At 37.7% G+C, this 70,228-nt stretch overlaps 3 protein-coding genes across 3 annotated transcripts; 1 reads left to right on the top strand and 2 right to left on the bottom strand.

Moving 5' to 3' along the window:
* Positions 1–37,748: 37,748 nt before the first annotated feature.
* Positions 37,749–43,439, bottom strand: LOC136239809 (uncharacterized). The gene is made up of 6 exons (XM_066030561.1): positions 43,032–43,439; positions 42,514–42,975; positions 42,308–42,460; positions 41,202–42,257; positions 40,845–41,147; positions 37,749–40,792 (listed from the first exon to the last, which is right to left on the bottom strand). Exons 1-6 carry the CDS (start codon positions 43,419–43,421, stop codon positions 39,782–39,784), a joined length of 3,375 nt encoding a protein of 1,124 aa, XP_065886633.1. The 5' UTR covers positions 43,422–43,439; the 3' UTR covers positions 37,749–39,781.
* On the top strand, positions 37,752–39,816 carry LOC136241325 (ATP-dependent DNA helicase RecQ-like). Its single transcript, XM_066032516.1, has 3 exons — positions 37,752–38,090; positions 38,140–38,363; positions 38,663–39,816. Exons 1-3 carry the CDS (start codon positions 37,812–37,814, stop codon positions 39,474–39,476), a joined length of 1,317 nt encoding a protein of 438 aa, XP_065888588.1. The 5' UTR covers positions 37,752–37,811; the 3' UTR covers positions 39,477–39,816.
* A 2,671-nt stretch (positions 43,440–46,110) lies between the features above and the next one.
* On the bottom strand, positions 46,111–62,202 carry LOC136240875 (uncharacterized). Its single transcript, XM_066031940.1, has 4 exons — positions 62,116–62,202; positions 61,428–61,580; positions 51,963–52,113; positions 46,111–46,331 (listed from the first exon to the last, which is right to left on the bottom strand). The coding sequence occupies exons 1-4, from the start codon at positions 62,129–62,131 to the stop codon at positions 46,235–46,237; spliced, it is 417 nt and encodes a 138-aa protein (XP_065888012.1). The 5' UTR covers positions 62,132–62,202; the 3' UTR covers positions 46,111–46,234.
* Positions 62,203–70,228: the final 8,026 nt, after the last annotated feature.

Here is a 70,228-nt window from a genome sequence, read left to right as displayed (position 1 = left end):
AAAAGGGGCTGGGGATCTCAAAGAGCTGAGGCGAACTCCATTGGGGCCTTACCATGATAAGATATGCTTATGCTTGAACAATCACCCAGGTTACGTTTTATCAATCAGCCATCTATAAACTATTTTAAGGACATTTTGTTAAATCATCTGAATTTACTTTGATTTTGTTTTGTATGTGTGTTATACTCCTTGATGGAGTCCTACACAGTAATAAATAAATAAATTAATATAAAATTTTAAAGTAGTAAATGCTTTCTTAGCTGTGTTTGATATGTGCGATGACCATGACAATGTCTTATTCAACTTGATTCTCAGGTAGAAATGCTGGTTAGTTTCTTTAGGATAGAATTATTAAGTGTATGGTGGTGAACTATTGGTGTTAGGGGTGTTGATGGTATAAGATTCACTGTTACTGGAAGCCTATTGCAGTCTAGCATAAAGTTTGATTCTGATGTCTCATCATGTTAATAGAGTAGCTAGCTGTCCATTCATGCTGTCCTGTCGAGTATTGTCACTTGAAGCCCATATTTGAGCCATTGAGTTGACAAATTATAAAGTAGCTATAGGTTGCAGATTTTTGTGTGAACATGAAGACATGCAGACACCATATTTAATAGTTATACCATGGCCACGAGGGATTTGCCTGATATATATTCCCAAGCTCGAGGGCGTGGGCATATATATAAATATCAGGCAAATCCTAGTAACTGAACTATGCAATGCTGACTCACTCAATACAGCAATGCCCTTAACTAAACAAACATGCTAAACTCAAACCCACAACGCAAAGCTTTAAGCAACTCTATTCAAACCCACAATTAAGCAGCTCTATATAAATAATCAAAGGGAATTGATGCTTTGTAATTGTCTCAGCATCAAAGGCAGTTGTGGTCAGGGCTATATGATATCGCCCTAACCACAGGGAAATATCTAGATATCACCCTATGGTCAGGGCAATATGTGAAATATAACTCTGTGGTTTCCTTTGATCTGAGGTGTCAAAGTGGTATATTGCTATGTATAGCCCTCATAAATGAGCTTAAACATACTTTCAAGGGCCAGGGTTTCCACAATGGAAATAGGAAATTTTGAATTTTGTATCATTTTCCAACAACATAAAGTTTCTATTTACTTTAATAAACCTCTCAATTGTATGTGGTTGTATTTCCTCTCTGTGTGCACTCCAGTGCAGAGGAACAGGTAATCGGCTAGTCCGATCATGCATGTACTGGATCAATCAATCACACTCTTACTGCTAAAGTTGAAAACCATCCCATCCTTTATTATATACAATTATATATTAGCACTGATTGTATTTGTTTACTCTTTATAGTGTGAACAATCAAGACGAAAGAAACAATATGATATAATGTACATGGAAAAGATGTGTTTCTACCTCTTTCATGAATGCTATAGCATTTATGACATATGGTCACTAAACTTTGTGAGGCGTACTCTAAACAAGTGCAACGAATCTGTACAATCTGTTGCTTATGTGGGTCTAGTTTGACGTGAATGAGAGTACGCATCCGACCCTCATCTGTCAAAAAAACATATACATATACTATTGAAACAATGCAGAGAATTGCATCAAATCTAAATGGGTCAATTCTAATTATAAATGGCCAAATGCTTCCTCAGCTGTAATGGGAAACATTATCTTCTCACAGACAGATTTCAAGACTTATAATCATGTACAAAGGTCTGCACAATTTAGCTACACTGGAAATAACTTTGCATATTAATTACCATGCTACCGCCACCACTTGTCATTCAACTTGCTTACAACATCCACATCAATTCATTATATCCATTGCTAGAACTAACCACTATCACTACAGCTATTTCCAAAAATCAGTTTGAGACTGGAAGTTACTACTATATTATCACCACAATTGAGGCCACCACACTAGACTGCTTTTCTAATCTACTATGTAATTTTTAAGTACAGTGGTAGTAGACTAAATTTGTAATTGTTATTGGGCAAATCAGATAAGCTGGCTTTATAATAAAGAATAAAGAATGACAAGAGATTTGATATCTGAATAAGGGCAGATCAAGGGGTGCATGGTAGTAAGTGCACCCTTCCCCCAATCTTAACCTTACATACAATACTGACATACCTTAAATAATATCAACCAAAGCAACTCGATGATGGACTCAAAATGGGGGTACACAAAGGAATGTTCCCATTCCCCACCCATACCCATGCTGAAGATTTCATACAAGATTGAGATACTCTAATAGAACTTGCAAATGCTCTAATAGAACAGTCAGTATTAGTATCTTTAAAATTCTTCAAGTGTTTCCCTAGGAGGCTAATATTCCCATGGTTGAGACAATGAGCAAAGGTCATACTAGTACTAATAGAAATCACTATGTTTAATGAAAAAGTACGTGTACAATTTAGACATATGGTCATATGTACTTAAATGCCTGTAGTTTCTGGGAGCATTTCCCTCCAGATTACTGCTCATAAAAATGCGCTGTCTCTATGACAGTCTGTCATGCTGCTTACTCAGCAGTGTCTGAGCATATAGACTTAATTCATGCTCAAAGTGAAGCTCTCATCATCCAGCTACTATGGGATATATTCTCACTGCAAGCTTCTGCATGCCTTTGTTTGTCTGCTACAGCACATTAATACCATGCATAGTGTAGGGAAAACTTGAGTTACATTCTATTGTTAACCGCAGCACGAAGTGTTCAACTGGCCTGTCTGACTTGTGAGCATGGGGTCATGGGTTTGAATCCAGTTGTTGGCACTTTTTGATTTTCTTTTAGCCACACCTTTAAAAGGGCACACTGTATCAAACTCAACATAGTTACTTAGCACATCCAGGTTCAATCCACACCTACCTCAAAGCTTTTTATTGTTTATACATTATTTTTTTTGTAGCATCTTTTATCTTTCTCTGTGAGTGTGTGTGTGTGTGTGTGTGTGTGTGTGTGTGTGTGTGTGTGTGTGTGTGTGTGTGTGTGTGTGTGTGTGTGTGTGTGTGTGTGTGTGTGTGTGTGTGTGTGTGTGTGTGTGTGTGTGTGTGTGTGTGTGTGTGTGTGTGTGTGTGTGTGTGTGTGTGTGTGTGTGTGTGTGTGTGTGTGTGTGTGTGTGTGTGTGTGTGTGTGTGTGTGTGTGTGTGCAGAATGGCATATGTATTTAAAACTGATATTTCCATGTATACTGTAGGGCATGAATGGTAAATGCTTGGTTACCATTATATTATTTATATATATATATATATATATATTCATGAATCTGGAATATTTGGGCAGGTACCAATACTATAGTAGTCTATATACTTACTACTGATCCTGGCACAGTACACCCAAACCCTGAATCCACCCCTGCTGAAGACCCACTACTCAATTTCTTCTTTATGTGCATGTTAGTACATGGCATGCACAGACAAGATACATAGCTGAAGTCAGAAGACTGCATGAAGCATATACAGCATTTTGATTGTAAAGTTTAATAGCAGTTACCACCTATGTCACAGCAGGGGGTCCGACATCAAGTGAGGTCCAACACAAATCACCCAATATGGAATCTGGAATCTTGGTCAAGAACCTGGAATTTCTGATAAAATGCAATCTCGATGAATCTTCTTAAGTCTGAATATTTCTTGTACATTATATTGAATATGATATTATGTGCTGTGTTGCAATCAGTTTAGTCTCATGGGCACTGTGACCATGTCTTGACACATTTGTACAGGTCTTGATCAAACTTCAACCTCCATTTCTGGCCTCGCTAATGATCCAATTAGCCTGGAATCTGAGTGCATAAAAGTGTTAATATACATATGTGTAGCCAGCTATGTAAATTTTGAAAGTTTGAATCTGGAATCTTGGGAGATTCAGAATCTTGCATGCATTTTGTGGATGGTGTTGGACCCCTCTTTTCACCACAGTAACTGAGTTGTCATTAATAATTGTAGCTATTTGGCTACACTGCGAATTGTGGGAGAGTATCTGCACTTCACAAGTGCTTTCATTATCAAAATTATAACTTTGTGAATGTATTATGTGGATAAATTTGACAAATTTGAAGCATACCACCAAATTGAAATGATGCCAACAAGTGTTTCATCCCAAAGTGCTATATAGCACTTCTTGTTTAGATGGGATGTGACAATTATTCCAGCATAATTTTGGAAATAATGGGTATGTAAAAAGTAACTGTCAGAAATTCTAATAGAACTGTCATGAAGGGCTGAATCATCCTAATAAAGCAGTCAGATGGCTACCTGAAGAACGAAACTTATAACAACCAGCTAAATAAGAGAAAGGACAAAACATAATTATATAACTGCATGACTATGCAATATTTGTGGCATAATTTTGGAAGTGATTTTTATGTCACTGCTCTATAGTTATGAGCATAATTGCATGCCTACTTTTTGCATGTATATAAGCACACCATTTAAGATGTAAACTTGTTGTAATGGATTATACGTGAGCTCATAATGAAAATAATGATACAGTGCATTATACTTCTTGATAAGATATTATAATATTGCATTGCTCAGAGGCGGTGTTGCTTTGTAAAACTATACCTCTGCACATAAACTTAACATATCATAATAATGCAGTAATCAGTGTTACCACTGATATATTGTGCAGATTTGTACATCTCAAATTCACCATTGAAAACTTAAACAAGAACTAGGCCTGCATTAAATATGCCAGCATAATAAAAAGCATAATAAAAAGCATAATAGGCTAGAGTGCTATGCCAGCACAATACTAGCATATTAGGTGGATATTTCAAACTAATGAGCTTGATTCCTTTAAAATAGATGAATAGAGCAGTCAGTGGAAACCGCTAACTGCAACAGAGCACTAAAACACATTGCACATAACTCCTTAGATAGATGCTCTCTAATAGAACAATCGCTTAATAGTGATATACTCTAATAGAGCATTCACTGATTAAAGTGTTTCAAGAAAATTGTAAGAAATGTTGTTAACCTAGGAGCACAATGCAAACATAATGGGAACACTGAAGAACATAATAGGTGAAAATTTTGGAAATTTTCTGAAAGCATTTTGGACAAAAATTTGAGCATAATTATTTGACTCAGAACACAAATACAATTAACTATCACAAGGACCCAAACTGTGATCAATATTATATGCAGGAATATTTCATAGCTGAAGGTTAAAGTGTGAAATTGACAATTTCCATACCTGTCATGAGAAGGACAAAAGTTTAAACGTCATACACTGCACACAGGAAGTGACACAACTACAAAGGACAGGCTTTCTTAGCTTTCAGAATCAACTTGTCTTCACCAGCGAAAGCAAGCATTGGCTCATCAGCTGACTGATCACAAATTAACTTAACACTGAAATCAGTAGCAGGATAGTGAAGTACGATATTTCCATCATCCTCAGTCATCACAACTTCTTTACTACCAATGTATGTTGGCTGAGATGAAAAGGCGATAACTTTGCACACAGCCACATCCTTACACTTCTCGACAAGCTCCAATCCATTACAAGGATTATAGTAGTATACTGTCTGCTCATCAGTGGCAACTTTCAGGGGAGTATCTAGTCCTTGTAAATTCACTACCTTGCCAGATATCGAATGCCTGTATGAACACTTGTCTGTCTGTATCCACTTGTCTGGTACTAAAGTCTTGTTGGGACACTTTCCAGGACAGGCACACATGCTGGTGAAGTTAAACTGATAGAAAAGCTTCTTTGACTCATTAACGAACACCAGCTTCCCATGTGGTTCATTCTCATCACACAGTAGCATAATCTCTGATGTTCTATTATTCAAATAAAACGCAGCTTCAGAAAAATAGCGAGCAACCAGGATATTGCCAACATAAGCAAACTGAGTACTCCCAGCAACTCCAAGGTTGTACGATTCGTTTAAATGCCACTCATGCTGACAAAGCAAATCTCCTTTGCATGGATCACCGGGATTGGTACTTGCCATAGAAAAGCCAAAACAAGGATTATAGTAAAACGTGTAGTTATCCTTTACCCATTGAGACGTACCATTTGCCACAAACACTGGCTTGGTTGCAATACCATTCACCAGGGGGTACAAGTTAACAATTCCGGCTGTATTGGTGCCAGTAGCATTGCAGGCGCAATCGTTAATTTTTGCGCAGGTTGGACTGGTTGCTACGACTGTCCCAGCAAGCAGAATAATCGAACAGCATAACAGAAAGGTCATTGTACGAGTTGACTTTTCAAAGCCAGAGCCAGTGGGAGTGATCACGTGGGTGTCAACAGCCACAGAGGGATAGCTACATGGGCTCCAGCAACATTATCTTACATTTTTAAACTCTACGCTGATCATGACTCTTCCAGGATATCTTGCTAGTGTCTGCCCTCCTAGCACCATTTCCAACCAATCTTTCCTCCGCCATTTTAGCAGGCCTAACTTGGTGTTGGTTAGCTAGTAATAATTCCATCTGTTTGTTAATTCGAACTTACTAGTATCCACACCAATACCCAGCAACATTTTTTGGTTGCTAGAGCTCAGAAGAAAGATCGATATAGCTGTTTACAATATGATCATCTGTTAAACTTGTTTCCATTGAGAATGGTTGCTTAGGCCATTTTATTTTTATGCCAGATGCAATTGAAGTCACCCACACGGAATTTTGATATCAACAACCACATTAGTAGCTATTACATTTACTCAAGGACACACAAGATCTTCCACATGCAATAAACTTGTACATCATTATACATATGCTAATAACTAAATAGGAACTCCTATTTTCATCGCTTGCCTCATTTGTGGAATGCTGTTTCAGTCATTGACTTCAATCTTTCTATTGCAACCACCAAAGCCAAACTAAAGGAATTCATGTGGAAACATTTTATGGACCATTTTGACGATGAAAACCACTGTACTTATCATTATTTATGCCAATGTCTCGAACTTCCACCACCAACTCAGGGGCGGATCTAGGATTTATAAAAGGGGGGGGGGGGCTAACTCAAGGTACTAATCTCTTGGGTAGAGGTGTGCAAAGCACACTTTCCAGCATGCTTCGCATGCTGGAACTAGGGGGGTCTGGGGGCATGCCCCCCCCCAGGAAATTTTCGAAAAATAGATGCTAAAATACTGCAATTTGGAGACATTTTCACATAAAATTCATAATATTTTCTGCCTGTAGATATTTTATATACTACCTTTAGATCATAGGTATGGCTCTCTGAAGCATTTTGTTAATGGAAATGTTTGGGTAGGTACAGACAACCAAGTACATGATGCACTCCTCTCACAATTGTACAACACTGAATAGGTGCATGTTAGAATAATAATGCTGAAAGTGGAAAATTTTGAAATTTGAACAATACAAGATTGAACCTGAGAGCATTTTCAATGGAAATTGTGTACTTAAGTATTGCCATACATATTAACTACACAAGTAAATGAATGAAGCCCTTTAAACAGACCAATGCACTTCATTGTATGTATAGGTACAGACAGATTTGGAAAAACTCCATAACAGAACCAACTATATGCTTCCAGTGAATGTTCTATTAGAGTAGTTAGGTGACTGCTCTATTAGAGTATCTCGATCTTGTACACCTCCAATACTGATCCGCGTCCTTGTTGCATAAACTTTAGCATAAATCCACTGATAATACCTTGGAAAGATGTTTATAAGGTGGTTTTATGAGTATTTGTATTGTTAGTGATCATATAATTATGCTAAGACAAAATTTCATTATAATCCTCAGCATATTGATCAAGTAAAGCCTAAAAGTGAAGGCCCCCCCCCCCCCCCCCCTTGGATCCGCCCCTGCAACTAACTTTCAGACACTATAAGTTAACTATAGTTATTTTAATTTACTTACTGCACACGCATGTACTGGGCTGTAGGCACTGGTTGCCTGCAGACCTTTGCATGGCTTCTTGCCAATAAATAAATAAATTGCCCGAGTGGCTGATGCTTGTGAAGTATTCCAAAAAAACTATACGATTCTTGTTTGAGCAGGCTGCTCGCATTGCTGTCTACTGTTCATACAGGATTTTAAAATCTAGAGCCTCCCTGGACTGCAGATTGCCTAAACTGAACTTTTCTGCATTTTATTTAATAGTGTAAGTCTTGCCAGGGCTTCTGTATATACTGACCACCCTGTGCATGGCACCCCTATAAGTCTAGACCCCTGTACTTAAGTTGCACATTGTGTTTGGAGAAAGGGTTCAGTCTACTCTTACAAATGACAAGTTACTGTTTATTGTCATTGTTTATTATTTCATAAGTCATTGTATATTATTCAGATTATTTTCCAGTGTTGCCCTTTGAAGGTTACCTTTTGTCATGGTATAAATAGGGCAGTACTATAACACTAGTTCTCTCTCTGTGCAAAAAGACTCCATAAAGATTGCTGTTGAAACTCTGCTACAAGAAGTTTTATTGAGAACTGATTTCTACAAGACATTTTGTTGAGAGACTGAGTTGTTTATTGCTGGTAGCTAAATCTGTTATTTTGTATGCCACAAGATTATTAAATCATTCTTAAATTAAGTTATCTTGAAACCAGTCTTAATAAAATAAGACACCTCTCATGATTGTCACCATTAGAAGTTTGTTTACTGAGCTATTCTTTTTAACTGACTTCCAAGAGTAGCCACCAGTATATTATATGCCACTGCATTGGAAAATTCCGGTTGCATTCACTGGAAAATATAATTAACTATGTATAGCTAAGAATTCCTTTATCAGGATGTATATTGTTCCCAATATGGCTATCAGCTAGTTGAAACAGTCTGTCTAGCGCTGCAATCTTCTTTAAGTGTAAATCTTCTGCAAACAATAGTAAACATCCACTGGTTGGTTACTATGTATTTATTATTTATTTATTTATTTATTGTTACTGGGCAGACGGCAATTGCCGATGCGCCCAGGGGGCGATCAACACCCCAAAGAAATCACACATACACATAAGATATACAGCAAACAATTAGATAGACAATAAGTAATTAGTAAATGTATATAGCTATTGGCAAGTGTTTGGTACTTTATAAGTTGCCAAATTCTCCTCTTTTCAGCAGGACATGAAACTCCAATAATAAGGTATACCAATATATTTAATTCCATGATATCAGGAAAATCAAACCATGCAATGAAAATGTGAGGATTCTACAGTGCCATAAGATTTTCTCTCACAGTTTCAGTCTCTACCACTTGTAAGAAATCTGAAGTCCCACATCGTGTGCAAAATCGAAAAGAATTTCACATTCCTCCACCTATATTTGCAGATATAAGTTGCGATGTTACCTATAATGCAGTTATAGGTAACTGCATTATAACTGCATTATAGGTAATGCAGTTATAGTTTTATTTATCGCAACTATTTGCAGTTATAAGTTGCGATGTTACCTGTATGCTTTCCTGTATGCTTTCCTGTATGATGTCACAAGAGAATGGTCCAATTAACAATAACAAGCTGAAGGATGAAAAAGCATTCCGAACTACAGCTGACCATATTGCTGATTGAGAAAGACAAATTACAACTATATTGAAACATACAAAAACTCAAAAACAGTATAACGTATGTATGCATGTAGTAAATTGACATGCACAATATGCATTAATGTAGATGTACGCTGTGCAGTTTTGAGCCTATACCTGCTACAAAAAATGATATTGCTATTCACACAGTCTTCAATGACACACAGGAGCAACTACAGAGGACAGGCCTTCTTAGCTTTCAGGATCATCTTGTTGTCACCAGCATATGCTAGCGTTGGCTCATCAGCTGACTGATCACAGACCAACTTTACATTAAAATCAGTAGCAGGATAGTGAAGTACAATATCTCCATCATCCTCAGTCACTTTCACCTCTTTACTACCAATATAAGTTGGGAGAAATGTAGACGAGTCCATCTTACACACGGTCACATCTTTGCACTTCTCATCAAGGTTTCCCAGCTCCAATCCATTACAAGGATTATAGTAGTAGGTTGTGTGTTCACCAGTGGCAACTTTCAGGGGAGTGTCTAGTCCTTGTAAATTCACCACCTTGCCAGATATAGAATGTCTGTATGAACACTTATCCGTCTGTATCCACTCGTCTGGTACTAAAGTCTTGTTGGGACACTTTCCAGGACAGGCACACATACTAGAAAAGTTAAACTGGTAGAAAAGCTCCTTTGACTCATTAACATACACCAACTTCCCATGTGGTTCATTCTCATCACACAGAAGCATAATCTCTGAAGTCCTGTTGATTGATATTTTAGACTCATACCGAGCAACCAGGATATTGCCAACATAAGAAAACTGAGCAGAGCCAACTGCTCCAAGATTGTAGGTTTCGTTTATATGGTACTCGTGCTGGCAAATCAGGTCTCCTTTACAAGCGTCAGCAGTATTAGTGCCAGCCACAGTAAAACCTCCACAAGGATTATAGTAGAACGTGTAGCTGTCCTTTACCCATGGCGATGTACCATTCACCATGAACATTGGCTTCGTAGTGGTACCATTCACGAGCGGATACAAGTTGACAATTCCAGCTGGATTAGTACCAGTAGCATTGCACGCACAATCGTTAATCCTCGTACATGCTGGGGCAGCTAGGACAGTCCCAGCAAGTAGGAGAATCAAGCAGCACAGCGACAAAAAGGTCATCTTCTTCGACAGCACACAAGATGTGGGGGTTACTATATACTCACGTGAGATAAAACTTGTTATTCTCCACGGAGAGATTGCACGAATACCAATTGCGGGCGCCGCCAGAGCACATTTCTTAGATTACATAATTTACGTTACAACAAAAGCTACAATCAGAATCTACAAAACAAGCTATAGACTATCTATACAACAAAGTACAACTAGGCAAAGGGGAAATACCTTACAATCATTCTAGCCATAAACATACAGAAAGTCGTTTTCGAAGGGGTGGGCACTACCAAACTAATCAGAGCATGCATTTATAGACCTGCCAGCTTACTTAAAGGACATTCCAGTGAAGCTGAAATGGTTTTTTGAACCAAACTACAGATTTATATAATAAACTATTGTGTCTGTGGGTCATATTATAGACCACCTAATAACAATGTTGATTTCTGTCAAAATCTCCCAAAACCCAATATGAGTCACCTCAATCACTGTAAATACTATTAGCAAGAGATTTGATGTTCCAGTAACATACTGTAGAAACAATTCCTGGCAACTCAAAACTTGAAGATATGTACACTACCAACAGACCTGAATCTGATGCCTCCACCCACCAAACAACAATAGCAACGTACAAATTACAGTATAAAGAAAATCAGATGCATCATAGTGCCCGCCGAAACCATCCTTCAACTCAAAACAACTCTCTGGCTGTTATTTGCAATGAGTATATTGGTCCACTATAGTACATCAAGACACACGGTAGTGTGTCGTGCGGCCCAAGAAGCCGGCGCGCCACACCGTGAGTATATTGACAGGAAGAAAGAAAACGTCATTTTCACACTTTTGTATCTCGGTGATGGCTTATCCGATTGAAACCAAATTTGCTGCAGAGTTTCCCGCCAGCTAGGGGAGTCTACATTCCAAATTTGAAGGAAATCACTCAAGCCATTTCCGAGATATGAGCGGCCAAAGTTTCGTTTTTTTTACTTCGTTTTTTTTTTTTCTTCTTCTTCTTCGTCTTTTCACACACTTGCAAAAATTGCTATAAAACGCAAACGCGTGCTCCGATCGCCTTGAAATTTGGCACACAGAAAGGGAGTCCAAAGGCGCATCCTAGCATCAAATTTGGTGCAAATCCGATGAATGGTTCAGGAGTTATGACCGATTATTCGCGTAAAACAAGATCGATTTGTTGTCACACCTACAGGGTAAACCGCTTCATGGAATGAGCTGAAAATTGCTATGTAGATGGAGTAACCATCGTAGGAGTGCCTTTTGGTAGTTTGAAAGGAATCGAGATTAAGACCACGGAGATATGACACAAAACCCAACCTGTGTCACAATTACGCGATCGATTTTTAGTAATAAAAAAGTATTAGTTTTTACGCCTACTAGGCAAACCGCTAAGAGCAATGAGCTGAAAATCGGTGTATAGCTGGAATAATCTTCATAGAAAGTCCTTGCAGTAGTATATAAGAATTGGATTACAAACCACTGAGTTATGATTCGAAAGCCAACTCTGTGTAGCAAATGAGAGATCGAGATACTCTAATAGAACAGTCACCCTAATAGAGCATTCAGCTAATCTATTTACTCCATTATAGAATTCTATTACATTACAAGTTATTCTGTAGGGACTTCAGCTGCAAACAGTTTATCTTATAGACAGTTAAGTAAGAAGCAAGTCACCCTGTGGAGAATTAAGCTACAATTATATCACTGTAGAGATTCAGAACATTACAAGTCACACTAAAGAGAGTTCAGCTATAAACAAGTCATGCACCCTGTAGAGAGTTTACCTACAATTAAATCACTCTCTAGAGAATTCAGCTACACACAAATCACTGTGCAGAGAGTTCAGCTACAAACAAATTATCCTGTAGAGAGATCAGCTACAAACAAAACACTTTGCAGAGAGTTTAGCTACAAACAAATCAATCTTTAGAGTGATCAGCAACAAACAAATCAACTTGAAGAGAGATCAGCTAGAAACAAATCAACCTGCAGAGAGATCAGCTACAAACAAATCAGCTTGTAGAGAGATCAGTTACACACAAATCAACCTGTAGAGAGATAAGCTAGAAAAAAATCACCCTGTAGAGAGTTCAGCTAAAACAAATCAACCTGCAGAGAGATCAGCTACAAACATATCACCTTATAGACAGTTCAGCTACAAACAAATTACCCTGTAGAGAGATCGACTACAAACAAATCAACTTGCAGAGAGATCAGCTACACACAGATCAACTTGTAGAGAGATCAGCTAGAAACAAATCACCCTGTAGAGAGTTCAGCTAAAACAAATCAACCTGCAGAGAGATCAGCTACACACAAATCAACTTGTAGAGAGTTCAGCTACAAACAAATCAATGTACAGAGAGATCAACTACAAACAAATCACCCTGTAGAGAGATCATCTAGGAACTAGACACAATGTAAGGAGTTCAGCAACAAGAAAATCACCCTTTAGAGAGTTCAGCTACACACAAATCAACCTGCAGAGAGATCAAATCACCTTATAGAGAGTTCAGCTACAAACAAATTGCCCTGTAGAGAGATCAGTTACAAACAAATCAACCTGCAGAGAGATCAGCTACACACAAATCAACTTGTAGAGAGATCAGCTACAAACAAATCACACTGTGAAGATCAGCTAGAAACTAGACACAATGTAAGAAGTTCAGCTACAAGCAAATCACCCTGTAGAGATTTCAGCTGCAAACAAATCACCCTGTAGAGAGATCAGGTAGAAACTAGACACCATGTAAAGAGTTCAGCTATAGAAGAGGTCACCTTATAGAGAGTTCAGCTACAAAGAAACCATCATGTAGAGAGTTCAGCTGCAAACAAATTACTCTGTATAGAGTTCAGCTAGAAAAAGTCACCTTGTAGAGAGTTCAGCTACAAAGAAACTGCCATGTAGAGAGTTCAGCCTCAAACAAATTACCGTGTAGAGAATTCAACAACAAGCAAATCGCCCTGTAGAGGGATCAGCTAGAAGAAGTTACCTTGTAGAGAGTTCAGCTACAAAGAAAGCATCAGGTGGAGAGTTCAGCTACAAAGAAATCACCCTGTAGAGAGTTCAGCTAGAAGAAGTCACCTTGTAGAGAGTTCAGCTACAAAGAAACCATCATGTAGAGAGTTCAGCTACAAAGAAACCACCATGGATGTAGAGAGTTTAGCTGCAAACAAATCACCTGTAGAGAGTTCAGCTAGAAGAAGTCACTTTGTAGAGAGTTCAGCTACAAAGAAACCATCATGTAGAGAGTTCAGCTACAAAGAAAGCACCATGTAGAGAGTTTAGCTGCAAACAAATCACCTGTACAGAGTTCAGCTAGAAACAAATCACCCTGTAGAGAGATCAGTTAGAAGAGGTCACCTTGTAGAGAGATCAGTTAGAAGAGGTCACCTTGTAGAGAGTTCAGCTACAAAGAAATCACCACCTAAAGAGTTCAGCTGCAAACAAATCACCCTGTAGGGATCAGCTAAAAGAAGTCACCTTGTAGAGAGTTCAGCTACAAAGAAACCATCATGTGGAGAGTTCAGCTACAAAGAAATCACCCTGTAGAGAGTTCAGCTAGAAGAAGTCACCTTGTAGAGAGTTCAGCTACAAAGAAACCATCATGTAGAGAGTTCAGCTACAAAGAAACCATCCTGTATATAGTTCAGCTATATTTTAAGTCACCCAGTAGAGAGATCAGCTGCTAAAAAATATACTGTGGGGAATAATGGGCATGTAATAAATATATGTATATAATTTGTATAATTACTAATAAAATCAAAAATAATTGAAGTATTAAAAATCTTCTATAAGTTCTTTTCTTCTTCCTGTGGTAAATAAAAAAACACATGGGTTAAAAAAGCCCCAAAGCCAGCCATAGGCTGGCTTTGCAGTATACAAATACAAAAAGAAGTGATATCTAATCAAAAACAGCCAAGCTGTAAAAAAAGGTGCGGCCCCCAAAAAGGCCATGGTGAAAAAAGATGTGAAATCCAAGGTGGCGGCCAAGAAATGGCTGTGATGGTAGGTTAATGGTAAAAAATTTTAATAACGACAATTCAGGTGAATTTTGTGCCACTTGGTCTTGGCATCAAATTCACCTGAATTGTCATTATTAAAATTTTTACCATTAACCTACCATCACAGCCATTTCTTGGCCGCCACCTTGGATTTCACATCTTTTTTCACCATGGCCTTTTTGGGGGCCGCACCTTTTTTTACAGCTTGGCTGTTTTTGATTAGATAGATATTAGCATCTATGACTAGTAATGCACCTATCAAAGTTTTGCCCCACCTACCCCCATGCGGGCAAACGAGAGGCATAATGAGGGGATTAGACAAAAATTTCAGCCCCGGGGGTGGGGGCTTTGATCTATGCTTGTAATGAAAGATTGAGAAATCTGATGGATGGTAGCCTCATAGGAGGGGGATTAGACCTCCAAATTTTCCCCAGGGTGGGGGAATTAGACTTAGAATTCGGTCAAATCCCCTCCTTTCCCGCATTGGGGTAGGTGGGGCAAAACTTTGATAAGTGCATAAGTATCAAGTAAAAAGGAATTAGTATCTGTATTTCAGACAAACATGAAATTTGCCATTTTGTTCATCTTCATATTATCATGAACCATGATAGTGGGTCCATAACAGGGATCTCCCATGTTTTTTTGCAAAAGCTCTGAAAGAATGCACGCCTAAAAACCACCTTGCATTGGAAAGTATCCTTCAACTCAAAACAACCCTCTGGTGGTTATTTGCAATGAGTATTGGTCCACTAGTAAGTATCAAGTGAAAAGGAAACAGTATGTGTATTTGGGACACAACTGAAATTTGCCATTTTGTTCATAAATTATTATTCTTCATATTATTCATACTTTATTCATAATGTAATTTTTGTTTCTATTATTAGTGATTATTGTACAGAACTCAAAGTTGAGTGTAAAAGTACAAATTAATTATAAAGATTACTTATTATAAACTGTTCTTGAATTGAGACAATGGTTCTGACATTACCACGGCACTTGGTAACGTATTCCACATATATACAAATAGTTGATGGAAAAAATGAATGTTTATATGAGTCAACCCTGGTAGCTGGTTGAATGAATCTATGAAGATGGCCTCGGGAGATCAGTGTTGTTCAGTTGGAGTTAGTGGTAAATTGTGCTGGATATAAATTAGTCCATGGATGATCTTGTACATCATTATCAATTTCATCTGGTCTCTTCTTTCATGTAAAGTGGGCCAGTCTAGCTGTTGTAGGATGCTTGTAACACTCTGATATCTTGAATAACAGTTAACGGCAAACCTCAAGTTGTCTCTGGACAGTTTCACTTGACTCATGTACTGGCAGCAAACGTTATCCACTTTATCGTGCTAAAAACTATATAGCCATGCTTACTGAGTCCTTCCTCGTGTCCATGATCTATTTTTGATTTTGTTTTCGGATGGAAACAGCCCAAACCGGGCCGTTTCTTCTTGCCAAACCGCCATTATGCATGAGAAGCCATACAAGATCGCGCTCAATCAGAGTTACGTTTTTGGTGTGCACTGCTTGTGGCTAATAGAATTTGTCTTTCTTAAACTCAGTATAGGCCAGGAAGCTTAATCTGTCCTGAAGACTTTGTTGCAAGGTGGTTTTTTCGCTCGCTGATTATTGTACGTGGGGAGGTTATCCAGATTAAATACTCTAATAAAGCAGTCACGTAAATACTCTAATAATGCAGTCAAGTGTATAACAGCAATCCTTGCATTGAATTTGACAGATATTAAAGGCACCAGCAATGTGAATTCTACCTCATATTAGGAGACTCTCATTCTGTATTTCATGTGTGTTCTGAAAATTAATGTTGACGGTGTTACTATGCAGAATGCAAAATTACACTATTCACAACAGTCTTCATTTTCAACCATAATCCAGTAATGGATTAATAATAAAAAGTACACAAACTAGATGAATGAAGATTGGAAATTTTAAAATAGGAATAGGGATTGCTGAAAAAAGCCACCAAACAAGAAGGGATCGCTGGGGTGGTAATGTAAACCACAAATCCCTATTTTGACTAGTTTCAAAATGACAGAGCATATAAATCAAAATAGGGATTTGTGGTTTACACTACCACCCCAGTGATCCCTTCTTGTTTTGTGGCTTTTTTCAGCGATCCCTATTCCTATTTTTAAATTTCCAATTTTTTAATTATTCATATAATTATTTTGTTTCACTCATGTGCAGCTAAAGTTATCCATTTTGTCACACTAAAAACTACATAGCCATGCTTACTGAGTCTTTCCGCATGTCCATGACCTATTAATAAGCCCCTATTCCACAGATCGCGAACCACCCTACCAGACCTACCAAGTCACATGCATTAGGTGTGTGACACACTCATTTTAGGCAAATCTCCAGCTCACATGCATGCTCACCTAAATCTCCAGCATTTCCAATTAACTGATAAGTCAAACCCCACAATCGAATCTTGTAGCTTATAAATGGACACATCATAGATATGCTAACCACTTGGCACACCTTTTCCATAATGGCATAAAGTTGGTAGGCATGTGATCACACACTACGCAGTTATTTGAACTTTGTCCTCCGGCATTGGAATGGTGTGTGATGATAGATCAGATAGGATGTGAATTGTTCCCCGAAGTTGTTACAGTGGATGTGGAAGAAAGTGTGATAGCCAGATGATCATCATATGGTGTTAAGTAACTAGCTACTAAACTAGAGTGTAAATCTCAGCAGAGTTGAAAGCAAGGTTGTTCTGGTCAGAAGCAGCCAATATTATGCCATACGTAGCCAGCTACAGTGAATATGAGAAGAGTATTATATTGAATGAAGTGTCCTGCATACATTTGAAGGTTCCCTGATAAGTTAGTTTTCTGTTTTGTGACAGAAGTAGATCACAAGACTAAGGAAAATTTATTTATTTATTGTTATTAATGTTTTACAGCACAAGTGCTGAAGGTCTGTAGGACACCTGGTCCTACAGCCTGCTCAAAGACTTTAGCTACATAAGGTGTGTTTGAAAAATTGGAGAAAGAAGAAAAAATCCATGACTGGACCTGGGTAGCCTCGAACCTGCAGCCATCCGATTTATGCTTGAACACTTACAGGAGTTTACCAGGTGGACAGGATGTTTTCTCCTTGTTATTGTCATGTAATTATACCCATAGGAATTCTAGAGAGTAACTCATTATCTCTAAGTACCCCAAGTAGAACCAAATGACGCTAGTTTTTTTATTAATGTTTTACAGCACAAGTGCTGAAGGTCTGTAGGACACCTTCTCCTACAGCCTACTCAAAGACTTTAGCTACATAAGGTGTGTTTGAAAAGTTGGAGAAAGGAGAAAAAATCCATGACTGGACCTAGGTAGCGTCAAACCTGCAGCCATCTGATTTACGCTCGAACGCTTACAGGAGTCGTAATTATTTATTATCAAACTGTGTAGGTAGCACTGCTGATACACCCAGGAAAAAAAGAAATAATTTACAATTAGATTAGTTAATTAGATGCTAGATTGAAATATAGTTAATGAATTGGATGCTACAGTGGTTGGAGGTAATGTGTTCCATTCCTTAATTGTTCTGGGAAGAAACTGTTCTTGTAGCTCAGTCACCATATCTCTAATATTTGCATCTGCATCAAATGTTAAAACCTGCAGTGGATCTCTCTCCTCAGATTCCATTTCACAAAACATACAATTCTTGATGTTGAATGCTTGGCACTTTGTAGGCATTCTTCCAGACTCTTCAATGTGATCAGTTTTCCTTTTCTTTGTTCTTGTTAGCCTAGAGCCACTGTACTTTAAATGACAGGATTTGTGCCACAAAGCATGGTGGCTGATTAAATCTTCAACATCCAAGTCATTCCCAAAACAAATATTAGTTGAAAGTGCATTAATGCTGTGAAACTCTTTCACATTTGTTAAAAAGATGAATAACTGCCACCTCCAAGACTGTCTAATGGGCATTTTAATTTTAAAGACTCAGATTTGTCCTGCTGATAAATAATGCATTTATTCCAATTAATGTCCATGTTTCAAAAGCAGCTGTCTGAAATATACTAGCTTAATAATCATACAAAAACTGATTTACAAACCTTAATTAAGTCCCTGGTCCTATACTATTCATTCACGAAACCTTATCAAAACTGTTTAAACAATTGACCACATGGTCATGCATGGTCTTTCACCCAAACTAATTAGTGAATAATAATTTTTTTGTGCAACATTGAAAGTGAAAACTGAAGAAGCTTATTATTGTAATCAAAAACAATGGTCTTACTGAGTTATAAAGTTTTAATAAATGGAAGGTGTGGCTAATAGTGGTGGGTGTGGCTATTTACATTAGCATAGGAACAGGTATAACAGCATATGCAACTAGCTACACCTCAAAAAAAAGTTATTAAACAGCAGTTGATAAGTAATACACCCTGTATTGCATGGAATTTTTATATCATCTAATTAAGTACTTTACGGCAGCCGTAAAAACCACAAAATAAATTTTTGGCCTGGGTACCCCTTCTAAAATTAGTTAATATGTTCCAGGAAGCCTCAGAAAACAATTGGCGCTTTTATCTGCTTTGTAAACGTTATCTCAAAAATTGATGCTAAGCTACCCTACGAATTAGCCTGACAAGTGTTACATATTAGCTGCATGTAACATGGGGCATTTGGGCTTTGCTTGATATGTATGCCCGACTGCCTGGGGACCGCAGGTCCAAGGGAAGAGGACATACATACCCTCAGGCAGTCGGGCATACATATCAGGCAAAGTCCTCATGCATGTATCCCATTCTATTATATGGAAATAAGCTTGTACCTGAAGTATTCATAACTGTATGTCTCTGATCCCTTGATCAATACATGGCATGCACTGAGAAGATTGATTTAGATATTTGTGCAAAAAAGTACCTTTAGCTTTCTGGGGGTGTGACCCCCAGACTCCCTGCTTCATAAACCTACTACCTGGTGTGCACCCTTGTCAAACTCTGAGCCTGCCCCCTGTGAAAGATTTAGGGAGTATAGGGTGAGTATCTCCATTCCCTGTTTCCTTATACTTGTGCCATAGGCACATGAAAGAATTATTCTATAGCTAGTTTTATGAACGATGATTGATTGATTTGACCTCACTGTAATCGGCACATCTGCTTTTTCTTACCCCATACACATATCTATGTGACTTATTTAAATGCACCTAACTATTATAAACAACAAAATTCATAGACAGTGGCTGCATAAGTTAACCATCAGATATGTAGGTTATCGTATGCACTGAACTAGGGCAGCTAGCTAATAAATTCTTACTAACTTTGTAACAAACACATGCTAAAGTATCTAAGCAACTTTAAAACTTGCAATCATAACCAGGGTTGTACACAGGATGTTGATTAAAAGTCTGCATGTTGCTATCATGTGAGAAACCATTGCAAACCTGAATTCCTAATTTAATTTAATGTTCTGGGTAGCTACTGTGTAGATTCCAAAAGGATTTCCTAAAAGCCTCTAGAAATCCTTCTGGGTTTGCCCCTGATTGTACTATTTAGTGAACTAAAATTTCAAGAGGCAAACATTTTCTTGAAGGTATGCCTTGAAAGGTCATGCTTTGCAATTTACAGAGCGGGGCAAGCCTAGATAACACCATTAACAAATCACTGGATACCACAATAGCTGTTAGATAAAATTAATATCCATTTGGGTTATCCCTTGTTACAATTTTAGTGAGGCATAATGTACATACATCAAAAGTTCCATGTATGAAAAAAACACACACACATACATGGATATGTAAGGCCCCATAAATTCCTGTTCTGCTTGTCTTCTTCCATCTAGTGTTTAATAAGTATACAGTAGCTATGTATATATATTATATAACATGCACATTTATAGCATGCTCTAAAGTGAGCCTTTACTGGTATATAAAAAACAGATGTACTGTTACCAAGGTCTGTTATATTGAAATCCAGTATATTCATAATACAATTAATACATACAACAAAAAATAATGTTTGAAGTATAGCTATATTATTATATGTACGTATGTCAATAACAATGTTTGACTGAAATCTGGCTGATAGTCGATTCCTCAGTGATTTTGAGAAGGCAGAACTTGAGTCACTATTTCTTGTAACCGATCCCCCTCGAGTATATACCAATGCATTGCACACCCTGCATGCATCTCAATTAATTATAAAGTGATGTTTTTTAACTGTGACACATGTACACAGCTGTATCCAAGCTATTATTTGTAGTGATGTGGTTACAGGTGCATTCATTATTCAACACTGTGTACATAAATGTATAGTGTAAAGTACAGGGTAGTACCATGGTGTGGCACAGGTGTCACTGCATCCATTATTATCATCACAACCGATCTATATACACATGTACGTCTGTATACATATCTTCTAATAGGAATAGTTTTCAATAGAACATGATGTACAAGAGTGTACAGAGTGATGATCTCATATACAACACAGCAAAACCCATACAAGTGAAAAAGGGCAAATAGAATTACTACAATTGAGGTGCTCTGTTAGCTACCCACACTCCTATGAATGCAAGCCACTTGACACAAGTTTAAGGTCAGTCACCAGGACCTAGTCCTAGTGATCAATCATCTCCAATTATTCTATTGATGGCATTAGCACAAGTCTTTTATGCATTCGATTTTCTGAATTGATAACAAGCATTTTCTCTGAGTGATCAGCTGCCTTTTGCTAACATATATATATGGTACATCACAATGGTCTGCATTAGCAAGTTGGAGGGTGGAGATGCATGCTGTCAACTTTTAGCTGGCCGCATTACTGAATAGACATAGAGAATGGCAAACTCAGACAAATCACGTTTAACACAGAAAAGTAACAATGCATGCTACTAGAATTGTACTATGCACAACTATTATAAATATGCATAAATGAAGCAAGCTAGTACATCATAATTAAGTAAAACAATGAAATTTCCTCTAAACGTCTTCTAAATTTTGTTTAATTTTGATACATGGAAGCAACTATTGAGGACAGGCCTCCTTAGCTTTTAGAATCATCTTGCTGTCACCGACATAAGCAAGTATTGGCTCATCAGCATACTGGTCACAGACCAACTTTACATTGAAATCAGTGGCAGGATAGTGAAGTACAATACCTCCATCATCCTCAGTTACCTTCACTTCTTTGCTACCGATGTATGTTGGGAGGAATGTAGAGAAGTCTATTTTGCACAAGGCAACATCCTTACACCTCTCATCAAGGTTTCCCAGCTGCAATCCATTGCAAGGATTATAGTAGTATGTTGTGTGTTCATTAGTAGCAACTTTTAGGGGAGTGTCTAGTCCTTGTAAATTCACCACCTTGCCAGATACAGTATGTCTGTATGAACATTTGTCTGTCTGTATCCACGCGTCTGGTACTAAAGTCTTGTTGGGACACTTTCCAGGACAGGCACACATACTGGAAAAGTTAAACTGGTAGAAAAGCTCCTTTGACTCATTAACGAACACCAACTTCCCATGCGGTTCTTTCTCATCACACAGAAGCATAATCTCTGATGTCCTGTTGATTGATATTTTAGACTCATACCGAGCAACCAGGATATTGCCAACATAAGAAAACTGAGTAGAGCCAACTGCTCCAAGGTTGTAGGTTTCGTTTATATGGTACTCGTGCTGGCAAATCAGGTCGCCTTTACACGCGTCAGCAGTATTAACGCTTGCCATAGTAAAGCCTCCACAAGGATTATAGTAGAACGTGTAGCTATCCTTTACCCATGGTGATGTACCATTCACCATGAACATTGGCTTCGTAGTGGTACCATTTACGAGCGGGTATAAGTTGACAATTCCAGCTGGATTAGTGCCAGTGGCATTGCACGCACAATCGTTTATCCTCGTGCATGCTGGGGCAGCTAGGACGGTACCAGCAAGCAGTATAATCAAGCAACACACCGACACAAAGGTCATCTTTCCCGGCAGTATAAAAATACGACTCGATACTGTACGTGAGGTAGCTATATATAGTCTACTCACGTGCTCTGCGCGTAATTATAGTTTAGTGCCGCCCGCTCCTAAAAACGGACGCTGCATGCACATGCCCGTAATGCTTTCATTTCTCGTTTCATGTCATCGCCCGCATACTTTTGATAGCTACACTCGCACGGAATTTTCAATATTGTAATTTTGAGATACTCTAGCTAATAGAGCACTCTAATAGAGCAATCAGTTATACTCTACTAGAACAATTAAATAGCTAACATTAAATACTTTATTAGAAGGGAAAAAATAATAGTGAATAGTAGTGAACATCACTAGTGAGTATTGTGATAGTCAGATAGTGACATTCACTATGAATTGTTTACAGTGTAGCTATATGTGAACGGATTTGCGAAAAGGTACCTTTTCACACACAAAATTTGACTCAGTTTTTGAACTTTGAAGTTTCATAACTTTGTTTATCATGGCAAATAATTGTCTGCAATTTTCCATAAGTGTAGCTGCAGTATCTAGATGGCTGCATTTTCATACCAAGAGCAAGTTAATCAGTATAAGGAGTAACGTCATTTTGTTTGCTGGATTGTAAAACGGTGTGGAAACAAGGTACGTTCTTGCAAATCCAGATAATTAGATTTCATTTTATAATAGCAGGTGTAAGGTTACTTCACACGTCCCTTATAGTCAGTCTACAGCTATAATTTTATAGCTCTATAGTGCATGCATACTGTAAATGCATGGTAATAGGAACAACAGACATCATTGTGACTACCATGTAAGTTGGAGGTTCTACTGTTGGATCATCAAGTGCAAAATGATTTGCTACTGTAGTTTTGTCAATTTACAGAGAATTATACATATGCAGTGATAAAGGGGCTTCATCTCGAATTTCTGTTAAAAAGCACAAATATAAGACTTCCACAATTCTGCATTGTTTATCCTATGGTGTGGCTCTCTTTTGGATTGCCCACACATACAGTGTATATCTGGTCAAGGGTTTTATATGAACTGTTTATCCTAGTGGAGACCACTCCCACTATAGACATAGTGATTATAGAGAGATTTGCTAAGGTTTAGTCAAAAATCTGCTCTGTTATGTGTATGCGCACATGTGTGTACATGTGTGTGTATGCGTGTGCGCGCATGCACTCGTCAGTCATTTTAAAGACCATGTTTGTTGGCACCTACTAGCAGTGACCCTTCACTGTAAATTCAGAAGCATAAAGTTCATACTGATGTTGGTTTTCATGTGGGTCCAATTGTGGTTTTCTTCATTTGGCCTTGCAATCCGAAGAAAGCTCTCGTTCTGCACAAAAAGTGACAATCTTTGTTAGTTCTACTACTTAACTTTTCTCTAACTATGTATGGTATGGAAACACTTTAGAAATGCTTATAACTTCCAGCAAATCAAAAAGCAACTAAAAAATTATTTTTGGAATCATTTTGTCAACAATTTTGAAGTAAACAACAATTGTACTCTCCATTACTTGTGTCCCTGTTAACTCTACTGCCCTGTAATTTTTAATCATTTATGTATAGCTAAGTAAGTGTCTTTGTATGTTGTCTATGTACATGTGTAGAGTAGTTAAGTAATTAACCAGTATTATAAGTCCAGGCAACTGATGTACATACACCCTGGTACTATTATTGCCCATGATATATTTTAGCTAGCCAATGAACAATATTTATTACACTGGGGTATATTGCTTGTGTGTTTTAACATTGTAAATAATAATGAATAATAATCACCTGCCCACATCAAATTTTCAAACATTTAAGTGAGAAATCGGTAATCAAGTTTCATTGCAATCTCAAGACTGCTTAATGATTTATCCCAGGTATACACTTCAACTACAACAAAACGTTACACCACAAAATTATTTAGCTACTACACAAATCCAAACACGCAAATCTAAGTTTTATAGTGACAGAGTGATTAATGATAATTACAGTGGAACCTCAGTTATTCGGACCCCACTTATCCGGATTCTCGGTTAACCAAATTACGGAAATGACTGCTCTATTAGAGTTGTGACTGTTCTATTAGGGTAGTTGAAAATGCCTTAGTAAATGAATTTAAAACACTGGTGGGCAGACACTGCAATATTTCATTTTGTATAGTAATTAGTTTAGCTAATTTTTATAGGCATAATAGATATACAGGCACAAGGCCTTTATCCTTATAATTACAATTACACTGAGATACCTTAACAAAGCAGTAAAATATTCTAATAGAGCAGTCACCATATTTCAGTTTAGTGACCTCTTTAAAAGCAAGCACAGAAAATTGCAAGAGAGAAACCGCATACAGATTCTGAAGGTTGCACTTGTTAGACTAGCTTGTTTCTCTAACTCTATCAAATTAATGCAATTCCCCTTGCCTACTATGGAATCATCTTCTGTACATGTAGAATAAGGGTCATTCCATGCCGAATCAACAAAAGAAATCCGGACCATTCGATTTTCATGAAATTTGGCACAAACGCTGACCCTATCAAGAAACTTTTTCACACCAAAATTTGGCTCATTTCATTGGTCTCCCTTTAAGTTATGACCACTCAAAGTTTCTGCTCAAAATTTTATTTGCTTACACATCTTCAATAAAATAGCACGTAGAAACTTTTGGGTTAGATTTTTGAAATCCGTATTAAATTCTCTTTCGGGTGATATATAATGTTTTATAATTGCTCAAAGGAAAAGGTCAAACCACAAAAATGTAGCTTTTTCCTTTAATCTTAATTTTCAAATATATATATTCTTTAATTAAATTTATTTTTGGTTACATGTTGCTCTAATACCTATCATTCATCACTGTGAGTTCAAAGTTGGAACCAATAGTAGATCATGAGTTATAATTGTTAATGTGTAGCCTTGTAATTACTGCTGTTTGTATGGTATGTTTACAGTGTAATTTCCAATACCAATTGCAAGTAACCTTATTATTAGTATGTCACAAATCATTTTATGCATTAAAATGGTTAGGGTTTGTATTGACAAGGGCTCATTACAGTGAAACCATACTAACAGAGCCACTTTTAAAGCTAAGAAAGTTTGAGCAATAATAAGGCTGCCTAATAAAGGAATCACTGCTTACGTTTTTGCTGTAAGTTCGGTGTCCTATAAAATAGAGGTGGCCAGTACTGGCCACTATAACAAGGTGGTTTTATTATAGAGGTAGCTATATTTATAAGGGATTTACTGTACAACTAATGATATTCCAATGCAATCTATTCTTTCAATTTTACTTACTTTATAACAATAATATTCGGCCACAGATTATGATGATAGTTTCCAATCTTATACGTGTGTATAATGGATGCAAATGACACAGTTATTCATACATATGTACATGTAAAGTGGAATCGAAATGCCATGTCTTAGTGATATCCAAAGCTTCTTGGTCTTAATACCTAGATAGCTGCTTCATATAGTTGCATTAGAGTAGAAATATCCTATTTTAAGTTGGCCCTTATAAAAAGGTGGCGTTTAAGGTAGCCGCTAAGATATGTTACATTATATATCACTTTTGAATCATACATTGAAAGGGCAAGCCTACTACTGACCACTTAAAGGCCACCTTTATATGTCTGTACCTATAAACAATGCCTTTGCTGGAAAAGTGTACACTTCTAAAACCACTATGCATTGTCTTATTCGTCAACAATTTGATGGAATAGAGTGGAAAGTGGCCACCTGTATAGAAAGGCCACCACTCCATAAGGGCCAATTTTAAATTGTTGCTATACACTTATGCAAATGTATTAAGCAGCTATCTGCACAGTAAAGCCCAGAAAGTTTGGCCCTATAAGGTAACTGGCTTAAACTCCATACATCAACTGTATCATGATGAAACTACATAGATATAGCAATGTTAATAGCTCAAAATTTGATTCTATAATTGAGAATCATAGAAATGTTCCATAGAAATTACATTTTACAAAGGTTCACTACAGCAATTGCACACTGATACATATTTATAGCTTTTAGTGAAATACATCAATAATCAATTAAAGAAAGGGTCAAGGCAACTAACTTCAAAGTTAAATCAGAGTGATATAGTAAAAGTTGAGACTAAAAGTGGTGCATATTGCATGACAGTCTCTACAATCATTCACATGTAACTTTGATATGCAATGAAATCTGATGCATTGATATCAGTACACAATTGAATTTTTGAAGGTGTAAGTTGAAAAGACTGTTAATACTGTATCAGTCATTCATTACTACTTGTTAGAAAAGTTATAGTAGATTACAATATTGAAACATTCATGCCTGTGTTAAGAACAAAGAATGCAGCTACATATCATTATGTATTATTTGTAAGTTTTTCAAATTACAGTGGAACTTGTCTTAGCAGCCATCTGTAGCAAAAGGCCACCTTTCTATTAAGGGCCAACTTTAAATTGTTCTAGTAAGACATGTATACACATCAAACTATATTAATAGCCACCTGCATATTAAGGCCAAAAAAATTGGCTTAGACAGTTTCCACTATAGCTACATTAATTGTGTGTATCAAAATACGTACTTGCATATCAACAATCAGCATTAAATGCTAACAGTAGCAGTTACTGTAGCTAGTCAAAATGTCATCAAGTCCAATATTTCACTACTATATAATAGACTTGGCGTCATAATCAGAAACAATATATGCAAGCTTGATAAGGGGTAAATTACTTGAGTATATGTATTTAAGTATAAGCTTTTACTGGGTTTTCTTATAAAACATGAACAAATTAACTTTACTTACAAACCAACAATGTATAAAATTATTGTGACATAGTATTATATTACTTGCAATTGGTATTGCATCTTTGCATACTTGAACCATACAAACAACAGTAATTACAAGGCTACACAGTAACACTTATAACTCATGATCTACTATTGATCCAACTTTAAACTCACAGTAATGAATGATAGGTATTAGAGCAACATGTAACCAAAAATAAATTTAATTAAAGAATATATATTTTTGAAAATTAAGATCAAAGGAAAAGCTACATTTTTGTGGTTTGACCTTTTCCTTTGAGCAATTATATAACATTATATATCACCTGAAAGAGAATTTAATAAAGATTTCAAAAATCTAACCCAAAGTTTCTAGGTGAATTCAAGCAAAATTATGGCCATTTTATTGAAGATGTGTAAGCAAAATAAAATTTTGAGCAGAAACTTTGAGTGGTCATAACTTAAATGGAGACCAACGAAATGAGTCAAATTTTGGTGTGAGAAAGTTTCTTGAAGTGTGCCAAATTTCACGAAAATCAAAAGGAGTCCAGATTTTTTTTGTTGATTTGGTATGGAATGACCCATAATGACATGTCAGTTCTCAACAAATAGGATATATAGCTATAGCTTTGGAAAGTATATAGCTGTTAAAGAGAACACTAGTAGAAAACAGAAGTATAAACATTTAGCATGATCAGTACAAGTTTGTACAGACCACCTATAGTCAGATTGCTACACAATGCAATATCAAAAATGACTAGAGTGTAGCCACCAAATTTAGAAACTAGATCACACAAGGCCAAAGCATATTGCCATCTGCCACAGTATTTGCATGCAATATCACTATTCATAATCAGACATATCTTTGCTTGGTTACAATGTACAATACCATGCACAGATCTATTGCAAAGTACAGTAGTTGAACTGGATATTATTGATGATATGTAATAGCAAAGTAATAGCCAAAGTGATAGGACATTGGCCTGGTCATTAAAAAACTCCGGGTTTGATGCCCAGGATGTGACTCACTACTACTATTGTTTCCTTGAGCGAGAAACTTCACTCCCATTAATTGCTCCACCCAATTCTTTGGAAGCTGACAACCCAGGTGCATGAATACATAGGCAGAGGGAGGGTTTAGGTAGTTTGGATAAGTGCCTCCATTGCCGAGAGTTTTCCTTAAATACTTGGGTCATAGGCACTTGAAAGAATGGAACAGTTTTTTGGCATACTTTATGTATATACAACATTAATAATCTGCAAATAAAAACCCACATTCTGTTGGGCGTCTGGATTCAGTGGAATGGAACGGTGGACTGGAATGGTGGAATGGACTGGAATGGAATGGTGGAATGGAATGGATTGGTGGACTGGAATGGAATGGTGGAATGGAACGGTACTTTGGTAATTTCAATTGGTGGTCACCTCTTTATAAAGACCACCTTCTAACAAAGACCACCTCTTTATAAAGACCGTTTTACTTTAATGTTTAAAATGCTGCCATCTTGTTGTTTTAGAGTGTATCCCCATAGAATGGTCTTATTGATCAGTTGTGTGCCACATGCCTAGAAAAATCAGAGTGATATCTGATTTGTAATATAGCAATATACCCCATGCAAAAACAGTTTGGCTGTATAAAGTGACGTCCCCATCAAACTAAAAGTAACTGACAACTAAAGGAGCTATTATTTGGATGAGGCCAAGAAAAACTGACAAAAAACTTGCTATAATTTATAAAAATTTGGTCCATCATCGTTCACTCATACAGTCTTGCTGCATTCCTAATTAATTCCCTGTAACTCTAATTGGCTAGTAATTTATCATTATTAGCACTTTACAGTGACCAGCACTGAAGGTCTGACAGCAACATGTGCTGCAGCCTTAGGTCACCTAACCTAATTCAAGGACTTAGAACTAGCTGCCTTTTTTCTCCTCTACAACACCGGACTATTGAGAGAGGTACCAATTTACTAGCCAATTAGATTTACAGGGAATTAATACAGTCAGACTGCACAAGTCAATGATAAAGGACCAAGATTATTGTAAATTATACTTAGTTGCCAGTATATATTGACATTCATTTATAGATATTAGCTCCTTTAGTTGCCAGTTGCTTTTAATTTCGTGGACAAATATTTTTTTGTATAGCCAAGCTGTTTTTGTGTGGGGTATATAGCTATTACAGTGTATTGTATCATAAATCAGATATCACTGGCATACCAATAAGACTGTCTTATAGGGCTCTAAAACAACAATTCAGATATTAAAGTTAAATGGTCTTTGTAAAGAGGTGGTCTTTGTTAGAAGGTGGTCTTTTAAAAGAGGTGACCACTAATTGAAATTACCTAAGTACCGTTCCATTCCATTCCACTATTCCATTCCATTCCAGTCCATTCCACCATTCCAGTCCACCATTCCATTCCACTGAATCCAGACACCAGCACAAAGGAGCTACATGAAGAAGTTGTATGTTTTAGGGAAACTGGAGCCCTTCCTAGGAACTAGCCATTCCATGCTTATTGAGAATAGCTACTCTTAGGGTAATTATATAGCTGCAATAGTTACCTCAAAAAATGTTGGAGCAGTATCAAACAGCTAAAATATCAGAAGTTGCTAACTCATGTATATAGCTATACTATGCATGAATGCATGGGACTATCAAAATTTTTAGGTGATTGTAGAAGCACTTTTCATGCAGTGTAGCTACTACATATATACTGATAACAAAACATAATATAATCACCTAATATGGCCATATTATATGTATACTCATGAAGACAGAAGAAGTGTGATTGATTGATTGATTGATTGATTGATTGATTGATTGATTGATTGATTGATTGATTGATTGATTGATTGATTGACCTCACTGTAATTGATACAGCTGCTCATTTTAGCGAAATAATTTTAAACACAGATATACTAACAATTAGACAATTCGTAAACATAAGTTTTATCATAGTTATAGACAGTGGCTGCTTAAGTTAACCACTCAGATATGTAGGCACTTTAGCATACCGAATAGATATTTTTTCACTAGTTAGCTATCCTAATTTATATCTAGTGTATAAGTTCAATTATGCAGTCTTCATGACATTTCAAGCTTGCAATTGTAACCAGCTCAGGGTCATAGCATGCATACGCAAGAATTTTGAAAAGGGTAATATTTATGTTGTCTATACCATGTGAGAAGCCATTGCTTAACTAAGATAAAAAATGCATTCTGTCATGATAGATTCCTTAGTTTGAAAGTCTGAATTCTTGATCTTTTAATGTTTCAAGTAGCTATGCTGTGTAAAATCTAAAGAGATTTCCTTGAAACTACTCCCATGATTGCAACATGTAGTCAAAATATGATCTCAAGAGGCAACATGTATACACCTGAAGTACTCTGAAAGCTCATGCTTTGTAATTAACACAGAGCAGTCAGCCCACATGATCATCGAATATCATGATATAGCTGTTAAATATATTATTCCTTGTTACAATTTTGTGTTGAGTCCATGCATGAAGAGAAATGCATGTATGCATCATTGTCATGCATATGTAAGGTGCCATGATGCCATCAGACTCCCATGAAATCCTTTTCTACTTGTTTTCTCCCCAGGGCTACCAAATAAAGGATGGGGCGAAACCGGGGCACTTTTCCCTGGGTTCCTAATGATACTCTAAAATCTTTATACTTACTTCTAGCATCAATTTTATTAAACCATTCAAAAAATCATACAGTCACCCTTGCTTTATTTTATAGCCATATACTACAATATTTATGCTGTGCACCCCAACTCCTCCCAGCTGTATGCCATGCAGCTCTACAATTGCCACTTCTACTTATTTCCAATTTCATAACTGATCATTTACACAGACTGAAATGGTTGTAACCTGTTTGTATGTATGATATAATATTCACTCTATAAGTGGTGTGATGGACAACTAAAATCAACCTCTAGATTGCACCACTGCATTTAGACAATGGCATGTTAAGAATGCTTTGATATTTGCAAAGTATGCAGGATTTTTATTCTAGTAAGACACTTGTAAACAGATGGAACCTAGTAAGACACCTAGCCACAAACTTCAACAAACAAATTGCATACTTTGTGGGTTCATAACAAAATTCCAGTCACCACAGGCCATTGTCTAAATTACTAAGACATGCATTGCTAGGATTCTTCAGTGGATAAAACCCCTCAGGAATGATGTAATCACCTCGGCTCCACCTCGGTGATTATTACATCATTCCTTCGGGTTGTTTATCCACTGAAGACTCCTAGCACTGCATGTCTTACCTATACTAGTTATGACAATTCAGGTGAATTTGCATTGTCTCCTCCACTAGGATTCGGCACCAAATTCACCTGAATTGTTATTAAAATTTTTGCCATTAACCTACCATCATAGCCATTTCTTGGCCGCCACCTTGGATTTCACATCTTTTTTCACCCTGGCCTTTTTGGGGCCACACTCTTTTTTTATAGCTTGGCTGTTTTGGTTTAGATATCACTTCTTTTTGTATTGCAAGCCACAAAGCCGGCCATAAACTGGCTTTGGTGCTTCCTTTTAACTTAGTTTTTTTTCTTTACTGCAGGAATTGTGGAACAAAAGAAGTAATTGTGTGTATAGCTTTTTGTCTGATTAAATGTTGTATATTTAACACTGAATGATTATCACATACTGTAGTTAATAAGTAAAGGTGACTTCTTACGTAACTGAACTGTAGTTGAAACTCTCATTGCTTGTGAGAAAAGCGTGAAATACCTGAGTTACAGCTTTAGGTAATAGTAATGCTTTGAAGTAAAGTGTCTCATAACTACCACCACCACTCTATAGAGTGTTGCAAACCCATACAAGTGAAAAAAGGGCAAATAGAATCACTACAACTGGGGTGCTGCCAGCTACCCACACTCCTATGAAGTGTAGGTCACTTAGCACATGCTCAAGGTCAGTCACCAGTGACCATTAGCTGATCATGTCTACCAAATCTGAAACTTACATAATAGCTGTTCCATGCATACAATTAATATGTGTTATATTATTTATAATTTTTTTCTATATTATATTTTCTTAAGGTGATTAGCAGGGGCGTAGCCAGGATTTTTTGAAGGGGGGTTCCAGCACCAGCACCAGCATTGAGTTACTAGAAGCAGGGGTCTGGGGGCGCAGCCCCCAGCCGCTGAGAGACTTTCAACATTTTAATAAATTAAAACTCAGCAAATTGCTATATTTTATGCAAAAGTACATTAATTATGATGCATTAAGTGCCCCTGGGATGAAGGTAGTACTAGATAAAGTCACCTAGTGGAAACAGACAGCATAACACATAGAGATAAAGCTTCCATTGTGGGAAGCCTCTGTCATCTATCATCCTCTCTTGGTTATTAATGGTTTATTTAGGTAGTACATGTGATCTGTTAAATAAATACAGCAATTCAATGCATTACAAAATACACTTATTTGCTTGTTTTTCTACACTTCATACCTTGTAGTGGGGAATTTTCAAGGGATGAAACTTTTCCAAAACTGTGTAGAAGTACGATTTCACGTTGTTTTTTTTAAATTCACGAAAGTCTAGAAAACGATTTTGATAAGGTAATAGCAAAATTATTTAATTTAATAAGAAAGTGCTAAAAAATCTTAAATGATACAAAATACATACATGTCCAATACATAGTGTACATACATGTACAATTATGCAGTGATCACACAGTTTAGAGCCTAAAAACATTTTTACACTTCATACAGTCTTCTAAACAAAAGCAATTGAGCTTTCCAAATTGTTAACACACGGAAGCAACTACTGAGGACAGGCCTCTTTAGCTTTCAGGATCATCTTGCTATCACCAGCATAAGCAAGCATTGGCTCATCAGCAGACTGATCACAGATCAACTTAACATTGAAATCAGTAGCAGGATAGTGAAGTACAACATCTCCATCATCCTCAGTCACCTTCACTTCTTTGCTACCAATATAAGTTGGGAGAAATGTAGACAAGTCCATTTTGCACACGGCCACATCCTTGCACTTCTCATCAAGGTTTCCCAGCTGCAGTCCATTACAAGGATTATAGTAGTATGTTGTGTGGTCGTCAGCAGCAACTTTGAGGGGAGTGTCTAGTCCTTGTAAATTAATCACCTTGCCAGATAGAGCATGTCTGTATGAACACTTATCTGTCTGTATCCATTCATCTGGTACCAGACTCGCATTGGGACACTTTCCAGGACAGGCACACATACTGGAAAAGTTTAACTGGTAGTAAAGTTCCTTTGTCTCATTAACGAACACCAACTTCCCATGTGGTTCATTCTGATCGCAGAGAAGCATGATATCTGCTGTCCTTTTATCCGTTCCTTTAGAGTCATAATGAGCAACCAAGATGTTACCAACATAATGAAATGTAACAGATCCCGCTACTCCAAGGTTGTATGTGAAGTTATGCTTCCACTCGTGCTGACAAAGCAAATCGCCCTTGCACGGATCATCAGTATTAGTGCCAGTCATAGCAAAGCCTCCACAAGGATTAAAGTAGAACGTGTAGCTATCCTTTACCCATTGAGACGTGCCGTTCACCATCCACATTGGTTTCGTAGTGGTTTTATTCACGAGCGGATACAAGTTGACTAGTCCAGCTGGTGTGGTACCAGTAGCATTGCACGCGCAATCGTTGATCCTCGCGCATGCTGGAGCAGCTAGGGTGGTCCCAGCAAGCAGAAGAATTGAGCAGCACACCAACAAAAAGGTCATCTTTTCTGGGCTCAGCAAAAAGAACTGAAAGAACAATAGGTACGTAGGGGTATATATACGTAGGGGTAGCTAGCTACTGCTTCTCTCGTGAGTCGCGAGCTTTTTTAATATCGTGATTGTTTTATTGTTAGGAAATTTAGTGCATATAAGCTAGCTCCAGCCGACCTTTTCGTTCTTATATACATATACGTATATCGTGCATGAGCATAAAATTTGAAAATAGTGACAGTTTTATATTGATAGTAACGTAGTAACGCTGACTCAGGAGGTCACATAGCGAGTCAGCATGTGACTGCATGCATGTTTACACAACAGCGTCACATGACGAAGTGTTATGTAGCTTGGAATGACAGCAATGCCGGACCAAATGTGTAGGGAGACGTGTGGTAAACTCCACCAACTAATCACTGGATACCACAAAAACATTTAAATTACACTATAACTATGCACTATGAACTAGCAGTAGCACTCTGATATTAACCAACTGTAGAAAGAGCTAAGAAGAGTATACGTAGCTAACAAGGAGATTGCCAACTTGCAGTAAGCTCTCAAAGCACTAACGCTTCTCAAGCTCCATATAGAGAGATACGTAGCTATAATGTACTTCTGTTAGCTACAATTAACCATTAATATGGTCAGCCTTATTGCTGTGCAGATTTGCACATGCCAATCCTATAAGTATGATTCAGTGTGAAAGAACAGCTTGTTGGCTAGCTGCAACTAGCCAACAAGCTGTTCTTTCACACTGAATCATACATAGAGAGCAACCAAATGTAATTAACGTTAACAGGTATTAACAGAATCTGATTTGTGAAACTCTATGTTGTTGGAAAGCTCATCTTTGTAACCAGCTAGTGAGTGATGTCAAAGTCAGTGGTGTATCTAGACTCTCTAGTTTGGTAGGGCCAAGAGCAAAAAAAAAAAAAAAAGAACAACTGCCTGCTCACAGTGGCAGCCTTCCACCAACACTATAATATCACTGATAAAGTACATTAAAATCCTTATTTATAGCCGCATAGTTTGCTACACTGCTTCTCCGAATATGTGACTGCTTTATTAAAGTGATTGACTGCTCTATTAGAGTATCTCACAGACAAATGCCTCTGGTATATAGCACCAAAATTCTTTGGTAGGGTGCAGACCCAGCTAGGCCCACCCCTAGATATGTCACTGGTTAGAGCTACCGAATCTCATCTTGAGGGCTACAAGTGTAGCGCCTGAAATAAGCTGCATGCTTACACAACCAATCTGCCATCCGCATGTCAACCTACTGCCTCATATATGTATATGATACTTACATTACACATATAAGTGATGATGCTGTGCATGCATGGACGATCACTCTATCAACATGTGGGGACATGACAACGAATTTCATGCAGAAGCACAATGGGCTATCAGTAACTGTGATCTTATACCAACAACAAAATTATACATTTATATATAAATAATTTTATTGTTATTATTATTAGCACTTTACAGTGACCAGCACTGAAGGTCTGACAGCAACATGTGCTGCAGCCTTAGGATTACCTAACCTAATTTCAGGGACTTAGACCTAGTAACTTGACTTACTGACTGATAAGGTGTAACAGAAAAGGGGCCAAAGTAAAGGGGTCAAAAGGGGCCAATAGTTTTGTGATGTACATATGATTGTACTTGCTGGATCCCAGATTGTGTGGGTTCTCAAACACTTCCCTAGACTGTAAGCTGTCCGTGGATCTGGTCTTTGATTTTTTCTGCATTCAAGAAAAAATTACAGACCAGATGGTGACTTGATCCACAGACAGCTTGCAGTCTAGGGAAGGGTCTGAGGAACCACACAGCCTGGGATCGCTGTCATCACACACTACGAACACATGCACACAGCTACACATTTGCCTGTATTACATTTTGTTTCACTGAAAACACGTTACAAAATTGATCGAGGTAATTCCACTCACTACATGCACCACAACTACAGTATTACTGATGACTGTGATGAGAACAATCATACTATTGAGGCTGAAATTTTTGAAACTAATTATACAAAAAGATATCATGTTTTGCAGTGCGGATTATGTATGACATACAATTTGTTGTGACATAAAATTCCCCAGACATTTTACAGAACAATTTTAGCCGGTAATGGTATTCTAGACATTTGACAGAACAGTTCTAGCCAGTCCTACCATATGCACACAAACTTTGTGTATTAGTATACATAGCTTCAAAATTATAAGTGCATTTGTACTGTTTCATCAATACACATAATTAATATAAACAAAATGACCAAAATACTGCTATAATTAATTATAATATAAAAAGTGTACATGCATGTAGTGAGGCGTACTGTACAACACATGTGTTCAAATCATATCAGTGGCATCAAGTTCAACAATGTATGTTACAACACAGTTTGCATAGTTGCTAATTAATCTTATTACCCCTACATTCAAGAATTTTCATGAAAATCATCTAGACTTAATTCAATTGAAATGAGCTGCATGTGTGTGAGTGCATGCGTGTCAGTTCATTCATGCTGGTGAGTTACCGTAACTTGCTTTTTTTTCATTGTTCGTATGCAAGAAAATTTCTTCCACAAAAATTTTTACATAAGATCAAACTACTCTAATAGAGCAGTCATTCATGTAAATCATACGAAAATATTTTACAGGAAACTTTTTATATTTTTTTGCACGAAAATAAAGTGAATTACATTATGTGCACAGCATATATACCATATATATGTGTGTGTGTGTATGTCTGTATTATGTAACCTGTATTAGTAGCCAGTATAAGGACTACATAGAAACATTGCATAGCCATATACACAGGCATAAAACATGACATGCAAATTTTGACATCTGCTTAATTATTTAATGTGCTTACATATCCAGTTTTCACAGTCCTTACATACCTTAATTATACACTTGAAAATAATAAAACATGCAGTTTACCTTCCCAATTACAGTGTGGTACGTATGACTAGCAATGGCGGATCCAGGATGGGGCATTTGGGGCAAATGCCCCCCCTCCTCCTTGTGGAGTAGCCATATATAGCTAGCTACTTCTTTTGATTAAAATATTTACTTCATGTCAGGCCATAATCAACTTATAAATCATGATGCACAATTCACTAGCATCAAACAGTACGATAGTACTGTTTAAGTAGGAATCGGGGTGGATTTGGCGCGCGCCTCAAATTTCGATCCCTCAAAAATCATCCTAGAAATACCTCACACAGCAAATAAACCTTTTACTAAAGAGTCTTCAAGTTTCTAACTTTATTTCTAGCATTATATATCAGGAAACGACTAGAAAAGTGATGGAATTTTATTTCTAAAAAATCGCTAAAACAGAAATTTTCGTCTGCCTGCCAGCCTGCCTGCCTGCCAGCTTGTCTGCCTGCCTGACCACATTCGCAAGGCTACAGGCCAAACGAAGCAGCGAAGGATCACCATTCTTTGCCACAATATTTAACTCGCTGCTGGGATGTGCCTTTTCGGGTTCCGACGAGTGTCTGCCTTCTGCGCTTTGCCTTTCCTTTTATCTTCAATTACGGATCGTCTTCTTCTTTTCCAGTCACGGAGGCGTTAATAATTCGTATCGACACTTAGTCTGGCGTAGCCAGACCTTTTAAAAAATAAAAGGTCTGGTCTGCGTAGCATCGGGCACTCGTGCACAATTACGAGAATCCTGTAAAACCAATCAGATTGCAGCATTGATAATTAACGCATAATTCGCACGAAATTGTTTCATGAGTCCAACAATTCTGAACATGACTACCTCCTGTGGTAATATCGATACGTGCTCTAAAGCAGCAGCCAATTTTTTGGGGTACGCCAGCTTGAAACAAGAGCAGGCAACAGTTATTAATCAGTTTCTCTTTGGGAAAGATGTATTTGCTGTTCTGCCTACTGGATTTGGAAAAACACTGTGCTATGCGTGTTTGCCACTTGTTTTTGATGCTGTCCTTGGCACTGATCGCTCTATAGTAGTGGTGATTAGCCCTCTGGTATCCATTATGAAAGATCAGGTTAGACAATTGCATGGCAGGAAATGTGATAATACGTTTTAATTACTAGACCGACACTTTTAACAAGAGAGGCTTAGCTGCAGCTTTTGTCAGTGGAGACCAAAACAATGAAGTTGTACTTAAAGGAGTAAAAGCTGGAGCTTATAAACTAGTTTTCTTCACTCCAGAGATGTTGCTGTTAAATAAGCACTGGCGTTGTTTGCTCAAGTCGGATGTTTATGCTTCAAATATATGTGCCTTAGTTATCGATGAGGCACATACTGTCAAGAAATGGTAAGAGACTTTTGTGTTGCACAGACAATCCCACCACCATAATAAATTATTTCTACTGTCCCGATCCCTCAAGTAATCCTGCTAGTTATGTGTCGAATAGTGCCTTTTGTATGCAATGGTGAAGTGATATAAATAGGCTGTAGGACCAGGTGTCGTACAGACCTTCAGCACTTGTGCTGTAAAGCCTTAATAAATAAAATAAAGATGGTGGATATTTACATAGTGTAAAATACACTAAACAATACATAAGGTAAATTTTGAAGCATAATTACATTGTGTTTTGTCTTTATTGCACATAGGGGAGATAGTTTTAGGAAAGTAATGCAAAGGATTGTTGAAGTACGGAGCTTGATACCACCATCAGTGCACATGATGTGCTTAACAGCAACAGCAACGAAGTCACTTCGAGAAGAGGTTATTGCTATTTTAGGAATGAAAAGTCCTGAAGTCATTGCAGTGTCACCATCCAAACTGAACATAACTTTTATGATCAAAAAGTTTGACAATATACAAGAAGCATTCTCACCTTTGGTCAGTGGATTGTTGAAGCAGAGAGGAGAGTTTCCACGTACCATCATTTATTGCCAACGTTTACCTGAGTGTGGCCGTATTTATCGACATTTGCGATATTGCCTTGGCAAGCAGTTTACTGAACCAGTGGATGCTCCAGATTTGCCTGAATTCAGGCTTGTGGATATGTTCCATAGTTCAGTGGATGTTGAAATAAAGGAGTACATTTTAAAGTCATTCACAAAGCCCTCACATTTGAGAGTTGTTATTGCTACTGTGGCATTCGGGATGGGTATTGATTGTAATGATGTTCACCAAGTGTTTCACGTTGGCCCACCTGAAGATATAGAATGCTACATTCAGGAAACTGGTCGGGCAGGCCGAGATGGTGACAAGTCACTTGCACTTTTAATGCTCATCAAAGAGATTAGAATGATCCACATTGATCCAAGCATGCGAAATTACATTAAAAGCAGTACTTGCAGAAGGGACTGTCTTTTTCAAAATTTTGAAGGATACAACCCCATTAAAAGTACTCCTTGTCTGTGCTGTGATGTATGCAGTTTAGGCCAATGTGAAGAACTCCAACAATTTAGTATTTAAATATATACTCTGATGTGAATTTAGTCAACTCTTATTAAATAATATAAATTTCTGTAATAGTTTTGTAGTTCGTTTTTGTTTTACGTTTACTTAAACTGTTTTAATGATTTTCAAGGATAGTGGAACTAACCCCTCACACAGCGTATATTAAAGCCAGCATAATAAATACCCACAAACATCAAATTTTGAAAAATGTATTAAAATTTGAAGCAAATAGCCTGACATAGTCAACCCTTCTAAAAAAATGGTCAGCTATGCCACACTAGACAACAGCCAGAGTAAAAGGTTAAGCACTAAAACAGTTGTTATATTAAATGAGGTTGGTTATTTTTCTTATAGTAATGACTTGTAAGATGATCTGTAACCCAAGAAAGTATCTCCGAGACTGGCTTCATATGTACAACACTGACAGGTTTGTCAAATGAAGGATGTTTCCGTCCCTGTATAACTTCAAATACTTTGTGCTCCTGTAACTCTTTGATTATTAATTCAAGTTCCTTCTTGTGCTCAGGCACACCATGAGCCCCACTCAACGAACTAACTTTATTACTCTCATCAAACCTTGACAGTATTTCATTCATCACACCCAGTGCTTTGCTACGTCTGACAATACCTTCAGCGCTTTTGTTTGAGCCCAGCCCTTGTATGGTTCCCTTTAAAACTTTATTCAGGTGCTCCAGGTGTTGATCAGAAGGTATATTCCTTCCTTTTACACCAGCAGTGTTGATAAATCTGCACCATATCAACTGCTGGGCCATTCTAGGTGGCAAATCAAAGTAATACTGACAAAGTAAGTTCAGGCTTTCATTTGCATAGTTACGACGTCCAGCATTGATGAAAAGTGGCAGGAGGTAACGGTAGTATAAGAGCACTCTACTGCCATCACCCTCCTTTATTGCATCTCTAAATAGCATGTACATACAGCCTATGCTCATCAGGTAGTTTGTGTAATCATGTACACGATCGCCACTTGAAGAAACTGCTGAGTTAAAGAAATGGTTGATGTATTTCTCCACAACACTTTTGCTCAACTGCTCCAACAAAGATTTTCGTTCAGTATCAATTTGTGTCCATGTATTTTCTGGGAAAGGAATGATGTCTTCGGATGGTTGACTATCCAGTGTTGCCATTCCAAATGTTTTCAATGCAGCACTCAATATGTGTCCTGTAATTGTTATGTTCAAAAAATCATTACAGGCGTTGAAGCAGTGTTTTGGCAATTTCCCAACATTCTGCTGGTTGATTAGGTTTCGCATTTGATAAAGAGTGCAGTGCTCTCCAGCAGAATCAGTATCATAAAAATATTTCCAAATAACCTGAGAAAACAAAAAAGGTAAAAAATAATAGTTATACATGACCAATAATAACCTCAACCAGGATGACTTCCGTGTGCCAGTCCTCTATTACAGGAATGAGTCCATCAAATCTCTTGGATGAAGTCACAGAGTTGGACTTTGCCTCTTGGGCACCTCTCACACGAGCAGCCGTCAATTGGTCACCACCAAACAACAGCGAGTGGAGCCTAGAAACTGGCTGTGAAACACTCTTTCCATTCCCAACATCCACTTCACGTTCATGTTCCACCACTGGCACAAACTGGTGAACATGGGACAATATCTTGATCATCTCATCCCCTTTGTTTTCATTGAAAAGCAGTACACCTAATGGGGTCTACAACAAAACCTTCTAATTTGTTTAACAAAAAAAAGTGCACAATATGCTTACCACTTCAGACTTTTTACTCATGTCTTCATAGTATGGATGGTCAATGTGCCAGGAAACAACATCAGAAAAGGCGAAACGAAAATAAGGCATGTGTGACACTATGATCCGAGACACCAGAACAGCAAGATGATTAGTCAGCTGGTCATCACATTCTTTGGTTGGCAAGAGAAACTGTGCCATTTTGTCTGCACTATTCAAACAAGTGTCAGCCTTTTCACTAGAATAGTCACTAAAGTCAGTTCGATCACGCACAGCCATATAATGAAAATAGTGGACAGACTGATCTTTAGGGCTATCACTGCGACTGTACCGAGCCTTAACTGAGAAGTCAATGTTATCTCCCACCAACTTGTAAGTTGTAATAACAGGAGATTCAAAACTGGTTGGTATAATATTTTCAGCTGGTGGTTGTTGAGACAAAACCGCTGGAATCTGTAAATGTTGAGGTGATTCAGCTGGCAGTTGATGAGACGGAACTGCTGGAATATGTAAACGTTGAGGTGATTCAAATGGCAGTTGATGAGACGGAACCGCTGGAATCTGTAAACGTTGAGGTGATTCAAATGGCAGTTGATGAGACGGAACTGCTGGAATATGTAAACGTTGAGGTGATTCAAATGGCAGTTGATGAGACGGAACCGCTGGAATCTGTAAACGTTGAGGTGATTCAGCTGGCAGTTGATGAGACAGAATCACTGGAATCTGTAAATGTTGAGGTGATTCAGCTACAGGGCAGGCAATTGCAGTTACCCAATCTTCAAGATTACTTTGTCTGTTCGATGGTGTTAATGGAGAAAAACATGGGGCAACAAGGCTGGGAGATTCTGAGCATGGTGAGCTTTCAGTCGACCACTCAGAACTTTCTGAATCTGGGTATTCAGACTCTTCTTCATTTTCAGAATCAGTCAACTCACCTTCTGACATCAATGGTGAAACTGGTGGAGAGCTAAAGGATGACTCTGAATGAGTTGACGATTCATTAGAATTATCTGAGTCGGGATATTCCATCTCGATACATGGAACATGGGATAGCCCATCCTGTACTTGGTTATCAACCTATAGTAAACTATTAATGTTAGAACTTCAGCAAACACCACCATTAATACCTGTCCAGGAACATCAGAAACATTCAACTCGCCAAGAAGTAAGTCTCTCCACTGAATAACCTTGCTATCAAACTTTAGTCCCACTTTTGAAATGATAGAATTTAGGGTTTGGTGAGATATGCAGACATTGATCTTCTGCAAGCGCTGAAACACCTAATACATGTACAAAAATATACAAGAAGGTAAGATCATATTTAATGACATACCTGTTTACTTGAACGACCAGCATAAAGAATTAAAGCAACAATCTTTTGCACCAAGGACATCTTGTTATAGTGGTACTTTAAAAGCATGGCTATACACATCCCAATGGTAGATTCTCGGTTAGAGCGATTTTTTTTGGTTTGTGTGCAAGCATTCAAAAAATAAAGCAAGGTGGGTGCATGGGTTCGGACTTCTGTAAGCAAACTGTCCCAGCAAAAATCTTCCAATATTTCAGGAGCTTCTTGTTTAAGAACAGAATTGGTTTTTTCAGCACACATCTTGTGCATCTCAGAACGAATGTTTCTAGACAAGATAGTCATAATGTAACATCGTATAGTGTGATCATTCAAGCATTCCCGGGCTATTGTCAGTTTACTTGGCCTAGCAACGGCCTTGCCCATGGCTTTCCTGGAGGGTGTTAAGATATGATTCCGAAACTTATTACGACGATACCTTATTTGAACCTGAAACATCATACAAAGAGGGCTTACAATTAGATAATATCAGCTTATTTTCTAACCTTGACTACTGGTGACTGCCCTTCTTGCCAATCTGATAATCTGGGTCGTTTAGGTGTAGGTGGAGCATCACAGGTACCAGGAACGGTAGCAAGGGGAGCATTATGTGGAACATACGCATCTGCTGCTTTAGCAATGCCAGTTGTAAGAGTCTGCCACAACTTGGATGCTCTTTCAAACGTGTTGAAGCACTTTCGGCACATTTTCCCGACGTTTACAGCCATCGACTGGGCAGTTACTGAAGCTGAGCGGGTGTTTAGCTCTTCCCTCATTAGCAAACTCCAAACAGGTAAAATGTGCCGTGATGATGGTGTCCGAATCAACCGGTTTCCTTTTTGATTCGTTATATTGCTGCCACATCCTAAACAGAAAATGATTGTATTAGAAGCCATAATTGATACATTATTGATAACGCGAAACACATAGAATACGATACAAGACATGATGTAATACCGTAAATCAGGTGCACGAGTGCCCGATGCTACGCAGACCAGACCTTTTATTTTATAATAAAAGGTCTGGCTACGCCAGACTAATCGACACTTTCCTTAGAGCAGCCGTATTCGGACGCCACAAAACTAATAACGGATTCCGTACTGTAAGGGCAAGTAGATTCCTGTATAGCAACACTTGCAAAGCGATCAAACAGCCTAGTGAAGTAAGAACACACTGCCACGCCCTTATCAATCAGAGCGCGCGCTCGTACTTAACGATCAGATGACCACGCCCATTATTAATGGTCTAGCTGTAACTAATTGTAGAAAACAGGAGATAGAAACCCTGCATGCCTTTCAATTTAGTAATTGAGCAGCTTGCATAAAGCAAGCAGCAAGATCGAGATACTCTAATAGAGCAGTCAGTGCCAAAGATCAATAATAGCTATATACCTATACCAAAAAAAGTTAACAAACTAGTGAATTTAAAAATTGTTAATTTAGAAATGGAAGTAGGGATCAAGCGATAAAAACTACTGAAACAAGTGATTTGAATGATGGCAACTATTACAACATAGCTTTGTGGGGAAATCCCTACTTTGGCATTGAACATATAATTATGGTGACGTGGTGAGATGCCAATGTAAGGATTTCCCCACAAAGCTATGTTGTAATAGTTGCCATCATTCAAATCACTTGTTTCAGTAGTTTTTATCGCTTGATCCCTACTTCCATTTCTAAATTAACACTTTTTAAATTCACTATTTATTACTACAAATTCACCCAAAACCAAACGAATCAGTAAAACTAGCTGTGAAATTGTCAGCCAGCACCTTCGTGTGTACTAAGCATCTCTAAAAATAATTATCGTGTTGTTGCTTTTAAAGATTTTTAAGACTTCACAACCGTCTGCAAAGGCCAAAATGGCAAAAATCAACAGTGAGACACTACTAAGAGGTGATTATTAAACATTTTGCTGCTTCAAAAATGCAGCAAACTAACAAGAAGATCTGGCTCTCCCCAACAGTCTGTTTGTGCCCCTCCCCTTGCCAACTCCTGGATCCGCCCCTGACTAGACAGGGGTCAATGTCTTATTACAGGTTGCATGAGTTGGTGTGTGCGTGCGTGCGTGTGTGTGCGTGCATGCGTGCGTGTGTGAGAGAGAGAGTGCATATGCAGTGTGTGTGCATGTGTGTATGTGACTTCATTATTGTATATTTCCTCATTATCACTTGTTATAAAATGAAACCACATGCGGGGAGTTGAGAATTTAAAGAATTGAAATCCTTACTAACTGGGCTTAGCCTGTTTGCCATGCATGCTTCTATACCCCCAATAAGAGACTATGGAAACTGAAGTATTAAAGTACAGCAATGCTTGCCACTAATCAAATCCTCTGAAACAAGCTATATAGGTTATAGCAATTCATTTCCCCACTAATACCAGTCTATCCCCCTACATTTGCCCATATAAACAGTCAGAAAAACAATGATAGGTGCATATATAACCAGGTACACAGTAATCATCACATGTGGCAATTTTGTAATTTTAACTTTGCTGGGCTGTAACTTTTCAACGGTTTTATAAAATCAGTAAACATTTACGGTGAAGATACGTTAGGCTATGGGGGTTAATTTGCACTAAAGCGGTGGGTTCTGGCTTTGCTGGTTTTTTCGAAAACACAGTTTAATTGAAGCAGTGTAGCACGATTTTGCTGCAAAAATTATAACTTATACCACCAAAGCTCACTCCAAGTTGTTTCTTTTAATCATTAGTGCTATTGTAATACTTCTACCTTTTTTTTTAATAGTACATAATAATATAATGGGAAAAAACACAAAACACAGCTACAATACAAACTACTCTACAACTAAACTACAAATACAATTACAACAGGGGTTTGGGGAAAGGAAAATCAGAGTCCTCACACTGCAAAGTCCAGTACCGTAAAATCATATGGCCAGTTTTAATAATTAGCAGCTACCAATTTCCGAAACCAAGCTTAATTTGTGGCTCAACCAACGCAACTGAATGATTGCGCATTGAAATTAACTGAGCAAGAAATGCAGCGCTGCAGAGTATCTGTGGCTGTTTTAAAGACTAACCTTTCTTTGTAGTATGTTTTGTACCAAAGTAAGATAGTTTTCTTAGGATTGGTGATCTTCGTAGCTTGCAGCAGAAATATACAAAATTGCCCCACACTCGTTTTTGATGCCTCCAGGTACTTTGTGCCATATCTCCCTAACAGATATACCGAATCACTTACAATTTGGTAAGTGTAGAGTGCATAAACACATGGTATTTACAACCAAGTTTGGTAGCAATTGATTGTGTTTATCACGTCAAGTTATCAGTGCGAAAGCAAATTATCTACGAAATTGCCCCACCTTACCTTATATATGTCAGTGTAACTTGTGTTTCTTTACTTATCATACAACAAAAATTATAGACAGGTTTTGTTTCCAATATTCAATAATATTATTATAGCTTAAAATAGTTATTATAATCAAATTCACATGCTAAAGTACCAATATTAATACATATACTGTATGTCATTGGGAAATGAATACCATTATACCAGTACCATATTTATGTTATGTACATTATTGTTTGTCACAACAATTATGGTAGCATCCCTAGTAATAGGTTTAGTCAAAAAATGTAACTTTGGTACTGTTATTCTTAATAGAAAAAATTAAGACAACAAATGAAAAAAATATACAACTGCATGATATATTTGTCCTGGTTTGAGAAAGTTCAACACCGTTCTTCTAACTGCTGGGAGGTTTAGGAGGAGCCTGACTGTTGATCATCTCAAACCAATGACGATACTGCCCATCACCATCCTTTCGCCAAATTTGGGCAAAGCTAAAAATAGATGAACAGCAAACAAATCATGAGCATCTCATTGCTACCACATAAATGCATGCATGGACACTTATGAGCTATCTGATATGCATCAAGACATACAGTAGTGTACATGTGCTGAGTGGCCAAGAAAGCCAACACACCAAACCCATTGGTACAGTGACATAGCCAAGGGTGGGCCTGGGTGGACATGTGCCCACCCAAATTTCCCTGGGACAATGCCACCCACTCTCTGATGCAATAAACCAGTAGTGCATACTGTACCTTGGCAGCACCATATTTTCATTGTAAATCAATGGCTGATATTGAGACTACTTCTATAATTACATCACGTGATGCGTGTAGTTTCAGTGCTTTCTATTTAAACACGTGATCTAAATTTTAGGCAGGGAAAGAGCAACATATGGAAGTCTATTTTTTACATCTGAAATACTGTTGTGAGTAGCAGCACGGATTGTGTCGTTGACAAGGTTAAGTGACTTAAAGTGATAAACGAAAATCCCAAATTCTCTCAGTGGTGTTAAACAATTAATGCCAGTCGGTTGAAGATGAAAGATTCATTGGTAACTAAATATACAACTAACTATATACCACTTTAGCGTGGGCATTCAGAGGCGCCGCTCAGGGTTTAATTGGCATATTCACCGGGCAATATCATAGGAATGCGGTTTGCTCATGGCTTTGATGCCCGACCGTTCAAAGATACGATATGCTTTGACTCATTATTATTGAGCAACACGGAGCATTTAATTATGGGTTTGGTTTACAAGCTAGGCTAGGCTCAGTGTAGTTGCTAAGTTCATTTGACAGTAACTAAACTATATTCTAAGAGGAACGATCTGTAAAATGAGTACTTGGGCGATGACAAGCAGACCACAAAACAAGAAGAATAATTATGGCAACTAGATGAGTAGCTTATAGTCCTAAGTACTTAACTTAATGTATTAACTTACTTACAACCACAATAGCAAAGGTTTAATGTAGCATTAAAAACTTTATACCACAAAAATCAATCCCACAATCAAACGTTCCTGGCATGTGTTGAAGCATAATGACGTAGGAATAACGTTCTGAGAGCTATTTGCCCACACAACTGAAACCACAATTGATCATATTATGCTAGTGTATAAAACAAATGAGGTGAGTGCTCTGTAGTTCTTTCACCTATCAGTTATACCACGGCTGCTTGGGATTTTGCTATTATACACCTGCAGCCCTTGGGCTTTGGGTGTATATATCAGCAAAGTCCCTTGCAGCTGTGGTATAACTGAGTCAGGCTGGAGTAGAAAGAGTTGTGTACAAGCAGGGGGGTAGGACAAGACCAAGTGAATGCATAATAATATTGTGAAACTACGTATACTGAAGTGTTTCACGTGAGCTGAATAGACCCTGTACAAAAAGTAGACGAAGAGGCTCAAGAGGGCTCGATACATATTAGTTCTATTTAGTTTGTTATTCGCAATGGTGTAATTTGTGATTGGAAAATCGCTGCCATTATGGAATAATTAGACTTAAAATGATGGTGATGTGTAGCAGCCACGACTTTCACATCAGCAGTGACAGTGGTCATTTATGATTACAATATAATCATTGGTTGTACAATCTATTACTTTCAAAAGGTAGAATGACTACGTTTAATAAAAATAATTCTTTTAACGCATTGTAGTGCATGTGGTCTTGTCCTACCCCGCCTGGCGTACAAGTGCAGACTGATGAGTTAAAAGAGAACAAGACAAGAAGGTGTAATAAGTTAGTTTTCATTTCTAGCTTCTATGTCATTCATGCAGTAGCATTAGACTAGTGAAATAAGCTGCAGGAACAGCAGTGTAGCATGTTATTAGCTAGCTAGATACATTTATGCACTTTTGAAACAGTTTTTAAACCAAATGTACGTAGAGTGGACTCACATTTTGTACTAATTAGTTGCATGGGGATGAGTGTGCCCACCCATACCTGAAGGCCTGGCTACGCCACTGCATTGGTATATACATACATAGCTCCTTGTTCCCCTTCTTCAAATGGAATCATTTTATGCCCTCCATCTTTAGCACCCCACAAACCAAATTTGAGCAAAATCACTAAATGCATTCACACAATACAAGCCCTTAAAGTTTTTGTCCTTCATTCAAGGGCCTAAATTTTCTCCCTTTTACATACAATACTTCACAAAAACTGTTATAATATGCAAATGCACAACTAAATTACCTTGTCGTTTGGCAAACAGTAAGAGCATATATAATTATTAAGGTGAATTCATGTGCGAACTTGAAGATAATTTGCATACAATAACCAATTTCTGTCATGTCTACAAGTAAACCACTTATGGGAATAATTGAAAATGGTCTTTATATGTGACCCGCTGAGCAAAAACGGCTGTTTTCGCAAAATTCTATTTTGCTACAAAAACGTATTGAATTACATGTAGAAATACGTATGTTACATAAAAATTTTATGAACGATTAATCACTTCAGTATGCACTAAAACATAGCCCAAATCAATAAAGCCTATAAACCACGAGATTCACCTGTTCATTGGTGTATGGTGCATGAGTTATGGGCACTTATTTATGATGCAGTAGAAATGAAGTTTACCGTAGTCATTAATTGTTGAAATGGCCTTCTTCTTTGTCCACATGGAGACATACACGGAAAACACTGTATATGCCTTTATCAATGTGCCAGTTCATGGTGAACAGATTGAACCAAGCCCCATCTTCATAGCTTGTTTCAGTCGTGAGGCTGTATTTTATTTGCCGTATTGTTGCAGTATAAATTGAGTTTATTCCTGTTCCAACTCTCTAGCGCTATAACTCCTAGACTATTCATCACAAAAGGCTGAAACTTTGGCTGTCCGCTCTTTTGTTACTATAGATCACAGAGAAGCAATAAAATGAAATTTGAGGAATGTGCAAAAAGGCCGGTTTTTGCTCAGCGGGTCACGTATAGGTTACTCAATTGTTTTGTTGATTTAAAAAGAAATCACAGTATACAGTGTTACAACGACATAGCATTAAATTGTATAGCAAATTACTCTAATAGAACATTCACCCCCAGCACATGTTGCTGTCAGACCTTCAGTGCTGGTCACTGTAAAGTGCTTATAATAAAAATAATATAATTTTATGCTTAAGTGGGAAATAACTATTATGTTTGACAAAAATCCGGTGAATATTATATGCAAGTATAAAGAATTTTAAGTTCGATTAGGGATTATAGGAAAAAGTAGGCAAAGAGAGGTTGCCTACACCTGCAGATATACTAGTGGACATTTAATCCCTGAAGTAGGGATTAATGTCCACTACAATTATAGTATATCTGCAGATGTAGGTAACCTCCCTTGTTTCTCTACTTTTTTCTATTATCCCTAATCAAACGTAAAATTCCTAATTTTTCCTTATAGCTACTTGTTTGTTTACTTCTTTGTAACATTATTATGACTGGTAAACCCACATACACTGCATCAAAAGAAAGAATGCACCAGAGTTAATATTTTGTCTGAATGGGCACTACCAATACTGATGAAGTAGCCATTATGCTTCGCTTTCAGCCATGTTCAACCCATTACACAGTGCTATAAAATGAAGAACAGTAGAAAAAGTGTCTTTGCAATCAATCAAGTCACCACAGAAAATACGGACAATTTCTGTTTACTGTGTAGGAAAGCCATCACGCCACTACAAATTGACAGTTTGGGCTGTCAGCAAAAAGAAATGGGACACCAAGGGGGGACAAAGGTAAGTCCATGATACATGCATTGTACATACTGTGGTATGCCAAAAGGCACCTGTCAGGCTAAAGTGATGTCAAACAGTGAAAAAACCTAGCCTGTAGCCTTAGCTGCTATCGAGTTATGCTTGCCTGAAGGTATCAGGCAGGCAGACAACCATGCAGGAAGTTAATCAGTAGAAACTAGAAAATTCTATTAAATAAAATTAATTTTAGAAATTTGTAGCAATTTATTGGAAGCATTTAGGATCATACTGAAGGCATTTTTGGTCTAACTTATACTACCAAGGCACCAGGAAGGCATTGTAAAGCTGGTTTTTGGGTGATATTTTTGGCCAGAAAAATCCAAACCTCCATGATCCCTACTATACAATACTACCGTACTTATATTTAAAAAGGGACATGGCCTCAATGAAATGGCAACTCATTTGTGGCCATAGTGTTTTTTTTCTGAGCTAGATTTTGAGAAGATATTTGCATTAATTAAATGTTTTGGAAAATACAAGGCTTGGGCTCAAAGTTTGTAGTGGTATTGTATCCACGAAAGAAAATTTATTTCAATCTTTCAATTTATTAAAAAGGCAGGTTGGTTGGGTCCATGAAACAACTCATTAAGTTGGCCTTCCTTATGTCAAACAACAGTACATCTTTCAATTCACAGAAGACCATTGTTATCCTTATAGTACAAAGTTATACATTCTTTCATACTTTAAAAATAACTTGGTGCTCAAAGGCATAATTATTAATTAATATTATTAAAGAGTTATATAGAAATTTTGAAACATAATTATTTAACACAACAATCCAATATACACGACTGTAATATTTGCTATTGTTCCTGAAGAGAAAAGTATAAATCCCAAAAGTTGTCCAATGTGTCCATACACAAACTGGTTTGGGGCTTAAAGAAGTAATATACATATAAAAACAGTCAAGCTATGGTATCTGAAAAAAGCTTCCTTCATAAAAGCCAGAGGTTATTTAAAAATTTTGCAATCAAAGTTGGCAACCAAGCAATGATGTTACTGTCAATCAACAGTATTTATGCCATGTCATTATTTAATTTTAATATCAGCAATCACAACCATTTCTGGGTGGCCCTTTCAACTTTTAACCCATGCAGATGGCTGTTTTGGTATAACTATAGAATACTAGTTTCTAAATTATAAAGCACACAGTGCTGTTCACCTGACAGGGCAATGCCGGGCCGGACCACTTTTCAGCTACTTGAATTTGTAAAATAGATCGAGATACTCTAATAGAGCAGTCATCATAATATACTCTAATAGGACAGTCATCGCAATACTAATAGAGCATATAGAATATAGCTGCCAGCTGTTCTTCTTGGTCTAAGCCATTACAACTATGCTAATTGTCCTCAAATCACTGAAAAGCTCCAGTGAGCTATCTGCATGGCACTACGTACATTGGCTAAATGCATGTCATGCATGTATTTGCAATTGCAATTGCAATCCCAATGGCTTCTGTATCTCAGCTTTTTCACTGAAATTTTGAAAGTAAAAAATTGAATTAATTGGTACTGTAGTACAAAATTACCAGAATAATATATCCTTGATGTTAACAATTAAGGAGAAAGAGGCTTTGCATGTTAAATATCTTCCAGATGCCATTTCAGAGCATCTATTTTCAAAAATTTCCCTGGGGGAGCATGCATACCCCAAGACCCCCCTAGTTTGGTATGCTGTGTGTGCTTAGCACATGCAGTTGAGTATCACATGAAAACAGATAATCTAAAAATTACATCACATCAATAAAAAGTAGTGTGCATGACTATGACCTGATGGCCGGACCACTCAAAATCTCTGGGTTCCAGCCCTGGTTCACCAAAATTAATATCACAAACAAGTTTTCTTTGGTTATAAAGCAATACATGTAGCTTCTTACTTGGTTACATCAACCTTTTTGTTGTCCTTGTCAAACATATCAGCTTCGCCAAACTTAAAGATATATTCACCCACTGGTCTTGCTTCTGCTTTAGTAATCTTTATATCAGCAACTCCAGCTTTATGCATTCCTTCACACATCTTTTTCACACCTGTTAAATCAGCAAAAATATATACCTAATGGGATAGCTTTCACAGAACAAATTATATTATTTTCCAAAATACACAAATTGTTTAATTGCAAATTTTTAATTGTTCACTAAATACATACAGTATATCTTGTGTACAGACACCTACCAATATATCATGTGTCACAAAGTATCTCTTAACAAGTATATAACATGTAACTGAACTTGGGAATCAGGATACCTATTCAATCAGGACACCTTTGGTCAGTTCCAAGGTGTTCCTAATACACAGGTTTCACTGTTACAGTACTGAACTGCTTATTACTAAAATCATGGGACCTGGTAGATTGAAATGTGCACATAATTGTATGTAGTGGTACTGTACTCTGTAATGATAATCATAAATTTGCAGCAATCAGGTTTGCTAGCATACCTGAGTGCATTGATTGAGTCAGGGCCAAGGGTGGATGGCATGTTTGCGGCTAATGCGATCTCTTTGACAGGATTCAGTATGTAGCACCCCTTCCACCATGAGCAGAGATCATGTGATCACTGTTAGCACATGCAATGGTATTGAATACTATCAATTGTGGGTTCCAATTCTACAACTGGGATAGATACCAATCATACCCCAGGCTTCCATGTCTGTTAACATGTATAGCTAGGATAGACAGATATGTACATACACATTTTGATGAAAACAATTTCAATATATATAGGTCGTTCCTGTTCCTGTCGAATCCTGTGTTCTGTTCCCCATCCCATTCCCGTTTTCCTCAAATTCTACTTACCTTGCATATAGTTGCACTTGTTGTGGGTGACTCACTCGTGTGATCACAGTTAGCATTCAATAATAGGGACACTAAATGTTATACTAACTATCTGCATGGATTCCTGTGATGCTTTGGATATGACAAAATTGAAAGAGATAAACTTCTGGTGTGCATTTTCAGCTAAGAAATATTTTACTAGGATGACTTTCACTTTGTACATAGCTAAATGAACACCAACGATTGCATGCCTGATGCTGATCTAATAATACATGTCATGACTAAAATGATGTTATGCCAAATAAGGACAGTATGACAGGGATTCATACCACAAGTGTGTGTGTCGTCAGCTAAATGCATTAGCATATATGATATGGTTGATAAGGCTATTAATATGCCTCAATTTGCATTCACACCACCTATTCAATAGGTGAATTGAATGTTTTTGAATACTCCAAATTAATTCCAGAGAAAACAGTCAAGTACTGCAGCGTGATGTGCACAGGTGCATTTATGCAGGCACAAAAAAGTCAAAAATACTAAGTAAACCAAAACAACACTAGGACTGTTTAATAGATTGTTATATATAGTAATCTGTAACTATCTTGTTTGTGTCTGACTGTTTGCATCCATTGTTTACATCATAATGCTGTTTTGTAGTTATGTTGCTGTTCTCAAATGTATTATCTAACCCTCTAGGGACCTGCATGGAAGCTACAACAAGCCTGTGAAGCAAAGAGTCAGAAACTTGAACTGATTGTGTAACTGTGATAAATGCAGAAAACCGCATGATAGGAAACAGAAAGGAAGGAACTGTAATGACACATTTTCTTGCACACATTGAGACAGTGGCCTCATGCACACATGCAAACATGATTTATATTAAATTAAACATCTTTTTGCATGCTATGACTGTATGTTTTAAGCCAATTTTGCTCATTAATGTTATAATAATAGCTTGCCATTACTATTATGTGAGCAAAAATTTTAAGATTACATGAATAGTTTGCAAGTTACGGTATGGCAGTTAAAAATCAGCAGATTGAAACCACTATAAATTCTACAACTTCTACTTCCCTTTTCGCTTCCGCTAGCTGTTCTCGCATTGATTCCAGTTCCTTGCTCGCTTCCCTTTTCGCTTCCACTGGCTGTTCTCGCAGTTCCTCGCTTGCTTCCCTTTTCAGCTATACTACCCATCAAGTTAAACCCTTAAACGTGTGAAGCCTTGGTGAGGAAAGGCCATGGTGATGGTGTTAATAAATAGACATCCTGCAAGTGTGGGTGGGATGATAATTAACCAGATATCCAGGACATTTGAAGTGGTTGCTTTAAATGTTGTAACAGGGCTGGTAATCTGGGTCACATTTTGTTCGGACTGGCCTGTTTTGTAGAATAATTGGGATTAAATAACAAGTGAATTAACTAGTTTGATGATATGGAAGTATAATGCATAGTATCTTTTTTCATGAGCTGTTCCCACTTAATGGGATTATATACATCTGTAGACAAACATGGAGCTCAACATCAAGCCAAAACGCATTCATCAGTAACAATCTGTAGGTATATATATCTAATCCAAAACAGCCAAGCTGTAAAAAAAGTGTGCGGCCCTCAGAAAGGCTATGGTGAAAAAAGATGTGAAATCCAAGGTGGCGGCCAAGAAATGGCTGTGATGGTAGGTTAATGGTAAAAATTTTAATAATGACAATTTAGGTAAATTTTGTGAAGCGGCACAAAAATTCACCTGAATTGTCGTTATTAAAATTTTTACCATTAACCTACCATCACAGCCATTTCTTGGCCGCCACCTTGGATTTCACATCTTTTTTCACCATAGCCTTTCTGAGGGCCGCACACTTTTTTTACAGCTTGGCTGTTTTGGATTAGATTTCATTTCTTTTTGTATTTGTATACCCCAAAGCCAGCCTATGGCCAGCTTTGGGACTTTTTAAACCTATTTTACTACAGGAAGAAGAAAAGATGAAGTAGATGTATGTACTTTAAATATTTTATCAGTAGATGTACAATTATATATATAATACATATGTGACCGGATTTGCGAAAAGGGGCCTTCCACACATCCAATTTGCCAACTTTGACAATTGATAACTTCAGATTGGAAAGAGCTATTGCCTTGAAATTTGGGCAGTGGTAATTTCTTTGCAGCTGAACTCTCTACATGATGGTTTCTTTGTAGCTGAACTCTCTACAAGGTAGCTGATCTCTTTACAGGGAGATTTGTTTGTAGCTGAACTCTCTACAAGGTAACTTCTTCTAGCTGATCTCTCTACAGGGTGATTTGTTCATAGCTGAATTCTGTACAGGTGATTTGTTTGCAGCTGAGCTCTTTACAAAATGGTTTCTTTGTAGCTGAACTCTCTACAAAGTAACTTCTTCTAACTGATCTTTCTACAGGGTGATTTGTTTGTAGCTGAACTATCTACAAGGTAATTTCTTCTAGCTGATCTCTCTACAGGGTGATTTGTTTGCAGCTGAATTCTGCACAGGTGATTTGTTTGCAGCTGAGCTCTTTACAGAATGGTTTCTTTGTAGCTGAACTCTCTACAAGGTAACTTTTCTAGCTGATGTCTCTACAAGGTGGCTAGTTTGTAGCTGAACTCTCTACATGGTGGTTTCTTTGTAACTGAACTTTCTACAAGTTGACTTCTTCTAGCTGATCTTTCAATAGGGTGATTTGTTTGTAACTTCACTCTCTACAAGGTAACTTCTTCTAGCTGATCTCTCTACAGGGAGATTTGTTTGTAGCTGAACTCTCTACAGGTGATTTGTTTGTAGCTGAATTCTGTACAGGTGATTTGTTTGCAGCTGAGCTCTTTACAGAATGGTTTCTTTGTAGCTGAACTCTCTCTAAAAGGTAACTTCTTCTAACTGATCTTTCTACAGGGTGATTTGTTTGTAGCTGAACTATCTATAAGGTAATATCTTCTAGCTGATCTCTGTATAGGGTGATTTGTTTGAAGCTGAATTCTGTACAGGTCATTTGTTTGCAGCTGAGCTCTTTACAGAATGGTTTCTTTGTAGCTGAACTCTCTACAAGGTAATTTCTTCTAGCTGATCTCTCTACAGGGAGATTTGTTTGTAGCTGAACTCTCTACAAGGTAACTTTTCTAGCTGATGTCTCTACAAGGTGGCTAGTTTGTAGCTGAACTCTCTACATGGTGGTTTCTTTGTAACTGAACTTTCTACAAGGTGACTTCTTCTATCTGATCTTTCAATAGGATGATTTGTTTGTAGCTTCACTCTCTACAAGGTAACTTCTTCTAGCTGATCTCTCTACAGGGAGATATGTTTGAAGCTGAACTTTCTAAATGATGGTTTCTTTGTAGCTGAACTCTCTACAAGGTAATGTCTTCCAGCTGATCTCTCTACAGGGAGATTTGTTTGTAGCTGAACTATCTACAAGGTAACTTCTTCTAGCTGATCTCTCTACAGGGAGATTTGTTTGTAGCTGAACTCTCTACAGGTGATTTGTTTGAAGCTGAACTTTCTAAATGATGGTTTCTTTGTAGCTGAACTCTCTACAAGGTAATTTCTTCTAGCTGATCTCTCTACAGGGAGATTTGTTTGTAGCTGAACTATCTACAAGGTAACTTCTTCTAGATGATCTCTCTACAGGATGATTTGTATGTAGCTGAACTATCTACAAGGTAACTTCTTCTAGCTGATTTCTCTACAGGGTGATTTGTTTGTAGCTGAACGATCTACAAGGTAACTTCTTCTAGCTGATCTCTCTACAGGGTGGTTTCTTTGTAGCTGAACTCTCTACATGGTGGTTTCTTTGTAGCTGAACTCTCTACAAAGTAATTTCTTCTAGCTGATCTCTCTACAGGGTGTTTTGTTTGTAGCTGAATTCTGTACAGGTGATTTGTTTGTAGCTGAACTCTCTAAAAGGTAACTTCTTCTAACTGATCTTTCTACAGGGCAATTTGTTCGTGGCAGAATTTTATACATGGTGATTTCTTTGCAGCTGAACTCTCTACATAGTGGTTTCTTTATAGCTGAACTCTCTACAAGGTAACTTCTTCTAGCTGATCTCTCTACAGGGTGATTTGTTTGTGGCTGAACGATCTACAAGGTAACTTCTTCTAGCTGATCTCTCTACAGGGTGATTTGTTTGTAGCTGAATTCTGTACAGGTGATTTGTTTGCAGCTGAGCTCTTTACAGAATGGTTTCTTTGTAGCTGAACTCTCTAAAAGGTAACTTCTTCTAACTGATCTTTCTACAGGGCAATTTGTGGCAGAATTTTATACAGGGTGATTTCTTTGCAGCTGAACTCTCTACTTGGTGGTTTCTTTGTAGCTAAACTAAGTACAAGGTAATTTCTTCTAGCTGACCTCTCTACAGGGTGACTTGTTTGTAGCTGAATTCTGTACAGGTGATTTGTTTGCAGCTGAGCACTTTACAAAATGGTTTCTTTGTAGCTGAACTCTCTACAAGGTAACTTCTTCTAGCTGATGTCTCTACAAGGTGACTAGTTTGTAGCTGAACTCTCTACATGGTGGTTTCTTTGTAACTGAACTTTCTACAAGGTGACTTCTTCTAGCTGATCTTTCTACAGGGTGATTTGTTTGTAGCTGAACTCTCTACAAGGTAACTTCTTCTAGCTGATCTCTCTACAGGGAGATTTGTTTGTAGCTGAACTCTCCACACGTGATTTGTTTGAAGCTGAACTCTCTAAATGATGGTTTCTTTGTAGCTGAACTCTCTACAAGTAAACTTCTTCTAGCTGATCTCTCTACAGGGTGATTTGCTTGTAGCTGAACTATCTACAAGATAACTTCTTCTAGCTGATCTCTCTACATGGTGATTTGTTTGTAGCTGAATTCTGTATAGGTGATTTGTTTGCAGCTGAGCTCTTTAAATAATGGTTTCTTTGTAGCTGAACTCTCTCAAGGTAACTTCTTCTAGCTGATGTCTTTACAGGGTCACTAGTTTGTAGCTGAATTCTCTACATGGTGGTTTCTTTGTAACTGAACTCTCTGCAAGGTAACTTTTTCTATCTCATCTTTCTACAGGATGATTTATTTGTAGCTGAATTCTGTACAGGTGATTTGTTTGCAGCTGAGCTCTTTAAAGAATGGTTTCTTTGTAGCTGAACTCTCTACAAGGTAACTTCTTCTAGCTGATGTCTCTACAAAGTCACTAATTTGTAGCTGAGCTCTCTACATGGTGGTTTCTTTGTAACTGAACTCTCTACAAGGTGACCTCTTCTAGCTGATCTTTCTACAGGGTGATTTGTTTGAAGCTGAACTCTCTACAAGGTAACTTCTTCTAGCTGATCTCTCTACAGGGAGATTTGTTTGTAGCTGAACTCTCTACATGATGGTTTCTTTGTAGCTGAACTCTCTGCAAGGTAACTTCTTCTATTGATCTCTCCACAGGGCGATTTGTTTGTAGCTGAACTCTCTATATGGTGGTTTCTTTGTAGCTGAATTCTACAAGGTGATTTTTTCTAGCTGAACTATCCCTTTCCATAGTTGCATGAACTCCCTACAAGGTAACTTCTTCTAGCTGATCTCTCTACAGGGTGACTTGTGTGTAGCTGATCTCTATACAGGTTTCTTGTTTCTAGCTGATCTCTTGAATTATCTTCAGGGTGACTGCTCTATTAGGATGACTGCTCTATTAGAGTATCTCGATCTCGCACTTGCTGCACCAAGTTGGATTTCGTGTTATAACTCCGTGGCTTTAAGTCTGATTCTTCTACACCATTGATGAGCCTTTCTAAGATGATTACTCCATCTGTACAACGATTTTCAAAGCATTACCCCAAGCGGTTTATCTGGTAGGCGTGGCAAGTAGTCGTTTTTTATTAGCTAATCTCGATTGCGTAATTGTTACACACTGTTGGTTTTTTCGTTGTATCTTCCTGTTTTTTAGCTCGATTTCTTTCAAACCACAAAAGGTTTGAGGTTCAATAGTTAACCTATTCACCCACCGATTTTCAGCTTCTTCCCATACGCGGTTTACCCTGTAGGCGTGACAACATATTGGTGTTATTTTTCGTGAATAATCGCTCATAACTCTTTGCCTGTTTATCGTATTCCGGCCAAAGTTGGTACCGAGATGCGCCTTTATACCCCCCTTCTGTGTGCCAAATTTCAAGGCAATCGGATATGGCGTTCGCGTTTTATAGCAGTTTTTGTAAGTGTGCGACAAGAAAAAGAAAAATAAGAAGAAAAAAACGAAGAAACTGAGCCAATTTTTGAAGTCGCATATCTCGGGAACGCGCTAAGCGATTTCGCTCAAATTTGGAATGTGGAGTGCTGCAGTTGGAGGGAATGTCCACAGCAAAAATCGTCTTGTTTCATCAAGGAAGCACAGAGCTACGGAGGTGCGAAAATTGCGTTTTCTTTTTTCCTGTCAATATACTCACGGGTGTTACGCGCCGGCTTCTTGGGCCGCACGACACACTACCGTGTGTCTTGATATGCACAAAGCCATGCTGTTTGCTGTCTGCAGGCTTTCATGAAGACATATCTACTAATTGATCATCATAGTAAGAACCATAGCCAAGCAGGCCAGTTTTTCTGATGAACTATATATATTCCCACTTGTCAGGAATTTATGATACTGTCTGTGCCATGCTAAATGTATCAGTAAGATATACTGTATGTTGAAGCATAGATTACAGAGCGCCAGATGCCCTCTATATCTTATGGTTGAATTTGCAGGAATGCATGAAGCTACGCCCACTATAAGGAAACATGTTTTGCTGTCTGTAGACTTACATGGAGCCACCTTCAGAAATTGATCATTAATTACTTGTTGTTTTTTTTATCACGTATAGCTACCTGCATGCTTACACACAAAATATAGCTAAAGTACATGCCTATGTTTTAATGAAACCAGGTCACATCTGGGTAAATCCAGAATTGCTATCTGGGTCAGTGGGTCATCCAGATCAGCAGTAGTGTCCCAGTTTTAATGCTGGTTGATTTCCAACAGTTCATAAACAATGTATTGATAAGGCCAAACAAAACTGATGCCTTCTAATGTGTTAAATTCAAACCAAAAGGTTTCTGTGCATGATGTAATTTCTACTGCTTCTGTTTAACTTCGGGTGTGCCTCGGTAGTGTTATCCATAACCTCAGGTTTTCAAATCCATGAAGATGCCAAATCATGGAAATTACAGCAACATAGTACAGTAGCATAGTGAAACTACATATGTTTTTCACTTTTAAAACTGAAGGATTCAAACTTCAGCAAAGCCATTGCTTGTGACAGTTGTTGGTAAGTAAGGCTTCACAGATGTATGAGAATGGCAGTAATTAACTGGGTTAACTAGAACATGCTATAGTTATGGCAAAAGTAAGTTTCTCGCTGAAGCATTAGTTAGCTACAATGGTAGTTTACAAGGAATAAGTAGAACCTGCATATGTACTTGAGTTCTTGCCATAAAACAAAAATGCATGACTCAACTGAGAACATTCACAGTAGGTTTAAGCATCTAAACAAGCAAGATGTTCAGAAATTTCTTGATCAGCCACTTGGATGAATCTTAATAAGTTCTGTATGCCACTATGTGTGATCTACAGAATTACTTGCACATGTAGCTGCAATAGATTGACATCTATCATCAGTATATCGCAGCATGTGTATATATATATAATATTATGGTGGTAACTTACACATGGTTGAGATACTGAAGTTCAGTGCACAATTAAGCAGTGAAAACTGCGATTTTTCATAAGTGTTTGAATGCATTAATTTTTAATTACTCCTATGACCTATATAGTTATGATATTATAGACATTTTAAATTGAAACTGTCAACAACATATTAGAGCAATGCTACAACAGAGCAGCTTACCGTACTTCACTTTATTTTTGTGCAAAAAAATTTCATGATAAAAAATTTTTGTGTAAAAATATTTTCGTATGATTTATGTGAATGACTGCTCTATTAGAGTAGTTTGATCTTGCATAACAATTTTTGTGCAAGAAATTTTTGTACAAGTTTTGCATATGAAAATTATTTTACAATGAAAAAAAGCAAATCATGGTACTATTCAAGGGTGTCTGTACATTATATTAATGTACTGTATAATATTATACACATGTTCATACAGACATGCAATATCACATAATTGGGCATGGCTCATGGCTTGTACCTAGACTATAACTCAGACTAGAACTAATACAATAATAATGAATTATGGGGTCCATGCATGTAATTATAAACCTGCAGACAGCAAAGTACATGGATTCTATATACCTATACAGTGCATGTGCATGACCTGCCATTGATAGATGAGCAAGCTACCACATAATACCCACAGACAATAACGCACAGCTTAGATAAATAGGACCTGGTGTGGCTCATAAAACAAGCTAGGCAGCAGCAAGATGTGGCTATTGACAAACTAACTCACACATGATCAAATCTGGGTCAGACCCAGATATTCTATAAATCAGGTCAGACCCGAATGACCTGTGATCAGGTTGATCTGGGTGATCTAACCCAGTTTAAACCTCGGTATTGGTACAACCCTATCTGTACATATGTACTATTAATAATTGTGCTTAAATGCAATAGATCTCACCATCTCTTCCTTTAATTGGTCCACTGCCAGGAGGAACAAATGTGCAGTCTTCAGTGAAGGTTTCCACAAGCATTTGATAATCCTGATTTTTATATGCCAAGTTAAACCCAGTGAATGTTTTCTTCTGCACTGCATCAATGGCATCCAGTTCAGCTGCATGTGAGGCAGAAAATCTATATGAATACAAGTCTGGACACGTAGCTACAACCACACTGAAGCAAATGACAAACGTGGGTGTTTGCACTGGATGGCTTAACATTTTTTTTGTCAGAAGAGAAGGATGATACCTTGCAAGGTGGCGGTTAAGGTGCTCCCACACTGCACAACATACTAATACACACACCGGCATTATAGCACTGAAAACTGTGACAAGACAGAACACACGCAGGAGTAGCTAACTGCAAGGTATATACTTAAAACTAATTGACAAGGAGCCTCACATCGCATGTACAAATAGCCACTGAAATAGCAGATCTAGCTAGCTACTTCATTGCAGTTTCATCAAGAGATCCTAGATGATCTGCGGTGCCATCCGGTGCAGGATTGCGCTGGAAATCACAAGAACAAGTGTGGTCGGCTATTAGAACAGTTCACACCGGCAGTAGTTACATGACACAGTGACTCAAGTAGTTACATGACACAGTGACTCAACTGCTACCATCATACCCCCGTAATTAACAATGCGTACCTTGAGGTATTGCCATCTTTTTCTTTGAACGATCCACTAGTGACTGGGACTCCGAATCCGGTATTGGTCTTATTAATAAGTAATGATCACGTGCACGCGCATGTGCTACTACTTAATTACAGAGGTTTGCGGAATGTTTGCAATAAAACCGTAAAGTGCCAACCGAAAAACGTGATACTCCGCCAGTATTCGCTTAAGTTTACTGCTGAGGACGAATTTCCTGACTTTGACATTGGTTAAGTTAAGTACGTAGGTAGTAATAAGTATATAGTTAGGTAATAAGTAGTAGTAGCTATGGTGTAGTTTTCAGTATGTACGTGTGTTTCTAGTCCATACTATAATTATAGATATGAAAACGTGATCCATTAACTTTGAAATGCGTCGCCACAACTTTGATAGGTCACGTTTCTGGTGACTTCCTGTATTGCAAAGATTCCACAGTCCTCTGTAAGGTACTTTTATTACTGATGATAAGATAATGATATAGTGACGATATGATTACAGGGAAAAAAAGGCATAAGCCTGTGAGTCCTGCTCATGTACAAAAAGAAAATAATCATTAGATATAATAATTATCAAATAAAATCTTAAAGCCATTTACAGAGTTAGTTGACACTACTTCGTTAGGTAGACTATTCCAAGCATTTATTAGTGATTTTATAGAGAAGAAATTACTTCGAACAGATCTTTGTGCATGTGGCTTGAACAATTTGAGACTGTGTCCTCTTGTTACGCTAGACAATTGTGGGTGAAAAAACATTTCAGACTGTAAGCTGACATTGCCATGTAAAATATTGTACACCATCAACATATCTGCACGATGTCTTCGGTAAGATAGTGAAGGAAGATTTAGAGCACTTAGACGGTCATCATATTCTAAATTAAAAAGTTCTGGAATACATTTTGTAGCTCTTCTTTGTACCTTTTCCAACATCTGACAGTCACCAATATAATTAGGTCCCCAGACAACATTGGCATACTCCATCACTGGTACTCGGGAGTTTACTACTGACTCTTGGAGGACGGCACTGTTGTGAGACTTGTACTTATATATAAATAGCCCAAGTTAAGATGCACTAAGTAACTAAATGAATGCATGGCATTGCCGCGGTGGGCAAGCCTGTTGCAATTTGATCATATAGATTAGTTATATTAGGGAATAAATAATCTGGGGCCCTTTTTATATCACAGATATGCTTAAGATTGGACACGCACCATGCACACACAATGTACACACTAATGTATAACTAAAAGTGTAATGATCAGGTAATACTATAGGCAACTGCCTTTCTGTACCTGTTTAATAAATAAATAAATAAATAATCTATAATTTGGTCTACCTGCTTGCTTGCCATGACAGATTGACCAGTCCAGCGTTTATTATGTAAAGAGCACTATGTTAATAATTTTATTAACCATACATTTGTGTGATGATGATAACATTATAATTTTGACAATTATATGTACAATATACAGGACTCAGAGTTGAGCATAACGTACATGTACAGATACATAAATATATAGATGATTTTCTAAAAGTGTTTTAATATGATCAAAGTCTGGTGAGGTAACTATTTCTTCATGGAGAGAGAGTTCCAAAGTCAGATGGTGGATGGGAAAAAGGAGTGCAGGTATGCATTTGTTCTGGCTGCCAGCTGTATATATCTCATGATGTGACCTTGAAGATGACTGCATGAGTAAGATGGTCGTGTGGTAATGATATAAGATTATTGATGATTTGTAAAACACATTTAGCTTGGCTTGGTTTCTCCTGAGCAGTGGAGTTTGCCAGTTCAGGTGGTTTAACACTGTTGTGATACTATAGCTGTTCTGTTAAAGTTGTTATGTACAAATCTTGCAGAGCATTGTTGGACCATTTCAATTGTGTTTACATCTCCAACTAGATGGGGAGACCAGACAGTTGAAGCATTCTCTAGTATGGGGTGAATGTAGGTTGTGTAACAAGCTGACTTGACAGATGGTTGGCAATGATTAATGTAAGAAAACTCTGGTGGAATTGGCTTTGTTAGATATTTGTTGATGTGTTCAGACCATGAGAGATAGGTTGTAATAGTAACTCCAAGGTATATTTGGCACTATTGGTTTGTTGAATAACTGAGTCATCGATTGAGTATCTTACAAGGGGTCATATCGCATGGCCTTCTCCCATGGCGGTTATCAATTAGAAATTTTGACCAGGCGCTTATAATTTCTAATCGATAAGCGCTGTGGGAGAAAAAGCACATGAGAGACTGTGCATGTGGTAGTAATAATCATATCACATGTGTCGGATTAATAATCTGATCACGTATGGGATTTTAATAATTCCCAGTAGGATTCAGTAAATTAATGATCTAGGCTGAAGTAGTTAATGAAAAGATCTGATTATAATTATAGTGACAATCTTCAGTATACACACAGTAGCCTCACAAATGTTACACATGTAGCTACCAGCTATTATGTTTGATATGCAGGAATAAAAAGTGTAAGTGAAACTCAATTGTAGCACTTCATGGTTAGTTATCACTTACTTATAGTTTCTAAGCCATGTAATATTGCTTGGTTAGCATGCAGATGCATGGCTTTTGGTTATAATGTTTGCTATACACTTTGATAGACTTCCATTCCTAGTATGAACATACCGTACAAGCAATCAACAAAGCGACAGCAAGTCATCACATCCAAGATGTATGTAGCTGTGAGTAGAGCTGGAGATGCCAGTGCAGTTACCCAAACAACAGGGAAAAGCAGTCGGGCCATGCAAGACTAATTGCATTTGGTAACAATGCTAAGAAACAGAGAAGACTTGTGACACATAAGAGTAGCAGATTGATGCCGAAGGATGAGTGGAGAAACATGGCCATTAATATCCAGTGTATTTTGCATGATTGCTACACTGTACTGCTATAGTCAATGTAGCAGTCAGCATAGCGAATATTCAGAGAGGGAGTTCCACAGTATGATACTGATAGTCAAAGTGAAGCAAAGTACAGAAATAGAAGGTTCACATACATATCTGGTTTCAAACAGAATCACTCCAATCAGTCTATATCATCTTTGTGGTCATACCTTGTTCGATTAAGGAGCTTTCCCTCATTTTAATAGCTGTCCATGACTGTTACCAGACATTATTATCTAATCCAAAACAGCCAAGCTGTAAAAAAAGAGTGCGGCCCTGAGAAAGGCTATGGTGAAAAAAGATGTGAAATCCAAGGTGGCGGCCAAGAAATGGCTGTGATGGTAGGTTAATGGTAAAAATTTTAATAACATCAATTCAGGTGAATTTGGTGCCGCTTGGTCTTGGCACAAAATTCACCTGAATTGTCGTTATTAAAATTTTTACCATTAACCTACCATCACAGCCATTTCTTGGCCGCCACCTTGGATTTCACATTTTTTTTCACCATAGCCTTTCTCAGGGCCGCACTCTTTTTTTACAGCTTGGCTGTTTTGGATTAGATTTCACTTCTTTTTGTATTTGTATACCCCAAAGCCGGCCTATGGCCGGCTTTAGGGATTTTAACCTGTCATTTTTTCTTTACTACAGGAAGAAGAAAAGATGAAGTAGGGTGATTTCTTTGTAGCTGACCTCTCTGCAAGGTGATCCTTCTAGCTGATCTCTCTACCGGATGACTTGTTTGTAGCTGAACTCTCTACAGGGTGATTTGTTTGTAGCTGAACTCTCTACAAGGTAACTTCTTCTAGCTGATCTTTCTACAGGGTAATTTGTTTGTAGCTGAATTCTCTACAGGGTGATTTGTTTGCAGCTAAACTGCTGAATGTAACTTCTTCTAGCTGAACTCTCTACGGGTGGCTTGTTTCTAGCTGATCTCTCTACAGGATGACTTGTTTCTAGCTGAACTCTCTACAGGATGATTTGCTTCTAGCTGAACTCTCTACAAGGTAACTTCTTCTAGCTGATCTTTCTACAGGCTGATTTGTTGTTATTTGAATTCTGTACAGGGCAATTTGTTTGCAGCTGAACTCTGTACATGGTAGTTTCTTTGTAGCTGAAATCTTTACAATATAACTTCTTCTAGCTGAACTCTCTACAGGGTGACTTGTTTCTAGCTGATCTCTCTACAGTGTAACTTGTTTCTAGCTGAACTCTCTACAGGGTGATTTGTTTGTAGCTGAATTCTCTACAAGGTAACTGATCTTTCTACAGGGTGATTTGTTTGTAGCTGAATTTTCTACAGGGCAATTTGTTTGCAGCTGAACTCTCTACATGGTAGTTTCTTTGTAGCTGAACTCTCTACAATGTAACTTCTTCTAGCTTAACTCTCTACAGGGTGACTTGTTTCTAGCTGAACTCTCTACAGGGTGATTTGTTTCTAGCTGAACGCTCTACAAGTTAACTTCTTCTAGCTGATCTTTCTACAGGGTGATTTGTTTGTAGCTGAATTCTGTACAGGGCAATTTGTTTGCAGCTGAACTCTGTACATGGTAGTTTCTTTGTAGCTGAACTCTCTACAATGTTAGCTGAACTCTCTACAGGGTGACTTGTTTCTAGCTGAACTCTCTAAAGGGTGATTTGTTTGTAGCTGAATTCTCTACAGGGCAATTTGTTTGCAGCTGAACTCTCTACATGGTAGTTTCTTTGTAGCTGAACTCTCTACAATGTATCTTCTTCTAGCTGATCTCTCTATAGGGCAATTTGTTTGCAGCTGAACTCTGTACATGGTAGTTTCTTTGTAGCTGAAATCTTTACAATGTAACTTCTTCTAGCTGAACTCTCTACAGGGTGACTTGTTTCTAGCTGATCTCTCTACAGTGTAACTTGTTTCTAGCTGAACTCTCTACAGGGTGATTTGTTTCTAGCTGAACTCTCTACAAGGTAACTTCTTCTAGCTGATCTTTCTACAGGGTGATTTGTTTGTAGCTGAATTTTCTACAGGGCAATTTGTTTGCAGCTGAACTCTCTACATGGTAGTTTCTTTGTAGCTGAACTCTCTACAATGTAACTTCTTCTAGCTTAACTCTCTACAGGGTGACTTGTTTCTAGCTGAACTCTCTACAGGGTGATTTGTTTGTAGCTGAATTCTCTACAAGGTAACTTCTTCTAGCTGATCTTTCTACAGGGTGATTTCTTTGTAGCTGAATTCTGTACAGGGCAATTTGTTTGCAGCTGAACTCTCTACATGGTAGTTTCTTTGTAGCTGAACTCTCTACAATGTAACTTCGTCTAGCTGAACTCTCTACAGGTGACTTGTTTCTAACTGATCTCTCTACAGGGTGACTTGTTTCTAGCTGAACTCTCTACATGGTGATTTGTTTGTAGCTGAACTCTCTACAATGTTACTTCTTCTAGCTGAACTTTCTACAGGATGACTTGTTTCGAGCTGATCTCTCTACAGGGTGATCTGTTCGTAGCTGAAGTCTGTACAGAGTGGTTTGTTTACAACTGAACTCTCTTACATGGTGGTTTCTTTGTAGCCGAACTCTCTACAAAGTGACTTCTTCTAACTGATCTATCTACAGGATGACTTGTTTCTAACTGAACTCTTTACAGTGTGATCTGTTCATAGCGGAACTTTCTACTGGGTGATTTGTTTGCAGCTAAACTCTTTGCATGATTGTTTCTTTGTAACTGAACTCTCTACAAGGTAACTTCTTCTAGCTGATCTCTCTACAGGGCAATTTGTTTGTAGCTGAATTCTCTACAGGGTGATTTATTTGAGCTGAACTCTCTACATGATGGCTTCTTTGTAGATGAACTCTCTATTAGGTACCTTCTTCTAGCTGATCTGACTACAGGGTGACTTGTTTGTAGCTGAATTCCCTACAGAATAACTTACAATGTAATATAACTGAGTAAATTATACATGCAACTGAATGCTTTATTAGGGTGACTGTTCTATTAGAGTATCTCGATCTCGCATTTCTGCACGTAGTTGCCTTTCGAATCATAACTCAGTAATTTGTAATCCGATTCTTCTGTACTACTGCAAGAACTTTCTATGATGATTATTCCAGCTACATACAGATTTTCAGCTCGCTGCTCTAAGCGGTTTGTCTGGTAGACACGAAAACTAATAATTTATTTATTCATAAAATTCGATCGCGTAATTTTGACGCAGGTTGGGTTTTGTGTCATATCTCCATGGTCTTTATCTCGATTCCTTTCAAACCACAAAAAGGCACTCCTACGATGGTTGCTCCATATACATATCAATTTTCAACTGATTCCTCCAAGGAGTTTACCCTGTAGGCGTGACAGACCTTCGACCTTATTTTACGCAAATAATCGGTCATAACTCCGTGAATGTTCATCGGATTCCTACCAAAGTTGGTACGGAGATCCGCCTTAATGAGCCCTTTAAGTGTGCCAAATTTCAGCCCAATCCGAGTACGCATTCGTGTTTTATGGCGAATTTTGCGAAGTGTGCGAAATGAAGAAGATGAAGAAGAAGAAAAAAACGAAGAAATTAAAACGAAATTTTGTTCGCTCGTATCTCGGAAATGGCTGGAGCGATTTTCTTCAAATTTGGTATGCAGACTCCCCTAACTGGGCGGCATGTCTCTAGCAAATTTGGTTCCAATCGGATAAGGGATCACAGAGCTACATAGGTGTGAAAATTGCGTTTTCTTTCTTCCTGTTAATATACTCACGGTGTGGCGCGCCGGCTTCTTGGGCCGCACGACACACTATCGTGTGTCTTGATTATTATTATTATTATTATTATTATTATTACCAGACATCATTATTTCCATGACTGTTACCAGAGTTGCCACCAGTGTCACAGGATGTGTGAGCAAAAATGTCCATCAATTGTTTGTCCTACATATACAGATAAACACTAACTATGGAAAGTGTACCTTAAAATAATTAATAATTATTGTGGAACTACATTGTGGAAGGCTTTAATTGTCAACAGCCTTACATGGCACAGGAACGTTTACTTAATTTTGAAATGTTTATCTAAAAACATTTTAGTAATGTTAATCTAATCCAAAACAGCCAAGCTGTAAAAAAAGAGTGCGGCCCTGAGAAAGGCTATGGTGAAAAAAGATGTGAAATCCAAGGTGGCGGCCAAGAAATGGCTGTGATGGTAGGTTAATGGTAAAAAATTTAATAACAACAATTCAGTGAATTTGGTGCCACTTGGTCTTGGCACAAAATTCACTTGAATTGTCGTTATTAAAATTTTTACCATTAACCTACCATCACAGCCATTTCTTGGCCGCCACCTTGGATTTCACATCTTTTTTCACCATAGCCTTTCTCAGGGCCGCACTCTTTTTTTACAGCTTGGCTGTTTTGGATTAGATTTCACTTCTTTTTGCATTTGTATACCCCAAAGCCGGCCTATGGCCGGCTTTAGGGCTTTTTAACCTGTCATTTTTTTCTTTACTACAGGAAGAAGAAAAGATGAAGCAGGGTGATTTCTTTGTAGCTGACCTCTCTGCAAGGTGAACCATCTAGCTGATCCCTCTACCGGATGACTTGTTTGTAGCTGAACTCTCTACAGGGTGATTTGTTTGTAGCTGAACTCTCTACAAGGTAACTTCTTCTAGCTGATCTTTCTACAGGGTGATTTGTTTGTAGCTGAATTCTCTACAGGGCGATTTGTTTGCAGCTAAACTGCTGAACTCTCTACAACGTAACTTCTTCTAGCTGACCTTTCTATAGGGTGATTTGTTTGTAGCTGAATTCTCTACATGGTAGTTTCTTTGTAGCTGAACTCTCTACAATGTAACTTCTTCTAGCTGAACTCTCTACAGGATGACTTGTTTCTAGCTGATCACTCTACAGGGTGACTTGTTTGTAGCTGAACTCTCTACAGGGTGATTTGTTTGTAGCTGAACTCTCTACAAGGTAACTTCTTCTAGCTGAACTCTCTACATGGTGACTTGTTTGTAGCTGAACTCTCTACAATGTAACTTCTTCTAGCTGAACTCTCTACGGGTGGCTTGTTTCTAGCTGATCTCTCCACAGGGTGACTTGTTTCTAGCTGAACTCTCAACAGGGTGATTTGTTTGTAGCTGAACTCTCTACAAGGTAACTTCTTCTAGCTGACCTTTCTACAGGGTGATTTGTTTGTAGCTGAATTCTCTACATGGTAGTTTCTTTGTAGCTGAACTCTCTACAATGTAACTTTTTCTAGCTGAA

The sequence above is a fragment of the Dysidea avara genome, chromosome 12, assembly GCF_963678975.1.
Source record: "Dysidea avara chromosome 12, odDysAvar1.4, whole genome shotgun sequence".
NCBI lineage: Eukaryota > Metazoa > Porifera > Demospongiae > Dictyoceratida > Dysideidae > Dysidea > Dysidea avara.
The sequence above is the reverse complement of the archived record's forward strand: the minus strand, read 5'-3'. Positions and strand labels throughout refer to the sequence as shown.

Coding starts and splice junctions, on each gene's coding strand:
- LOC136241325 (XM_066032516.1), top strand. CDS start 37,812: ATGAGTCCAACAATTCTGAACATGACTACCTCCTGTGGTAATATCGAT. Junction 38,091..38,139: donor TATCCATTATGAAAGATCAG/GTTAGACAATTG, acceptor TTTAATTACTAG/ACCGACACTTTTAACAAGAG. Junction 38,364..38,662: donor GCACATACTGTCAAGAAATG/GTAAGAGACTTT, acceptor TATTGCACATAG/GGGAGATAGTTTTAGGAAAG.
- LOC136239809 (XM_066030561.1), bottom strand. CDS start 43,421: ATGGCTTCTAATACAATCATTTTCTGTTTAGGATGTGGCAGCAATATA. Junction 42,976..43,031: donor GGCAGTCACCAGTAGTCAAG/GTTAGAAAATAA, acceptor ATGATGTTTCAG/GTTCAAATAAGGTATCGTCG. Junction 42,461..42,513: donor CTGGTCGTTCAAGTAAACAG/GTATGTCATTAA, acceptor TACATGTATTAG/GTGTTTCAGCGCTTGCAGAA.
- LOC136240875 (XM_066031940.1), bottom strand. Junction 52,114..61,427: donor ACCAATTAAAGGAAGAGATG/GTGAGATCTATT, acceptor CTGATTTAACAG/GTGTGAAAAAGATGTGTGAA. Junction 46,332..51,962: donor AAAAAGGTTGATGTAACCAA/GTAAGAAGCTAC, acceptor ATCTATTTTTAG/CTTTGCCCAAATTTGGCGAA.